General features: G+C 34.3%; 1 pseudogene; it reads right to left on the minus strand.

Moving 5' to 3' along the window:
• Positions 1-1225: 1225 nt before the first annotated feature.
• Positions 1226-45245, minus strand: LOC149571795 (ferredoxin-dependent glutamate synthase, chloroplastic pseudogene; annotated as a pseudogene).
• Positions 45246-72089: the final 26844 nt, after the last annotated feature.

Consider the following 72089-nt stretch of genomic DNA (forward strand, 5'->3'; position numbering starts at 1 on the left):
CAATAGTTTGGAAAACAACCAACCATCAACCCTAAAGAAAGAGAAGAAAAGAGAATAAATAAAATGATGGTAATCCTATATCTTCTATGATGATGTTATTTGTCCGCTTGAAGAACTTCAATCCATTGATGTAGAACCTCTCTCTTCTCTCTTCCTTCAACTAAAAATTAGATCTCATCATTCTCTTTGAAAAATTCTTGAAACCCAAAACATTTTCCTCAAAATCTGGAGCCAAAAAACTTCTTTGTTTGCTTTCCAACTAAATCTAAAGCTCCATGATGAAAAACACCTATTCTATTGAGAATGCTGCTGATTTTAAAAATCTACCCATATCTTTCATCACTAATGACCTGCACATATTCTGACTTCAAATTTAAAAACTTCATCTCCTCCCCTTTCTGATGATATATAACACTTCATATTTTGGCAAAAAAATGATGCCCAGGGTGGCCATTCAAAAAAATTTCCCTTAGCCATGAACTTTAAATGTTGAAAGTTTTAAAATTTTACATAGATTTAACTTTATGAAATAATCCCAAATTTATTAAAACAATTCAACTTCCCAAGGTGAGCACTCAATTTTGGGAGAATACGTTAATTGATTTAATTATTTTTCTTTTTACCCTCATACCTTAAGCCACCTACCACCTAGGCACCATGTGGTGCATCTTCATTTTCCAACTCATCCATTGTGAGACCCACATCACCTTGAGCATAAATTTTCAAAGTTGAAATTTTAGCTTCCTGACCATACTCTTGGGTGTAACTTCATAACTTTACCTTGAAAGAATCTCGAACTTACGAAATTCGTAAGTTCATAACTCTAATTATTTGGCTTCCCAACCATACAAAGTTTTTGTAGCTTCATAACTCTCAATTTTTGGCCTTTGGATCTCATGATTAACCTCTAGATGTGCCATGTCATTAGTTGTGTTGTCAGTCAAAATTTCCATCTACACCTCCAAGTCAAATCACACTGGGGCTCCTATGTGTGAGTTGTGTGTCTCAAAAGTGGAGAGCTTTTAGACACCTTACATATATATCATAAGCATCTAAAAGCATTAAAATCATGCTTTGCATACCAAATGTGGGATAATGAAAAAGACATTTCCTCCAAAAACCATCCTAACTGCATTCGAGCTCTTCCTCATGGAATAATCAATTTTTTCTAAGTGCATTGACCTAGAAAGTGTATTTTGTGAGAAATCCAATATGCTTGCCTTATCTATTCATTGTACCCTTTAATGAGTCTATCACTCCTAGGCTTAGCTTTGGCTTCAAGAGTATCTTCCTAACTTGGTAGCACAAGTTGCCAAAACAAAGGCAGAAACTTCTACCATTCTTGTAGAATTATGCTACCCTCGGTGCTTCCACTTCTCTCCACATAAGCCTGTATCAATTGTTTTAGTTATAACTACCCAAATGGTGCTACTACTCTTTGAATCTTCAATATCTCCTTATTTACCTTTGGAACTAATGTATCACTTTGGAATTAGTGTATCATCTTCATCAAGAAGGTAAGCTAGACCACTCATCATACCTGCACCGACGTTATGACCAACTTTTCCAAGGAAAACTACACAACCACCATTCATGTACTTGCAGTAATGATCCCTAGTCTCTTCAAGAACAACTTCAGTGAGAATACTTCTAATAGAAAAACGTTCACCAGCTTTCCCTCTGACAAAGAGATGACCTCCAATTGCACCATTTAAGCATGTATTTCCAACAATAGTTGAATCTTCTAGTATGAATCTTGTGTTTCCATCAAGGAAACATCTCTTTACAATGCATGAATCAAGATGTCAAGTGTGTGGTTCTATCTCTTTGATGCATCCTCTGCACAGAACTTGAAAGGTCAATAACAGAGTCTCTCAAACATTTTACTTAGAAACTTTTCAAGTTTCTCTCTAGCCCCATCTTGAGAATTGTTCATCTTCATTGCAAGAACATCTTCCAAGAAAAACAATAGTATTTGACTATCTATCTTAATCAAGTCCTTCGTAATCTTTAACTTAATCCAAGGATTCTTGGATACAAGCCCAAAGATTAGATGATGCTCTTTATTGTATTGGGAGTGAATGGGATAGAGACTCATGCATATACAACTTCCAGTAGTTTGGGAGCCGTAATGGTAAAATGTCTCTCATCTGCATAGTAAACGATGTGTGTCAGCAAAGATACCCCCTCGCATGGTTATTATTAGAAGGAATTGATGAGACAAGGATAGTGTTACTTTTCTCTAGGTTACAACTATTGGAAATATAAGAGTAATTGAGAGAGGAGGGTTGAATCAATTACTACTCAAATAAATAATAGATCCCTTAGATGCAAAATAAAATTTAGACTAGTAAAGCTAAGTACTACTAATACTCGGTAAGCATACAAAAAGTGTTGTAACTTGATAAATGTAGAATGTGTTTAACTTAGCAAGTCCTAAGATATTGTTAGTAATTTACTTGCAAGCATGAAATAAATAACGTGAACACAGACAACACTAGGATTTAACGTGGAAATCCAATTTGGGAAAAACCACCAAATGTAGCTAGTTACTATTTTTCACTTTTCTGAAGTGAGCCCTGTTAGGAGCCAACCCTGTTAAAGGTTACAAATCACACTGTTAGGTGTGAGCCTGTTAAAGGATTTAATCACCCTATTAGGAGTGGCCTTGTAAGAGGTCTTCAAAAAATTCAATGGAATTTCCACCTTGTTGGAGGATTTACAAATAGTTGTTAAACCAATTCTCTTAAGATATTTTAGATCACTACTACAATGGTTAGAGAGTAACAATGAAATAACTTGATTGTGATGCAACTGAATTGTTGATTATAGATCTCTGTTCTAGCTTATGCTTGATCCTTCTTAATTGAATAATACTATTTTTCTTCACAAGGATACCTACTTATCCTTCAAGTTTTCTCCCTTTCTTCTTATCTCTTCCAATTCATTCAACTTGCATAGTTTGAAATCACAAATTGACCTTTTACTTATACCTTCTAGATTCTCATGTTGACTCAAATACAAATTAGAATAACCAATATTTATTACCATAGTTGGCTAGAATCAATAGGTAAAATAATTAAGCTTTACATGCCAAAATAAGGAAATCCTTTGGTAGCCAACCCAGCTTGGTAGAAACTAATACTAAAGTGATTTCCTATGTTAACCAACAGGAGCTCGGTTAACACTACGAACTTATAAAATTCATTTGGTAACCGAGTGCACTCACTTAATACTAGTTCTATTCAATTTTCCCTTTGTTGGCCAAGTGAGCTCGGTTAAAACTCTTTTCTTCATAAATTCCTTTGATGCCTGAGTGAGCTCGGTAGATCCTGCCTTTTGTACAGAGCAAACTTAGGAATGCTTAATGGATGAGGAAAACTATCTTAACTAACTAAGTGAGCTCAACACGCACTGATTGTTAATTGATATGACATTTGTGTAACATAAAAGATAACACACAATTAATCAATTGTATCCAACAATCTCCCTCTTTGGCATTGATGGCAACACAATATGTCATAGCACAATGAAATTTTGAGAACAAGACTCCCTCTGTTAGAAAGTTTCTCCCTCTTTGATTTCACACAGAAAACTTCTCCTATAGTATTCTCCCTCTTGGGAAGGAACTACTTAACTTCTCCTTCTTGGAATTACAAAATTTTAGAAAGATGATATGATAGTCAACTTCTCCCTCTTTGAAAACACATGCCAAAGAAAATCACTCTAATTAGTGCCAATGTACCTTGAGTACAGATTCATCTGCAATATTTCCTTGTCAGTACTACATCAACTAACTGATCTTCGACTTAGTTCATGTTGATGCATAACTAAACTTTATTTAGTGAGCTTTGGATAGGGGAATGACCCTTGGTTTACCTCTTAGATACAAAAATACACTCTTAGGTAATGGCTTGGTGAATATATCTACAATTTATTCTTTTGTATTCACATATTCCAATCTAATTTATTTTTCTTGTACTAATTATCTTACAAAGCTATATTTTATATCAATGGGCTTTATTTTGGAATGCATCACTAGATTCTTTGATATGTTGATTGCACTGGTGTTATCACAATACATGACTATTGGCTCTTTCATTTCAACCTTCATTGCTTCCAATAATTGTTTGAACCAAACAATGTTAGAGAAATTCAATACTATAGCCACATATTCTACTTTTGTTTTGTATTGAGATGTGCAATTTTGCTTCTTCCTTGTCCAAGATACCAGCCTTTTACCAAGAAAGAATGCTCCACCACTATTGTTGTTTCTGTCATCAAGATTTCCTGCCCAATCAGCATTAGTAAATACTTTTAAGTCAAGATTGCCTCTAAGTTCGTACCATAAGCCATAGTCTTCAGTACCTTTCAAATATCTCAAGATTCTTCTTATTTCCATCATGTGGTTTTCTCTAGGTTTTGTTGAGAATTTTCCCACTATCCCAACTGCTAAGGCAATATCAGGCCTTGTATGTACTACATACTGTAATTTCCTAATCATTGATTGATATAGGGTCCGATCTACTTCTTTGGAGTCATTATGTTTGGTAAGCTTAAGTCTAGTACACATGGGGATTCCAATTGATTTTGAATCTTCCATTCCAAATTTCTTAAGTATCTCTTTGATATACTTAGATTGAGTGATATAGATACCATTTTTGTTCTGTTATATTTGCAATCCAACAAAGAATTTTATTTTACCAAACGTGGACATCTCAAATTCTTTATTCATTTGTTTTGAAAATGCTTTACATAAGTCATCATTCCCTATAAATAGAGTATCATCCACAAATATTTTTCCCAACACAATCTTCTTATCTAGTCCTTCCTTGATATATAGACTACTGTTATCATTTGTTCTCTAAAAACCAATCTATATCAAATAGTTATGTAATCTTTCATACCATGCATTGGGGACTTGTTTGAGACCATATAGTGCTTTGTCTAATTTGTAGACCATGTCCCTTTTGTCAGGATCAACAAAACCTTTTGGTTGTTAATTATAGACTTCCTTATTGAGAATTCCATTCAAGAATACAGATTTAATATCCATCTGATATACTTTGAATCCTTTATGAGCTACATATGCTAGTAACATCCTAACATCTTCTAATCTTGAAATAGGGAAAAAGTTTCACCATAATCAATACCTTCTTCTTGAGAAGAGCATTTACATACCAACCTTGCTTTGTTTCTTGAGACTTTTCCACCTTCGTTCAGCTTATTTTTGAATATACATTTTATACCAATCACATTTTTATCTTTGGGCCTAGGAACAATAGTCCAAGTTTTATTCTTTTCTATTTGTTCTATTTCTTCATTCATAGCATCAATCCAACTTTCATTTTCCAGTGCATCCTTAACAATTCTAGGTTTAAATTTAGCAAGTAAACATGTACCTTTTAGTTTGCTTCTTGTCATTGTTCCATTTGATTTTTCTCCAATGATCTAATTAGGTGCATGATGCCTTCTGACATATTTAGCCAATACAGGTTCTTTGAATTTTGAATGAATTGTACTATCTTCATTTTGAATCTCAACTTCAAGATCGGGTCCTTCTATCTATGTCTGAAGTCCTTCAAACTCAGTATGCACTAACTTAGTAGCCTCTGAATGCGACTCAGGTCCGTGTGACTCGGTTTGCACTTCCTACAACTTGGTAACTATTGGAGACTTGAAGAGCTCAGGAGATGAAGTCTCATTTTTGTCAAATATGTTTGGAAATGTATCAGGTTCATAGTAAACAAATCTTTTGTAATCTTTTGGCTCCCTTTTGTTTTCTTCTTCACTCTTTTCTGTGAACTCATCAATTCTCACATGTGCACTTTCTATGATTTTGTGAGTGGACAAATTTAGATATTTGTAAGCTTTACTTCTGCAAGAATATCCTAGAAATATACCTTCATCACCTTTTACATCAAATTTTCCTTTTCTAGATTCTTTCAAGATATAACATTTGCTGCCAAATACTTTCAAGTAACTTACATTGGGTTTGTAGCCATACCATAGTTCATAGGGAGTTGTGTTTGAGTCCTTCTTCAATTGAACTTGGTTCAAAGTATGAAATGTAGTGTTGATAACTTCCTTCCAGTATTTGATAGCAACATTCTTCTTAATCATTAGTGTCCTTGCACAACCCATGATGGATATGTTTCTTCTTTCAGCTATTCCATTCTACTTAGGAGTACCAAGGGTTGATACTTGTCTTTTCATTTGTCTTACAATGTAGAAATTGTTGAATTCATTTGAGATGAATTCAACACCTCTATCTGATCTTAAGCATTTCAATCTTTTTCTAGTTTCTTTTTCTACTCTAGCTAGGTACCATTTGAATTTTTCTTAAGCTTCTAATTTTTCTTTTAGATACATAACAGTCATCATTCTAGAATAGTCATCAACAAAAAGAATGAATTTTTTTTCTCCAATATAACTTTCTATTCCAATGGGTCCACATAAACTAGTCTTTCCCATTGTACCAATTTGGCAATTTTTGCATAATCCAACATCAGGTCTCTTCAAACTATGGATACCTCTTACTTTTCTGAGTTTTCTTATCTTTACCACGTTATCAAAGTTTACATGACATAGTCTTCTATGCCATATCTAGATTTCTTCTACTTGAGCAATAAAACATGAGAAATCACCAAGATCAAGATAAAATAGGTTACCTTTTGTTTGCTTGCCTGATGCAATCAGATTTTCTTTGTTATCAAGCAATCTTGCCTTGCCATTCATGAACTCTACCTTGAATCCAATGTTGTTTAACTATGCCACACTCATTAAATTATGTTTTAGTCCTTCAACCCAATAGGAATTATCACATACAAGTTCATTGGTTAATGAGATATGACATTTTCCTTTTATGCAACAAGGTTCATTATTTCCAAACCTTACACTACCTTCGTCATAATGTTAAAAATGTTCAAACTTGGTTTTATCTCTAGTCATATGGTGAGAACATCCACTGTCTATGATCCAAGTATCATTTTTACTAACATGAGAGACAAGTGTCATCTTATCTCCTTCATCATTAGATTCATCTTTTATAGCAATATACACTATTTCATCTTCACTGTTATCAGAATCTTTAGCCATAAAACGAGTTTTCTTACCTTTGTATTTGTAGGATTTGTGACCTTTGAATTCCTTCTTGCGTTTGTACTTGTGGCTTTTCTTCTCTTCCTTTCTTTCTTTATTTGGACACCTAGCAGCAATATAACCAATTTCTTCACAAGAAAAATAGATTAGAGGAATTTTACCTCTGTAATTCCCTCTGGTCCTAGAATATTTCTTTGCAGGTAGGGCTTCAACAATTTCAAGATCACTATCAAAACTTTCTTCATTTTCTTCCTCACTTCCTAAATGATTGTCTTTTATTCTCTTGCCCTTTTCTTTGAGTGAGAGTTTAGCTTCAAATGCAGACTTAATATTCTTGGAAGTAGGAACATATTTGTCAAAGTTTTCTAGTTCAAAAGTTGTCAATCTTCATACTAGGGCATCCAAGCCTATCTTTTTATTTGGATCACATCTCTTTTCTTGAATAGCAGACACTCTAATTGCATAGATGGGAAGCAAATTTTTGAGTATTTTTCTTACAATAGTTTCCTCTTTGATTTCTCCTCCAGATGCTATGATCGCACTGACACTAGCCTTAGTTCTTTCCACATATTTTGCAACATTTTAATCTTCTCTCATTCTTATTTGATCAAATTGTCCTCTAAGGCTTTCTACTTTGGCTCTTCTTACATTATCATCTCCTCCATAGATTTCTTTCACTTTGTTCCACATATTAGAAGCAATTTTATAGTCTTTGACCTCATCAAATTCAGCATAATTGAGAGTAGATACAATATCAATCATCATGATGTTATGGTTCTTTTTCTCAGCAATATCTTCAATTGATAATGTTCGAATGGGAGTTTTGTATTCTTCATCAAGATATTTGGAGCCTAAGTCACTAATGGTAGCCAGATGAAGCCTCATAAGTCCTTGCCATGCTGCAAAATTGTCTTTGTTTAGCTTTGAAATCTCTCTTTTGTAGGACATCCTGATCTTTAGCTTAGGTCCTTGAAACCTTCTCTGCAAGCACCAAAAGCTCTAATACCAATTGTTGGAAATATAAGAGGAATAACTAAGAGGGGAGAGTTGAATCAGTTACTACTCAAATAAATCCTAGATCCCTTAGAGGTCAAATAAAATTCATACTAATAAAGTTGATTATTGGTGATACTTGGCAAGCATACAAAAATTGTTGTAACTTGGTTAATGTAGAATGTGTTTAACTTAGTAGGTCTTAAGATATTGTTAGTAATTTACTTGCAAACATGAAAGAAATAACATGAACACATATAAAACTAGCATTTAATGTGGAAAACCAATTTGGGAGAAAACACCAAATGTAACTAGTTACTATTTTTCTCTTCCAAAGTGAGCCCTATTAGGAGCCAACCCTGTTAAAGGTTACAAAACACACTATTAAGTGTGACCCTGTTAAAGGATTTAAGCACCCTATTAGGACTGGCCTTGTAAGAGGTCTTGAAACAATTCAATGGAATTGCCACCTTGTTAGAGGATTTACAAATGGTTGTTAAACCAACTCTATTAAGAGATTTTAGATCACTACTACAATTGTTAGAGAGTAACAATGAAATGACCTGATTGTGATGCAACTGAATTGCTGATTACAAATCTCTATTTTGGCTTATGCTTGATCCTTCCTGATCAAATAATTTTATTTTGGTCTACAAGGATACTTGCTTATTCTTTAATTTTTCTTCCTTTGTTCTTATCTCTTCCAATTCATTTAACTTGCATACTTTGAAATCACAAATTGACCTTTTACTTATACCTTCCAGATTTTCAAGTCGGCTCAAATACGAATTGGAATAACCAATATTCATTACCATAGTTGTCTAGAATCAATAGGTAAAATAATTAATCTTTACATGCCAAAACAAGAAAATACTTTGGTAGCTGACCCAACTTGGTAGAAACTAATTCTCATTTGATTTCCTATGTTAACCAATAGGGGCTCGATTAACACTGCGAACTTACAAAATTCCTTTGGTAAATGAGTGAACTTAGTTAATATTAGTTCTATTCAATTTTCCCTTTTTTAACCAAGTGAGCTCGGTTAACACTCTTTTTTTGCATAAATTCCTTCGACACCCAAGTGAGCTCAGTAGATATTGCCTTTTATATAGAGCAAACTCAAGAACACTTGGTAGACAAGGAAAATTGTCTTCACTGACCAAGTGAGCTCAGCATGCACTGACTATCAACTAATATAACATTTATGTAACATCAAAGACAATACATAATTAATCAATTGTATCCAACAACAACATCTGACTTATCCCTGCATCCATTACTCCTTGAAATCACATGTTCACTAGATTCGCCTTGAGAATCAATTTGATGCATTATATTTTGGGTTGCTATACCATCTTTTTCATAAAATGATTCCAAGAAATTGATCAATTTATCCCAACATTTCAAGGTCCAATCACTTGGACAAGACTGCGTGCAAATAATAATGGTTACCAATTCAAATACCCAAATTTGTGCATGTCAAGACATAGGCTAGAGAGTTCATCCAAGATATGGGTATAATCACTAGTAAGTAACTTTTCCCCTTTTTTATTTATACATTTTATGGCCCCATTCAACATACTAATCTAGTTAAGAGTTTTCTTTTGTCCCAATGTGCTTCTGAATGCTAGGCCCATGCAAACTAGAATAAGTGTGAAGCTACTTTCTCGAGGTTCTTCTTTATATGTCTATGGATTTGCCATGCCATCCACCAATTGCTTCCTATTTGCAAAAATTTGAAATAATATTTGTGTACGTATGATGGGAGGAACTAAAACACCATTATAGGTTGTAGCTAGCAATGTTGTGTGTATGTTTCAAAACTTATAATGACTTAAACCATTACCGCTTTCCCTTTTAAAACATCTTCTATTCCCTCAAATTCTATCAATCTAGTGAAGTTAGTCAAGACCCCAAAGTAGGTCTGGCTAAAAAAAAAAATTGAACTAAAACACCTAGCATGGATTAGATTCCAATTAAAATCATTAAATCGTCATTTGAAACTCATTTTACCTTCTTTTGCAAACTATGATTTTCTACCCAAAAGGCTTTTGGGTTGGCTTTAAAAACTGGCTAAAACAAATAACCAGGCCCTGAAATCTGACATACCTATTCTATGGTTCACATTATTTTACCCTATTAGGTTTTGTGTCATGATGACATCTAGGTCAAAAGATATTGACCATCAAAGTTGGTCATTTGAAACTACCTGCAAACAAACATGTCAAATCACAATAAAATTTGTTCAATTTTGGCTTTAGAAACAGGTCAAATGAACACTTGGGGGCACAAAAATTGGGGAATTAGTTTACTGCCACATGGAGAGTATATTTCTTTGATTTGGGCTCATGTAAAATAATTTGGCATATTTGGAAAGTGTTTAAAGTTAGGTACTCATAATTGTAGAACTAGGAACACAAGCATAATAGTGATTTTTACAAATGGAATGGACCTGGGAAAGTGTGCAGATGGATTGGTCAAGACTTGAAAATTTGAAAACTTAAATTATTTTTAGAGTAATTTGGTCTCATCTATCATAGATTAAATGTTATGACATCCTGAATAGGGCTACCAATCAATCTGTACTTTTTGACACTACTAAAAACTTGAAATTGCATTTGGAATCGCATTTGAAAACTAGTCAAATAGATTCTTCAAAATTGGAAAATAGCAAGAGTTTGACCCCTAGAATGCAATATAAAAGGAATTTTCTCATTTTGGTCAACTAGATCAAAGTTATAACTAGTTAATCAGGGCTTCCTAGAATTCTGAGAAATATGTATTAGCATGACAATAGTAAACAATCAACTTTGAGGGATTCAAAACCTAGTCAAAACATATTGAAATGACTTGAAATATGAAACATAGGTTCTTTAATATGCATAGTAAATACTCCCAAAGTGGTGATTCATGAAACTTAAAAGGGTGGAAAATATTCAATTTCAAACTAGGCTTTATGTCATTGTTTGACACTCAGGCAAAAATGCAAATTTGAACAATGCTCAAAATGAAACTTCATGGAACGATTCAGAGTGACAATTTATGATGATAGAAAAAATACACATACTAAATGAAAAGTGTTAGAAACATGAAATACTTCATAGGCCTTAAAGTGACACTCAGGTACACATGCACTAAAAGCTCTTATAGGGGCTCAATTTGACTCAAAATTAGGGCTTCAATTTTTAGTGCCATCAATGGCTCTATTTGGGGATGCATGTCCATTGTGGGCATGGAAAGGAATTAGATCTTTGGAAGAAGTAGACCACTCCAAAAATTTCTCTCGAACAGCTTTACTGAAAGCAAGAAAAACTACTAAGTTGTACAAACGATGGCCCTGGGGCACCAAACTTCAACAAAACTTCTTACCTTTTTCATATACCTAATTCTCATTTCTCCCTTCATGAGGTAAACTGATAATATCACTTCCATTTATTTCACCAATTAGATTAACATTCTCAATCAACTCATTTGGTAAAACCAATTCTACTTTCTCATGTTCATAGTGGATATACAAACTAGGAATCATCTCAACAAAATGCTCACTATAAAAATGTGGATCAGCATGATCAAATATATTAGAATCAAACAAAAACTCCTCTTCAATACATGATTCATGAATGCTATCAAACTTGAATATGAAAGTTTCATATTCAAAATGGAAAAGGGGATCACACATATCTTGAATTTGTGTCTCTTCATGTGTAACTGATTGGCACTCAAATAAGTGGTTCAAATAGATTTTTACTCACAAATTCCATCCATGTCAATGTCTAAAACCAATCTAGGGTTCTCCAATGATTCTTCACAATCAAAAAATGGATTAGCAATCATATTAGAGTATTCAACATAAAATGCATTGCAAGGTGTTGGTTGATCTTCAATAATAACTTCATCTAACACCTCATTATCAACATCACAAGATGTAACATAATTATCAAAGTCACTGTCACATCTAGAAGAAAAGTAATCTGATCTCCTATAAAAGTATGATAGTGTATCATCATCAAAATTAGTATTAACCAAATCTAAAAACTCTATGTGCTCTTCAAAAAGTGGGTTGACAATTCCATGCAAATCTCCCTTGCAAGCATTGCAATAAGTGATGGGTTGATCAACATAAAACTCTTCATCATACAATGGGTTAGTGAAAACCTTGAAACCATTTCCAACATCATTGTCATGAATACTTTCAACATGTGAAGAATAAAAGATTACATGAAGACAAAATGTCCACTTCATCAATTAAGCATGTGGAATATAAATCAGCATTACTTGTATTGTCTTCTCTAAAATGATTCATATGACTTGACCACCAATCATCTCTTAATTTATCAATACGTGTTGAAGAATTAACCTTGGAATCAATTGTATACTAATGATTGCAACTACATGAAGCATAATGGTATTCTTTCATACAACTAATTAATTCATCATTGTAAATGATCTCCTTGTCCTCATATTATGTAGACAATTCTTCTTCAAATCTTTCAATTGCAAGATGATTCATACAATAAAAAGATAGAATTTCATTTTTAGTTTTAGAAAGAGAACTCGTAACTCTACTTGCATAAGAGTGTTCACTTTCATCACTGTTCTCTTCTTCCCAATTTGCATCAGACTCGTATGAAGACAAGTATGCATTATCAATGTCCTCACCTTGACTTGAGTAACCACTTTCATCATCTTCTTCATATGATGTTGCTTCATGACATACTAGGTAAAAAAACCTTGTTTTCATCACTTGAAACATAACTTTCAGCCTCTTCACTCCTATAAGACTAAGATATATATCTTTCAACTTCATGATTGCTAACATTCTCAACACAAGGCAAATCATAAATAGGAGAAGCAGCGGTTGAAATTATGTCTTGCATATGCAACTTATTAAGTGGATCAACTTTATCATCTATTTTTGTAATACTACAAACATATGCATTATGTTCAGGAAGAGTAGGATCAGCTCTTCTTTGCAACAGAGAGAATTCATCTTTACATGTTTATAAATCTGAATATTCAACAAGATTGTTTACAACAGTAGAGGAACCTATACACTGATCTGTATTCAAAACTCCAACATGACATTAGTTTCTCTTCTTAACTTCATCTTTCTAGAAAACCTTTCTAAATAAATGACCCTTATTTTTTCCATACTTTATATTTTTTCCAATCTCTATTGATGTCATCAATGCCTGATGCAAAGTCTTAGGTTCTTTATCCCTCAAGAGATAGCTCATTTTTCTATCAAATGCATCAAAATAAACTACTAACCACTCTTGACCATCTAGTCTAGAATTTTTAAGAACCCCATTCAAGCCTCTTTCAAATTTGATATTAAATTTAGGAATAAGTTCACCATTCTTAATTTCATTTTTCAAGAATTTTCTCAAAATAATAAAAGATACTTATTCTTTCCCCAGATTGCTCCATGAAGACTGAATGCAATTCACTCCAAGATAAAATAGAACATGCTGAAAAAAAGGAATGATTCATAATAACTCAGAATGACTCAAAATGACAATTTATCATCATAGGATGCATGCACATACTGAATGCAAAGTGTTAGAAACATGAAACACTTCATAGGTCTCAAAGTGACAGCCAAGTACACATTTACTAATACTCTTATAGGGGCTAAATTTGGCTCAAATTTTAGAATGGTACTCATAATTAATTTTGAGTTCCATCTAACCCCTCCTCAAAATGGAATAGTTGAAAGGAGAAACAGGTCAACCATGGATTGTGCTAGAACATTGATGATGGAGAAAATGTGTCATAGAAATATTGGAGAGAAGTTGTAAGTATAGTTGTTTATTACCTGAATAGAGTGCAAGTCAAGAAAGGCACACATATTGTACATTTTGAATTATGGTATGAGTATGCATCTAATGTTAATTATTTCAAAGTTTTTGGAAGAAAATGTTACATACATTTTTGCAAAAAGTGATGAAGGCATATTCCTAGGTTATTCCACTAATAAGAGAAAAGCTTATAAGTGTTTGAACTCTAACATTAACAAATTTGTAGAAAGTGTAAATGTAAAATTTGATGAGTATGCAGAAAGGAATAAAATTGAATACAAGACAGAACCTAAAGAATACAATTCACTCATATATGTGAATGGCAGTGCTCCTAGCACCCCACCTAAACAAGAGAACAAAGTTGCAAATCTATAATAGACTGGGAATGTCGAGTTACAATAGCTAGTTGTCGAACAACAAACTGTTGATGTCAAGAAATAGGGAAATGATGCCAAGTCATAGACAAAGGAAGCCAAACATTAGGAAGGCAATGTTGAGCATGCAGAACGTGAACCTGAACTTGAACTAGAGAGAGATAATGAGCTTGAAATAATTTTTCAAGATGAACCTATAGAAGAACAAAGAAGAAAAGAGCTCATGCTAGAAAAATATGTGAGAAGACATCATGCACATGAATATATTACTTGAAATAAAGATTCTAGTGTTATGACAAGAAAAAGACTCAGAAGTGATATGTTCTTTGTGAGTTTGAGCCCAAATCTATGAAATATACTTTCAAGAATGAGGATTTGATACAAGTAATGAATTAATTAATTGAGTAGATTGAAAAGAATAAAACATGGACATTAGTACCTAGACCCAAAGACAAAAATGTTAGTGGAACAAAGTGGGTCTCAAGAACAAGCTGAATGAAAATGGTGAGGTCAAAAGGAACAAGGCTACATTTGTATGGAAAGGATATGCACAAGAAGAAGGTTTGGGTTACAAGAAAACATTTTCCCCTTTAGAAAGGCTAGGAGTTAGAACACTGCTTGCATATTCTACTTATAAAGGAATCAAGGTATATCATATGGATGTCAAATCTGCATTTCAGAATGGAATACTTGAAGAAGACGTATACATAGAGAAACTTGAAGGATTTGTGGATCCTAGTAAGAAAAGTATGGTTTAAAAGATGCACAAGGCTTTATATGGTTTGAAACAAGCCCCTAGGGCATGGTGTGAAAGACTGCATAACTACTTGGTGAATATAGGTTTTGCAAGAACAAGTGATAACAACAATCTATACTTGAAGACTGACAAGAACAATAAGGTATTACTATCTAAATTTTTTGTTGATGATATCATATCTGGAGTCAAGGAAGCATTATGCAAATCATTTATTGATGAAATGAAAAAGGAATTTGAAATGTCAATGTTTGGTGAGATCAAATTATTTGTTGGCTTACTAGTATATCAAATGAAGAAAGGTATCTTCATTACTCAATCCAAATATATCAAGGAGATACTATTTTTTTTTGGAATGGAAGATTCCAGACTAGTTAGTACACCTATGGTTATTGGACACAAATTATCTAAGAATGATGATTCCAATAATATGAACTAGACGTTATATAGATCAATAAAAATTTCAATATGTTGTTCATAATAAACCTGATATTGCATTAGTAGTTGAGATAGTTACAAGATTTTCTACAAGTCCTAAGGAAAATCACATGATGGTAGTCAAAAGGATACTAATATATATGAAAGGAAAATAACTATATGGATTTTATTACAAGAAGAATGATAAATTTGAACTAAAGGTATTTACTGATTTTGATTGGGTAAGAAATGTTGATTACAGAAAGAGCACAAGTGGAGGTGCATTCTTTCTAGGAAAGAAACTTATTTCATGGACAAGTAAGAAGAAGAACTACATTTTCCAATCAATAGTTGAAGTTGAGTAGGTGGCAGTAGTAGTGAATTGTTCAAATATCATATGGATCAAGAAATTGTTGAAAGGTTTGAAGGAAGAGACCAAAGATCTAATTGTAATAACACTAGTGTTATTAACATATCAAAGAATATTGTAATGCACACAAAGACAAAGCATATTGCTATCAAGTATCATTACTTAAGAGAGCTAATTCAAAACAAAGAAGTGAATTTGGAGCTTTAACTAAAGATGCTCATGAGTATCTTAGAGGTAAACTAGGGGCGATTCCCCTAGACAAAGCTACTTAAAAAGAGATGGTGCTCTACATCAAATGTGTTGATCAAACTATATTAAAAATTGATGCAGATAGTTCTACTTTGGGAGTTGCCTAAGTTAGTAGTGAAGAAGAACCAAAAAATGATTGATTAGTCATACAAAGATGATAGAAGATGAATTCAAAATTAGCATAAAGATATCTACATGAAAAGATGCATGAGTTGAAATGTCTTTGGAATTGTTGGAAAAGAGGGAGAGAGTATTCAGTTACCATAAGAAAGAAAGAGAGGTTATTGCTACAAAGAGAAAGATTGTCTAGAAGGAGAAGATCAAAATGAAATAGGGAGATAGTGAAAATTGTTAACATAAGATAGAGGAAAAGATATACATGCAAGAGGGAGAGATTACTAAGAGTGAGTTCACAAGATTTACTAGAAGTGTTACCAAATTTGATATAATAGAAAGAGCTTATGTATAGCATGTCAGAGTTATAGAGATGAGAATCAAAATGAAACTAAGGATATTAATAAAGATTTGATGCATTGAAGATGTTGCTCAAGATAGTACATGTTTTGGATTACATGGTAACTAGAGGTTATTCTAGCAATTCTAAAGAGGTAGATTATTAGAAACTACAATTGGAACAATTGTTATGTTTTCATTGATGTCAAACCTATTGGTGCCACTTTTTTCTATCTAATATGATTGTCATATCTATTTGACTGATGAAGAGGATTTGTGGTGCAGGGGCACCTAGGTAGGCTCATGATAGAACTAGGGCTCCTATGTTTGTTTTGGCTTGTATTAGCCACACCACTAGGATAATAATGGGACTAGCCTAGTCCTAAGGTGAGGTAGGTTAAGTGTAGGAGGCCTTATTAGGCCTTAGTTGCTCCTAGTTGCATGTTAGGTCAAATAGGGCATCTTTGTGTTTTAGAGGGTAGAATGGCCAAATAAGTGATATAAGGTCCTCTTGACATTTTTTAAGTCCATTTAAGGTTTTTTGTAAAGCTTAGTAGCCTTTAGAACAAGTTTGAGGGACAAACTCAAAAAGATGTAAAAGTTACTCAAATTTTGTCAATGATGTCATTGACAACTTTTTGTTGTAATGGAGCAATTTTGTGGATGAGGCTGGGTAATTGTCTTAAAAAATTAGTATTAGACTTGGGATGAGTATTTAAGGCCATCCTTGACATGCTGAAAGGGTTGGAAGTTTTAGTTAACTTGTGTGTACGAACTGGATAGCAAAAATATAGTTACAGTTCTTGTTTTCTAAGCATTTTTGCATTTTTATAGATTGAAATTAGAACTGTAGTGTTTGGAAGTATTATAGGAGTTAATTTAAGGTTTTTTATAGCATTAGTTTTTTTTTTTTAGGGTTCTAATTGGTTAATAAAATTATTTTGTTTCCTGCCTGTGTGTTGTTTAGAATCAAGCAATTGAGCAAAATGGGGCCATAGATCCTCTTCTCATTGTAGAACTTGCATGAACCTTTGGTATTAGTAAGATGACTTCTTGTAAATATTGTATAGTAAAGGAGGGTCCCTAGGAAGCAAGGGAGACATTTTTGTGGTGATGCCCTAGGTGAGCCTCAGTTGCATGACTAAGGATCACAGTAAGGTGCAGAGGTGTTAGGAGGGATTGAAAGCTTAGATTGCTCCAATCAAAGCCTATAGAATGTTATAAGTATGAGTGGTGGAGTCCCAACTACAAGGGGAGTAATTGGTGAAGCTTCTATGGAGGGAAAAACTTAATTCATGCCAGTTGGGTTGAATTTCTTGCAAACCCTAATTTTTAGGCACTATTGTAGGTCGTACTGTATAGACTTATTGGGAACCTAAGACCTCAAGAATCCTTTAGGAATCTAAAAAGGGTATCTAAATCCATGCTTATCTTACCCACTTATTAAGGATTTTTGTAGGCTATTTAGGATTTTTATCAAATGGGTTAATTGTTTGTAGCCCTACTACAATTAATTATGTGATTCTTGGAACTCGATTAGGGTTTCAATATCAATTATGGTAGTAAGTCTTGGAAGGCATACTAGTGCCTCCTAAGATGCTCATACCTTCATTTGGGTGTTAGTTATGATGTTGAGGCATATTGTGGAGTTGGTGAAGAGGAAACAATAAGGCCAAAGCAAGCCTAGGAAGTAGTAAGAGAGTGATTATTTTATCTAGTTGGTGTTCACTAATTGAATGGAGTAGGTTCTCATAGATAGGATCTCAAGGAGAAGTAGGGTACAAAGAAACCCTATTAGGTAAAGAGAAAGACCTAAGGAGACCCTAGAAAGAAGTTGGGTAGGAGCAAAACTATTTGTTGCACCAAAGTAGTATCAAAGAAAGTTGAGGACTTGGGAAGGAAGTGTATGTCTGCAGCTACTAGAGATTTAGTTGGTGAGTCAAGCATGGTAATAAATGCAAAGCTAGCCAAAGAGGTTGATGAGAAAAGAAAGAAGAATAGACTCCTTGAAGAAGCTTTAGAAGAGGTGAAGAAAAAGTTGGATGTGGTTGCTGATGCAACCAAGAAAAAGGAAGAAGAGAGCAAAATTAGGGGTAAGGAAATAGCAGAGGAAGATGATGTCCCTAAACTAGACCCTATTATTTATATGGCCCAATCTAAGTATGTGAAGGAGATCTTAATTTGTTTTATAATGGATGAGTCAAGGCTAGACAGTACACCTATGGTGACTAGATACGAATCATCTAAAGAGAACACTACTATTGAGGTAAATGAAATACAATATAGATCATTGGAAATTCACAATATGTTATACACAGTAGACTTGATATTGCACATGCAATTGGAATAGTTGTATGTTTTGCTTCTAATCCTAAGGAAATGTATATGAATGTTGTGAAAAGGATATTTAGATTACTGAAAGGGACTAAAGATTTTGGATTATGGTACAAACAAAATGGTGAATTAACACTTAAAGTCTACACTAATGTTGATTGGGATAGTAATGTGGATGACAAAAAAATTCAAAGTGGTCGAGCTTTCTTTTTAGGAGAGAGATTGCTAACATGGTTAAGTAAGAAACAAATCAGCATTTCACAATCTATTGTTGAAGATGAGTATATTGCTACTAGAATTTAATTGTTTAATTATTGTTTGGATTAAGCAACTATTGGAAGGAATGCAAGAGGAAGTAACTGAGCCTATTACTATTTATTGTGATAATACTCGTGTGATTAACATATCAAATAATACAATGATGCATTCAAAAAAAAGAACATATCTATCAAGTATCATTACTTGAGAGAGAAAGTACAAGAGAAGTAAGTGAGGCTTGAATATGTGAAATAAAAAGAATAAATTGCAAACATTTTTACCAAGATATTGTCAAAGGATTCTCTTAATTATCTAAGAGGTAAGCTAGGGGTGCTTCCCCTATCAAAGATTCACTAAGTGAAGATGCATGTTGCATCAATTTATGGATGATCAGGTATATATCTTTGTGGTGTTGATGCAAGCATTCACTCTTTAGGGATGTTTCCTAAAGATGTGTAAGTGATTTTAATGAAACTAATGTGAATAATAGATGCAAGGTACAAGTATTACTACAAGGTTTTATAAGTTTCATATTGGAACTTATATTTACCTTTGGCATTGTTGTCAAAGGGGGACATAATGAATTATGAAGTTGTTGTTGAAGAAGGAAGTACACCCAAAGGGGGAGAAATTGTGAAAATGTGAAGATAAGTTGTTGAAGATATAGATCGCATGAACCTAGTATTGAAATCTATTGCAAAGAACCAACATAAAGTCAAAGAGCTGAAAATTTGTATTATTGTTAATACATACATTTTAGTATCTTATGTGTAATGTAAAATCTTATGTTTATGTGTTGCCATCAATGCCAAAGGGGGATATTGTTAGCCCCAATTGTAATGTAATTGGAAATGTTATTATTGTATGTAAAAGAGTCATATCATTTTTTATGTTCTCATTGATGCCAATCCTTGGTTAGATATTATGCTAATTCAGTAGAGTACCATATCATTTGATTGATGAAGAAGATTTGAAGAAATTTTGATGATGACAGAGTTGATAAGTATCGATGATCAATGGGTACTTGAATAAATTGGACTATGATAGTATAATGTTGGTTTGATTTTTTTTAATCATGTTATGTTTTGATTAAGTTCATAACTTATGAGTCACTGAAAGAAGGACCACAATATTAACCGATTAATTATAGTTGTCACTAAGCGCCTCGAAAAGTAGAGTTAAAGATAAGTGTTAACTAGGTAATTCTAATGTTAACTAAGTGTTGTATTACCTGAGTGAAGTTGCAATGTTGACTGAGTGAAGAAAAAAAGAAAAGATTAATTTGAGGCTAACAAATGATGAAAATTGAGCATGTTTGAGAAGTATAAATGATAAGGAAGAAGTTTGTTATGAGATCAATGGTTGGAATAATTTAAAGATGATTGTATGGAGAAAATTTTCTATTTTTAGAATAAGAACAAACTTTGAGGTGAACTAGTATTAGCCAAATTATTAGATGCAATGAATCTAAGATCTACAATTACAATGAAGCAGAAAAATATGGAAGGTAGAAGTTAACTATTTAAGGAGATGAATTAGAACATATTTGGTTGCTAATTATTTTGTTGATATTGCTGATAAAGTGTGAACTATTGAAGGTAAGGAAGGAGAAAAAAACAATAAGGTGAATTGAGAAGAATAGAGGAAGAAAGATCAAGCAAAGAAAGTGCAAGGTGGGAGAGAAAGATTGTAAATTAGCCAAAAAGATATCAAAAGGTAGAAATTGAGGAAATTAGAGATCTGGACAAGCAAGGTAGTACTAAACCAAGAGGATCATTTGACTATTACTTTCTTACCATCGTAACAGATAAAATCTCTTAACCGAGTGGACCTAAAAATTCTATGAAATCCAGCATGGTAACATTGATTAGTGATGTTTGTAAGTCCTTTAGATCATGTCACTCTTTAGTAATTACAAGGAGTGATAAGGTATAGTTGATCTTTGGTTAAAATCCTCTAAGTAGTTCACACTAAAAATGTGCTTGTAAACCTTTAACAAGGTTGGCTCCTAGCAGAGCTCACTTCAGAAGAGTGAATTTTTTGAGTTGTCGATTTCTAGGTTGTTTTTCCCTTTATAGGGTTTCCATGTTAAACATATGTGTCAAAATGTGTAAATACTTATGTGTTGCTAGTCAATTTCCATGTTATTTACTTAATGTTGCAACTCAGTATAAGCTAATTTAATACTCTAATACTCGATAAAGAAAATAATATTAAGATAACAATTTGAAATAAACAAATTATAAGTTTGATATGAGATGCTAAAAGTGGTTATCAAGTTATTGATGTGAAAGTTTATGAAGTTTAATTTGGTACCAAATTATTTTAAAGGTTTGTAGGATAAGTGGATATAACTTATTCACACACCCCCAACCATACCAAACTACCCCCACCCTCTCAATTATCTAACGATCTTAGCACTTAAGCCTTCTTGATCCTAGTGGATCATATTCCTTTTAATGCAAGAAGAAAATAGGCCTAAGATTCCTAGTTTATCAATGAGAGCTAGTGAGCCATATTTCTCCAACTTATATTTTAGTGAAACTAATGTGTCTTGCATCTTGTTTAATACTAATTTGGATGTCTCAGTATAATTTGTATTCTTTACATTCTTGTTATGTTGTGTGCATTTTAGAGATTCAACTTTATTTCATATAATGCAATATTTAAATAGTAAATTTTGAAATGTTTATTATTTAGAAAGATCCCTCTTTTATATCTTTGTGCATACGTTTTATGACCTTGAGTCCATTATTATTTTCCATGGGAATTTAGTTGTTATATCTATGCCAACACATAAAATTCCTAACATATTTAAAGGTCAGTCTTCTCATACTTCAGATGATGAGGATGACTATTAACACAAGTGTTTCCTAGTGAAGTGGAAAATCTTGTCAATGATTTTAAAAATCTTGAGCATTGGATGGGTCAAGAACATTTGAATAATGAGAAAATCCTTAAGAATTGATAACAATGGTCCAAAATGATGAACAAGGTGTTGATTTGTTGAATGAAATATAGATCATAATTTCAATTATAATATTACTCTTATAAGAATTTGTATCAAATACCTTGATCTTTCTAATCCTCATAATCATGTTGAAAGTTCTATTCATGTACCAATTTTATTACCTAACAGTCTTACCTATAATGCACCTATCATGTATACATTTATTCAAAAAATTAATCCTACACGTGTTAGTCTTGGATGAATTCCTATTTTTTTCATTATGTGACTAGTCCATGTATTTCACAACCATCTCCTATATCTACTTATCACAACATCCCATTTTCTCTTGAATACAATTGGTTAATTGTGTATTGTCTTTAATGTTACACAAAATGTCATATCATTACCAAACGGTGTATGTCAAGATCACTCAAGCATTGTAGATAGTTTTATGTGTCTATCGAGTGTTCCAAAGTTTACCTAGTTTAGAAGACACCGAGTTCACTCGAGCACCAAAGGAAAGTTTGTGAAAGATGAGTGTTAACCAAGCTCACTCGGTTAATAAAGGAAATTTTGGATGGAACTAGCATTAACCAAGCTAACTAGGTTACTAAAGGAACTTTGTGTATATGCAGTGTTGACCAAGCTCACTTGGTTAACACAGGAAAATCATTTTGAGTGAGTATCTACCAAGTAGGGTCGGTTAACGAAGAATTTTCTTGTTTTGGCATATTAAGTCCAATTGATTTGTTTATTGGTTCTAGCCGACTGAGGAGATGAATATTAATTATATTAAGTTGTATTCCAACCAACTTCACAAAATGAAAGATATAAGTATAAGGTCAAGTTGAGGATTAGAAAGTGTGTGCATGGAAGATAATAGAATGATGCTAAGAGGAAGCGAATTAGAAGGATAAGAAAAATATCCTTGTGGAGTTGAAAAGATTCATTTGATCAAAAAGGATCAAGTATACAAGTTAGAATTGAGATCTATAATCAGCAATTCAGTTTCATCCAAATTAGGTCATGCCATTGTGACTCTCTAACTATTGTAGCAATGATCTAAATCTCTTAATAGAGTTGGCTTAATAGCTATTTATGAATCCTCTAACAAGGTGGCATTTATATTGAAGTGTCTAAAGACCTCTAATAGGGTGATTAAATCTTCTACTAGGCTCACACCTAACAGTGTGTTTTGTAACCTTGAACAAGGTTGGCTCCTAATAGGGCTCACCTTAGAAGAGTGAAAATTAGTAACTAGTTGCAATTGGTGGTTTTTTCCAAAGTGGTTTTCCACATTAAATCTTGGTTTCAAATGTGTTCATACAATTTCTCTTATGTGTTTGCAACTAAGTTAAAATAATATTAATCACAGTTGACATCTTAAGGTTTGAATGTTAAGTTTTACCAAGTTACAACATTTTTGTGTTTGTCGAGCATCAGCAAAATTAAGCTTTCACATAATTGTTTTGTACTAACATCTAAGGGATTTGGGATTTATTTTGTAGAAACTAATTCAACCCTCCCCTTTTAGTTACTCTTATATTTCCAAAAATTGGTATTAGAGATTTTGGTGCTTGTAGAGAAGGTTTCAAGTACCTGAGCTAAAGATCAGGATGTCTTACAAAAGAGAGATTCCTAGGTTGAACCAAGATAACTTTGCAACATGGCAAGGACTTAGGAGATTACATTTGGCAACTATCAGCAATTCAAGTTGTAAGTATATTGATGCTAAATACAAGACTCCCACTGGAACATTATCAGTTGGAGACATTGTTGAAAAGAAAAATTATAACATCATGATGATTGATCTATTGCATTTGCTCTTAGTTATGTTGAATTTGATGAAATAAAATACTACACTACAGCTCATGCAATGTGGATCAAACTGAAAGACATTTGTGGAGGAGATGACAATGTAAGAAGAGCTAAATAAAAAAGACTCAAAGGACAATTTGATCAAATGAAAATGAGAGAAGATGAAAACATTGCAAAATATGTGGAAATAATTAAAGCAAGTGTGAGCACAATCAAAGCATCTAGAGGAGACATTGATGACAAAGTAGTTGTAAGCAAGGTACTCAGAAATCTTCTTCCTATTTACGCAATTAGAGTGTCTACTATTCAAGAGATGAGATGTGATCCAAATAGAAAAATATCTTTGGATGCTGTAGTTGGAATATTGATAGCTTCTGGGTTGGATAACTATGATAACTATGTTCCTAGTTCCAAGGGTATTGAGTCTGCATTTGAAGTCAAGCTTTCACTCAATAAAAAGTGTAAGAAATCAAAGACCAATCAATCTAGAAGTGAAGGAGAAACAAAAGAAACTTTTGACAGTGATCTTGAAGTGGTTGAAGCCTTACTTGCAAAGAAATATTCCAAAGGGAGAGGAAAGTGTAAAGGTAAGATTCCTCTAATATGTTTTTCTTGTGAAAAAGTTGGTCACATTGATGCTAGGTGCCCAAATAGAGAAAATAAGGATGAAAAGAAAAATAATAAGTACAAAAGCAAGAAGGAATTCAAAAACTAAAAGGACTATAAGGAAAAAGGTAAGAAATATTGTTTTATGGCTAAAAATTTTGATAATAGTAAAGATGTAAAGGTATATATTGTTGTAAAAGATGAATCTAATAATGTAGGAGCTAAAATGGTACTTATCTCTCATGTTAGCAAAAATGATACATGGATTATTGACAGTGGATGCTCGCATCATATGACTAGAGACAAAAAAAAGTTTGAACACATGGAATATTATGATGGTGGTAGTGTGAGATTTGGAAACAATGAACCTTGTTGCATAAAAGGAAAAGGATGTATCTCTTTGACCAATGAACTTGTATGTGATAATTATTATTGGGTTGAAGGAATAAAGTATAATCTACTGAGTGTGGCACAATTGAATAACATTAGATTCAAAGTGGAATTTATGAATGGGAAGACCAAACTATAGACACCTAAATCTAATTACATCACTTAAGTAATCCTATTTAGTCATCTCCTAAGGCATCATTAATTAAGTATTTAATATTTAATTAATCTATTGTCATCCCCTAGTTAATTAGTTAATTTAATTAACTATAGTCCAATTGATAAAATTAAAAAATCACCCAAAATCAATTTATCAATTAAATCCCTATTCCTCTATTAAATTGAATAAATCTTCAAATCTATTCAATTTAATTATATATCCTCATTTTATTAAATATATCATTTAAATAAAATATCTAAAATCCTAAAAGCCTCCCTAAACCCTATCCTAACCCCTAATCCAACCCATTCACACATACTAAACTCACTTAGCCACCTAACTAACCCATCCCATCAAATCTAAGCCACTTACCCCCTAATCCCCCTCTAATCCAAGCCTAATCCTCTTCTAATCATGTGTACAATCTAAAATGTCCCTTTACTGATTTTTATTGATATTTCCAGCCTCAAATCAAAACTTTAAAATCAAACAACCAATATTACAAAGATCTGCCAATTTTCCAATAAAATCCAAATCGGGTATGTCCAAATTAGTGCCAAAAACTTCACAACTTCACAAATTATTAATAAATCTGAAAATGGACACTTTTACAGAAATTTCAGCAGCATAACAGCCTAAAAAATGACATTTCCAGATTTGTATAGCCTTTACACAACAACTCACAAATGTAGGGCAAAACTATGCTCAATCGAGCTCCCGAAATTAACACAAAAAATGCCCGGAAATACCACAAAACACTCATAAACTATCTCAGAAGTTTAATCACGACCCAATACATATATTCAGCTCTATTTTAACATCATAAAGTCTGAAATATAGCAGCAAACCAAACTAATATGAAACACTCAACTGAAAACCCAAACTCAAACCAAAAACAACTCCGAAAACACCCAAATCGGCACTATCCAGCACAAAGGCAAACTCTGTATGAGCATGCACATGGAATGGCTTCAAACTCCCATCCTTAGCCTTCCTAGAAACCTGAAAACTCCCGTTCTTGGGTCTCCTTCTCCACAGGTTTGGCAGCCTCTGAAGAACAACAAGAAAATTAGCAAGAATCAAGATGTAGAATGAGCCCAAAATGCCTCCAAACCCCTTTTAAAGAGGGCATAACCCTAACTCACGTTCAAGAGGGGTTAATAAAATATAATTTAATAATAATTTTTATTTATTAGTCTATTGATTTCAAAATATTAACCCCTTTTTCCGAAATTTCACCTTTTTGGAGCCTGCCTGCCTTAACAAAGTTTTTTTTTTTTTAATTATTTGAATAGGGGACATGACAAGTCCTCCCCTCCCAAATATTTCTTGTCCTCAAGCAATGAAGGTTGGAATTCTCAAGAATATGTTCTCCTTCCCAAGTTGCATCCTCTAGTGGTAATCCTTTCCATTTGACCAAATGCTCTATGATGCTCCTATTTCTCAACCTTTTCTCTCTTGTATCCAAAATCTCTTCTGGTATCAAAACTAATTTTCCTTCATCATCAAGAGGTGGTAATTCTGTAGATACTATGGTTTTCTAGTCTAGAACCTTCTTTAAGCAAGATACATGAAAAATATTATGTATTTTGCTATTTGGTGGGAGCTCCAATTCATAAGCTACCTCTCCTACCTTCTTGATGATTTTATAAGGCCCATAGAACCTTGGCTTGAGTTTCTTTGCCCCACTTCTCTTCAAGGTGCTTTGCTTATATGGCTGCAACCTAACAAATACCAAATCTCCCACCTCAAAAGATCTTTCAATCCTTTTCCTATCAGCATATATCTTTTGTTGGTTTTGTGCATGTTGTAGATTATCCTTGAGGGACCTTATTATGTCTTGGCTTTGCTTGATGAAATCACTTGTTGTGGGTACTTTGCTATCGGAAAGTATTAGATCAACAAAGGAAAGGGCATCGTAACCATAAAGAGCATAAAAAGGAGGCATACCAATAGACATGTGATGAGATGTATTGTAACAATACTCCCCTAGGTGTAACCATTTCACCCAAGCATGTTGTTGATTTGAAACATAGTTCCTCAAATATCCTTCTATCCATTTATTAACTATCTCTGTTTGTCCATCTGTTTGAGGGTGATAGCTAGTACTAGGAGTGAGTTCAGTTCTTGCCAAATGAAAGAGCTCCTTCCAAAAAGAGCTGAGGAATCTACTGTCCCGATCACTAACAATGTTTCTAGGCAAACCATGTAATCTAAAAATTTCCTTGAAGAACAATTCGGCCACTTGTGATGCCTTGAAATCAGATGTGATAGGAAAGAAATGTGCATACTTAGTTAGTCTATCTACCACCACATATATGCAATCCTTACCTTGAACCTTGGGCAACCCAGTGATGAAATCCATGGAAATACTTTCCCATTTTTGTTCGGAAATAGGAAGTGGCTGCAACAACCCTGCAGGAAAATTTTGCTCACTCTTGCTTTGTTGGCATACCATACATTCCTTAATGTGTTTAAGGACATCCTCCTTCATACCCTTCCATGAAAACCGCTCTCAAATTTGCCTGTATGTCTTGAAGTATCCCTGGTGACCAGCCAAAGGTGTGTCATGAAAGGCCCTCAATATCCTCTCCTTAGTTTTTGACCCTGGCACTAAGAAGATCCTGTTCTTGTAATAAATCAATTCATCAACAACCGTGTACCTATTATCATCCAATAACTTATCCAAAATCTTGGTGGCAAATGAATCTTTAGCATACTCTAAAATTATGGAGACTTTCCAATTAGTAGAGATAGATGATAAGGAACACAAAGTGGGCTTTCTTGAGAGAGTATCAGCAACCACATTATTCTTTCCTTTCATGTATTCAATATCAAAATCATAAGCTTGCAATTTGCTTACCCATTTTTGTTGACGATCATTCAAATCCCTTTGGTTCAAGAAGAACCTGAGGCTATTATGGTCTGTCTTTACAATGAATCTCCCACATACCAAATATTGTCTAAACTTATGAAGTGCATGCATGATTGCCAACAATTCCTTATCATAGATGGAGTACCCTTTCTCTGATTGATTTAATATTTGACTCTCAAATGCTATTGGATGTCCCCTTTGAGTTAGGACAGCCCCTATACCTTCTCCCGAAGCATCACATTCAACAACAAAAGGTAAAGAGAAATCTGGAATTGCAAGCACAGGGCATGAACTCATTACCTCCTTAAGCTTATCAAATGTTTTTTGTGCCTCTTCTGTTCAAACAAAAGCTCCTTTCTTTGTCAAATCAGTTAAGGGGGCAGAAAGCTGAGAAAATCCCTTGGCAAATCTCCTATAGTAGCTACACAACCCGAAGAAACCTCTCAATTGTGTAAGATTAGTGGGTGGAGGCCAATCCAAAATTGCCTGGATTTTTTGTTGATCAACATGTACTCCTTTAGAGCTTATAATATGTCCCAAATATAGGATCTCTGTCAAACCAAACTCACATTTAGATAGCTTAGCATCGAAGGATTGCTGCTCCAAGATTCCCAAAACAGTGTCTATGTGCTTTAGATGCTCTTCCCATGTTTTACTGTATATCAAGATATCATCAAAAAATACCAAAAAAAATTTTTGAAGATGCTGATTGAATACCTTATTCATACAAGATTGGAATGTTGCAGGTGCATTAGTGAGTCCAAATGGCATAACAAGAAATTCAAAGTGCCCATAGTGACATCTGAAAGCAGTCTTTTCCACATCTGCACTCCTCATTCGGATTTGATGGTAGCCTGATCTTAAGTCAATTTTTGAGAAGTATATAGCACCATGTAACTCATCAATGAGTTCATCTATGCATGGTATGGGATACCTATTTTTTATGGTCTTCTTGTTTAGAGCCCTGTAGTCTATACACATTCTCATTGTACCATCCTTTTTCTTGACAAGTACCATAAATGATGCAAATGGACTAGAGCTAGGCCTTATGAATCCCATGTCCAGGAGTTCTTTAATAGTTTTTTAAATTTCTTCCTTATAACCTCTTGGATGGTGGTATGGGGTTGTTATAACTGGTTTGGCACCCTGTTCTAACTCTATAACATACTCAAAACCTCTATCTGGTGGTAATCCTGGAGGCAAGTCATTGAAAATTATACTATGCTTATCAAGAATATTTTGAATTTCAAAATGGAAATTACCTTGATTCTTTGGAGAGCTTGTTGGTTGGATTATGACTCCTGCTGCCCATGTTACTTGTCCTCTTCAAAAAGTCCTCTCCATCCTCTTTGCAGAGACCGCCTTAGGTGCTCCATTCGATAACCCTCTCAATATGACTTCTTTCCCATTGGAATGAAATTTAAACTCCATAGTTTGATGGTTCATGTAATAGCCTCCGATAGAGTGCAACCATTGAACACCCAATACAAGATCTGTCTCCCCAATACCAACCACATAGAAGTCATCACATAACTCATAATCTCCTAAGGTCATCTTGAGTTGTTTCACCACCTGTGTGCAAGGCATAGTGAATCCATCAGCTACAGTAACATTGAATCCCTCAAAATCTTCTGCTTTAAGCCCTCTTTTCATGACAAATCCCTCATCAATAAAATTGTGAGTTGCCCCACTATCAAGAAGAATAGTCAACCTTTGCCCTACTAGTACCCCTCGAATTTGAAAGGGATGGTATCTTGGGACTCCTAATAATGCTGCTAAAGTGCCATCCTTGCTGATTTCTTTTACTTTCTCTTCTTCTACCTCCTCCTTAGTATCATGAAATTCCTCATGCTCATCTGAATCAGATTCTGAAGCAACTTCAATATAGTGCACTTGACCTTTCCCCAAACATCTATGTCCTGGAACCCATGGTTCTCTACAAGTAAAACAAAGCTTTTTCCTTCGTAATTCACTCCTAGTCTCTTCATCTACCTTTTTTTTTGCCACATTTGTCACATCTTTTGGTGGTAGTGTTGGAAAAGTCTTTTTCTGAAAATTTCCCTTATGTTGCCAAAGATTTGGGGGTTTTTGATTAGTGATTGATTTCATAGGCACGTAAGTTTCAAGTTGCAAGCTTCTTTTGATAGCTTCCTGTAAGGTTGAGGGTGAGAAAGCCTTAACCAAACCCTTAATAGAATCTTCTAAACCATCAAGAAAAAGATAAACGATCCTCTTTTCACTCATATCAGGTACCATAACAGCCACTTTTTTAAATTCTTCTATATACTCATTAACTGATTTGGTTTGCTTCAACTTTGACAATTCTTTAAAGTACTCTTCATCATCCTTGAGGTCAAATCTATCTATCACCCTTTGACTGAAATCTTCAAATGTAGTTACCTGATCATAACCTTGAGTAGTCATTCCATGATACCACCAATCATAGGCTGCATCTTCCAAGTGTAGACTTGCAAATTGAATAGCATCACTCTCTTTCATGGGGTTAAGTGTGAAGAAAGTTTGTAATTTTTGTAGCCATGCTCTAGCTAAAATTTTATTTGTTCCATCAAAAGTAGGTGCTGTAAACTTGCTTATTTTATTTTTGAGCTCTCTTCCACTTGTGTCATGCTCCCTCCTGTTCTCTTTCTTGGGCATCAAAGCATTCATCATATCCACATATTCTCTAAAAGGAACTGAACTACGAAAGTCATCATCTAAGCCATTGTAAGTAGCTCTTAATGTAATCAAATTACCTGTAACCTCTTCCACTGGATTAATGGCTGGATTTGGTACTGGTGGCTCATCTGCAGGCAAGAAAATAGATTTGGTTGATTTAGATGGTGTGGATCTCCCATTTTTTGGCTCCTCTGAAGTGCTCCCTTTCTCATTAATAGATGCAATTCCTTGTAATTTTTCTGTCAATATTCGCAAAGCCTCTCTAGTTTCTGCCAAACCATCCACTGTTTGCTTCTGAGTATTTTGGATGTCTTGGAAGAATTTCTTTGCCATCTCATCTGGATCAGCCATACTTTTTTCTTCCTTGGATTTTGTACTTTTGCTTTCAACTGGGGGTTTGATCAAAATTTCTTTATTCTTTTCTCGCTGCAAATATATTTTTTCTCTTTCACTTAGTTGCATGCAATCATAAAATATGACATGCAAGATCTGGGTAGTTATGAAAACTTGACATGCAAGATCTGGGTAGTTGTTAAAACTGACATGCAACTTCTACAAACCCTCAGGCTGGCAAGATCACGGCTCTGATACCACTAAAATGTCCCTTTACTGATTTTTATTGATATTTCCAGCCTCAAATTAGAACTTTAAAATCAAACAACCAATATTACAAAGATCTGCCAATTTCCCAATAAAACCCAAATCGGGTATGTCCAAATTAGTGCCAAAAACTTCACAACTTCACAAATTATTAATAAATCTGAAAATGGATATTTTTACAGAAATTTCAGCAGCATAACAGCCTAAAAAATGACATTTCCAGATTTGTATAGCCTTTACACAACAGCTCACAAATGTAGGGCAAAACTATGCTCAATTGGGCTCCCGAAATTAACACAAAAAATGCTCGAAAACACCACAAAACACTCATAAACTATCTCAGAAGTTTAATCATGACCCAATACATATATTCAGCTCTATTTTAACATCATAAAGTCTGAAATACAGCAGCAAACCAAACTGATATGAAACACTCAACTGAAAACCCAAACTCAAACCAAAAACAACCCCGAAAACACCCAAATCGGCACTATCCAGCACAAAGGAAAACTCTATATGAGCATGCACATGGAATGGCTTCAAAATCCCATCCTTAGCCTTCCTGGAAACCTGCAAACTCCCGTTCTTGGGTCTCCTTCTCCACAGGTTTGGCAGCCTCTGAAGAACAACAAGAAAATTAGCAAGAATCAAGATGTAGAATGAGCCCAAAATGCCTCCAAACCCCTTTTAAAGAGGGCATAACCCTAACTCACGTTCAAGAGGGGTTAATAAAATATAATTTAATAATAATTTTTATTTATTAGTCCATTGGTTTCCAAAGATTAACCCCTTTTTCCAAAATTTCACCTTTTTGGAGCCTGCCTGCCTTAACAAAGTTTTTTTTTTTTTAATTATTTGAATAGGGGACATGACATAATCATAAACATGGGTTAATTCTTGCTAACCCAAGCCAAATTAACAATCTCATTCTCCCCTCAACCTCCAACATTTATGACCCAACCATTCCCATTTATGGCTCAACCTCCCTCATTACTCCTTTGACCAACCTATATCCTACCCTCTCACATCCAATCATCATGTGACATGTGTCACATCCTAATTGGCTTCAAACAAGCACAATCCATGTGCTCCCCTTTGAGTGCATCCTAACCCTCCCTCACCATCTTGCCATCCTTGCATCTTGACTGTCCATCCCTCTACCCCTTGGCCTATAAATAGAAGCCTCTCCCTTCAAAAACATCATCCACTTTTGAAGCAAACTTATAATGCTATTTTGAGAGCCTAAAAACTACCAAAATACTATTATAATGTTGAAATACCTTCATGAATTCATTGTTGAAACCTTGCTTAATCCACTCTATCCATCCATCTAAAACATGAGCATACATGTGAGCATACATATCTTAATCAGGGACAAATCCTTCATATCATGTGTTATGCCATTAGGAGCCTACCGTTCTTGGTTTGCTTCCTTTTGTGGTGATAACCCTCTATCCTATCTTAAGTGTTAGCTTGCTTAGTATTGTTAATGCTTTCATTTAATAATTAGTATTCATATTACAACACTAAATTAGGTGATACACAAACCACTGGATGGAAAAGAAAATCTAGTTGGATATAACAAATAAACAAAAGGTAACCTATTCTATCTTGATCCCAGTTAAAGAGCATGTTTTATTGCTCAAGTAGAAGAAATTTGGTTATGGCACAAAAGATTATGTCATGTGAATTTTGAAAACCTAGTCAAGATAAGAAAACATAGAAGAGTAAGAGGTATTCCTAGCTTTAGGAAACCTGATATGGGTATATGCAAAAAAATGTCAAATTAGTAAGATGGGAAAGACTACTTTCAAAAGTAAGAACTATCATTCTAAAAAAGTCTTAGAACTTGTGCATACAGACTTATGTGGACCTATTGGAATAGAGAGTTATGGTGGAGATAAGTTTTTCATTCTTTTTATTGATGATTATTCTAGAATGATGACTATAATATATCTAAAATAAAAATTAGAAGCTTTTCAAAAATTCAAGTGGTATCTAGCAAGAGTAGAAAAAGAAAATGGAAAGAAATTGAAATGTTTGAGATTAGACAGAGGTGGTGAATTCATCTCCAATAAATTCAATGAATTCTGCATTGAAAAAGGAATTAAAATACAAGTATCAACCCCTGGCACATCGGAGTAGATTGGTATAGCTAAAAGAAGGAACATATCCATCATGGATTATGCAAGGACATTGATGATAGAAAAGAATGTTGCAATCAAATATTGGAATGAAGCAATCAGCATTTTGGTTCATACCTTGAACAAAGTACAACTAAAGAAAGACTCAAATCAAACTCCTTATGTACTATGGTATGGCTACAAAACTAATGTAAATTACTTGAAAGTATTTGGTAACAAATGTTATATTTTGAAAGAATCTAAGAAAGGTAAATTTGATGTCAAAGGCGATGAAGGCATATTTATAGGATACTCTTGTAGAAGTAAAGCATACAAATGTAGGAATTTTTCTACTCATAAAACCATAGAAAGTGCACATGTAAGAATCAATGAGTTTATAGAAAAGAGTGAAGAAGAAAGTGACAAAGAGCCTAAAGATTATAGAAGGTTTTTTTATTGTGAACCTGATACCCTACCAAATCTATCTAAAAGAAAGGAGGCTTCACCTCCCGAGTCCCCAAAATCTCCAACAGCTACCGAGTTGCAGGCAATGCAACCTAAATCACACTCTAAAGGACCCTAGTCACAATCAAAGACTACTGAGCTAGAGAAAACCAAGTCTAATAGACCCGAGTCATAGAAAATGGGACACGATCTTGATACTAAAGTTCATGATAAAATTAGTGAAACTCATTCCAAATCCAAAGAAATTTAATTAGCAAGATATGTTAGAAGGCATCATGCACCTGATCAGATCATTGGACACAAATCAGATGGAACAATGACAAGAAGCAAATTGAAAGGTACATGTTTACTTGTTGAATTTGAACCTAGAAATGTTAAAGATGCTTTGGATAATGAAAGTTGGATTGAAGCAATGAATGAATAAATATAGCATATAGAGAAGAACAAAACTTGGACTCTTGTTCCTAGACCCAAGGATAAAAATGTAATTGGCACAAAATGGGTATTCAGAAATAAGCTAAATAAAGATGGAAAAATTTTCAGAAACAAAGCAAGGTTGGTGTGTAAAGGCTATTCTCAAGAAGAAGGTATTGATTATGGTGAAACTTTTGCTCCTGTTGCAAGATTAGAAAGTGTTAGAACTTTACTAGCATATGCAGCTCACAGAAGATTTGAATTTTATCAAATGGATGTAAAATATGCATTCCTAAATGAAATTTTTGATGAGGAAGTCTACATTGAGCAACCTGAAGGTTTTTTAAATCCTAGCAAAAAGGACATGGTCTACAAATTACACAAGACATTACACGGTCTCAAGCAAGCTCCCAAAGCTTGGTATGAAAGACTTCATAACTACTTGATAAAAATTGGTTTTCAAAGAAAAATAATAATAGTAGTTCATACATCAAAGAAGGACCAGACAAAAGGATTGTGTTGGTAGAAATATTTGTGGATGACACTTTATTCATAGGAAATGATGACTTGTGCAAGGCATTTTCAAAAGAAATGAGTAAAGAATTTGAGATCTCTATGTTTGGAGAGATAAAATTCTTTGTTGGATTGCAAATTCAATAGAAGAAAGATGGTATCTACATTACTCAATCTAAATATATTAAGGAGATACTAAAGAAATTTGGAATGGAAGATTCAAGACTAGTTGGAACCCCTATGTCTACTAGACATAAGTTTTCCAAAAATGATGATTCCAAAGAGGTAGATCAGACCACATACAGATCAATGATTGAAAAATCACAGTATGTAGTGCATACAAGGCCTGATATTGCATTAGTAGTCAGTATGGTGGCAATATTCTTAGCAAATCCCAAAGAAAATCACATGATGGCAATTAAAAGAATCGTGAGATATCTGAAAGTTACTAAAGAATATGGTTTATGGTACAAAATAAGAGGCAATTTGGACTTAAAAGTACTCACATATGTTGATTGGGTGAGAAGTATTGATGATAAAAAAAGAACCAGTGGTGAAGCATGATTTCTTGGTAAAAGACTAGTGTCTTGGACAAGCAAAAAATAGAATTGTATCTCTCAATCCACATCAGAGGTAGAATATGTGGCAACAGTAGTCAATTGTTCTAATATTGTTTGGTCCAAACAATTATTAGTAGGTATGAAGATAAAAATCAAGGAACCAGTAGTTATATATTGTGCTAACACCAGTGCAATCAATATATCAAAGAATACAGTTTTTCATACCAAAACAAAACACATTTCCATAAAATATCATTTCTTGAGAGAATTGGTGCATGATAAAGAAGTCAAATTGGAATATGTAAATACAAAAGAAAAAATTGCTAACATATTCACCAAGCCATTACTTAAGGATGAATTTCTGTATCTAAGAGGTAAGCTAAGGTCATTCCCCTATCTAAAGCTCACTAAATGAAGTTTAGTGATGCATCAACCAAATTGTTGAAGATCAACCAATTGGTGCAATATTGACAAGGGCATATTGCAAATGAATTTGTACTTGAGGTACATTGATATTCATTGATTATTGTCTTTGGCATAAGATGTCAAAGAGGGAGAAGTTTTTTGTCATATCTCATAGAAATTTTGTGGAGAAGTTTTTTGATATAATTTTTTTTAAAGAGATGTCAATGAGGGAGAATGAACTTGGCAAAAATTTGCTATCAAAAGAAGTTTTTTCACAGAGGGAGAAACTGAAGGTAGAATGAGTTCACACTGATAGAGGGAGTTCTCATGGATGAGAATCAAAATGAAACTAAGGATATGTTCCTTACTTTATTCTTTCTCTAAAAACTTCAATGTATTATGACATGTTGTGTTGCTCATTGCCAAAGAGGGAGATTGTTGAATACAATTAATTAATTGTGTATTGTATTTGATGTTACAAAAAATGTCATATCATTACTAGTTAGTGTATGTTGAGCTCACTCGTGCATTGTAGATAGTTTTCTGTGTCTACCAAGCGTTCCAGAGTTTACCTAGCTCAAAAGATAGTTTCTACCGAGTTCACTCAAGTGTCAAAGAAAAGTTTGCGAAAGATGAGTGTTAACCAAGATCACTTAGTTAATAAAGAAAATATTGGATGGAACCAGTGTCAATTGAGCTAACTCGGTTACCAAAGGAACTTTATGTATATGTAGTGTTGACTAAGCTAACTTAGTTACCAAATAAACTTTATGTATATGCAGTGTTGACTGAGCTCACTTGGTTAACAAATGTCTACTAAGGTCAGCTAACAAAGGATTTTCTTGTTTTGGCATATTAAGTTCAATTGATTTGTTTGTTGGTTCTAGTCGACTGAAGAGATGAATATTAATTATTCTAAGTTGTATTCTAGCCAACTTGAAAAAATGAAAGATATAAGTATAAGGTCAAGTTGAGGATTAGAAAGTGTGTGAATGGAAGATAATTGAATGATGCTAAGAGGAAGTGAATTAGAAGGATAAGCAAAATATCCTTGTGGAGCTAAAAAGATTCATTCAATCAAAAAGGATCAAGTATACAAGCCAGAATTGAGATCTATAATCAACAATTTAGTTGCATCCAAATTAGGTCATGTCACTATTACTCTCTAACTATTGTACAACAATGATCTAAATCTCTTAACAGAGTTGTCTTAATAATGATTTGTAAATCCTCTAACAAGGTGGCATTTCTATTGAAGTGTCTAAAGACCTCTAACAAGGCCACTCCTAATTCGATGATTAAATCCTCTAATAGGGTCACACCTAATAGTGTGTTTTGTAACCTTTAAGAGGCTTGGCTCCTAACGGGACTTACTTCAAAAGAGTGAAAATCAGTAACTAGTTGCAATTGGTGGTTTTTTCCAAATTGGGTTTTCACGTTAAATCCTGGTGTCAAATGTGTTCATACAATTTCTCTTATGTTTTTGTAACTAAGTTAAAATAATATTAATTAGAGTTAACATCTTAAGATTTGCATGTTAAGTTTTACCAAGCATTCTTAGTATTTACCGAGTTACAACATTTTTGTGTTTGTCGAGCATCAGCAGAATTAAGCTTTCATAAAATTATTTTGTAATGACACCTAAGGGATCTGGGATTTATTTTTTTAGTAATTGATTCACCCCTCTCCTCTCAATTACTCCTCTTATATTTCCAACACTTTCATATTCCAATGCTGCATCCATCTCACACAATATTCTATGTCCAACACTATCAAACATGTCCAATACCAACCTATCCATTGAAGCAAGCATTAATAACCTTTCCCAAAATGTTTCATCCTTATAATAACAACTAGCTTCTATGACCCAATCCAAATACAATATTCCCATTTGTGAAATTGATAACTCACTTTTCTAATACACCATTTTGTACTATTATGGATCAAGACATGTACATCCCTCTAATTGAGACATATAATGGAATAAGTAATCCCTTAACTCATGTAAAAATAGATCAAACCTTATTTAGTGACTTCTTAAATGACCATATACTTATGACTAGTTCTATTTCTAGGACATTTAGAGATAAGGCATTACATGGATTTTGTTCTTTACCCACTTATTCCATCGAGTCTTACCAAAAATTAACTAATACTTTTATTGAACAATTTCAACATAATATTGGTGTTGATTTATTTTTTTTAATTAATTTGATTTATTGTAAGAAATGTGTTAAAGAAAAAGTAATGGATATTATAGGTGGATTCAAAAATTTACATACTAAAATTTCTCTTCTTGTGCCCAATATGGATGTTCAAAGTTTATTTATTTATAATTTGGGTATGTGCAGGATCATGGTGTGTCAAAAAGTGGCGATGTGAAAAAAATAGAGTTTGAACACGTCTAAAAGCGCTTCAAAATCCGCTCTAACTTTTTTCCACCTATCCAAGTACCAAACCTGGAAGGAACGGCCGAGCCTTATCGGATATCTGATTTGGCATCGGTATGTAATCGAATATTCGATAATCTTATAACATTATTATTATTATATTATAATAATATAAAAATATTATATTATAATAGTATAATATATTATTTAATATTATATAATATATTATTATAATTATTATTATTATTATACTATAATATAATAATATTATTATTATTATATTATAATCGTATAATATTATATTATAATAATATAATATAATATTTAATATTATAATATATAGTAATTTAATATAATATAATATAATAATAAAAAAGTAATATATTATAATATAATATATAATGAAAAAGTATAATATATTATAAATTATAATAATATAATATAATATTTTATATTATAATATATATTAATGTAATATAATATATATAAAATATAATATAAAAATATATAAAATATAATAATAAAAAAGCAATATATTATAATATAATATATAATAAAAAAGTATAATATATTATAAATTATAATAATATTATATTATAATAATATAATATAATATAAAATATAAGATATATGTCATATCTTATATATAAAATATAAGATATGCCATATTGGATATCCACTATTATATCGGATATCTGATATAATATCAGATATCCGATATCTGTGGCATTACATAAAAACAAAACTAGACCCGCAAGCCCTTATTTCACATGTTTTGGGGGCCAGTATTTGCATGTGATCGGATATCAGATAGTCGATTGGATATCAGATATTAAAGTATGTTTTTTTTTTTTTTTTTAACTCATTTTAAATCTAAATTCAATAGATTTTAGCATAATTTTATTTGTTTTAGTTGAATTTAAGGTTTTTTTTAAATATATATTACATTTTGCAATTCAATAAGAATGGCTAATCAGAATGATGACACTGAGGCAAGGAATAATATTCCTCGTAACCCCCCACCAAACGATCCAGTACCCCCACAAAATCATCCACCAAATGATCCTCTACCCCCTCAAAACCCTCCTCGAATCAAGGATTTGATAACTGAAAATCTCACCGAGTTGAGAGGTTTGCATAGAACATATAATAATGTATAACACCATAGTGGATAACATTGAAACTCTTACAATCCAACAAAATGCCGCTCTTCATTGGCGTGATGAAATGCACAAGATGTTTGATGATGGTTTGGATTATGATGAGGTTGTTGCCCTCAACATAAGCAAAGACAGTTTGGCCAGCCTTTTTGTGAACCCGAAAATGGGTTTACCAGTGGACCCAAAAAAATCTAAACTATCGATTAAATGGTGCAGAAATGAAGCCATACGTGCAAACTTTTGGGATCGTTGGTGGATGGTCTTTGATATCCCTCCACATGGCAATTTAGATATACCATTTTATTTCCTTAGAAAATTATATGCAAAATTTGTGTTGAAACTTAAAGTGAACTATTGGAGCATGAAGCCCAACATGGGCTTAGGACTAGGAGCTCCTTAGGATAGACCCTCTTCTTAGTGGAAGAAAACTGGCACTTTTGTCCCCCCCACTGATATCTCCCCTCCTCCTCGAGTGCAACATCCAAATGTTATGAGAGAGGCTAGCTCTCAAACCATCAAATCCATTCATAGGATGAGTAGCCTAATGATATCTCAGGCTAGGTTAGTCCTACCTCCTCGTGTTGATGATGCTGGTGCCAGTTCATCATCGACTAGCTCATCACACGTTTGTGTGCCTCACACTTGTATTACGTGCAAGAATCTTTGCCTGAGTCCCATAGGTGATCTTCCTGAGTATCATTTTATATTAGACGAGGATACACCAGACACACACGCAGAGGTTATAGACCCTGATGCGAGAGAGGAGGGGAATGCAGAGGCATGGACTCTTTCGGTGTCGGTACGTGTATATATTATTTTGTTATGACATTTGTGATTTAAAGTTAATTTTTATAATAGAGTAATTTTAATTTTTAAGCCATATTGACTTTTATATGTATGTGATCTTCATTCACATTTAGTTGATGATCAAGGAGGAGCTCAGACAGATTGATGATGCCACGCTCTTAGCCATTTCATTTTTCCTTGAGACATCTACGGTACATTATGTTGTGTTTGCATTTTTTTTTCTATTTGATATTGTAGCATATATGGTTGCTTATCTTTCTTTTATCTTACAGGTAGCACCTGCCCCAGGGGGACAAAGTGCGGGAGGTGAGCCAGCACACATTGACAAAAGAAAGGTAATTAGGCACTTTCTATTTGATTAAATATCAATGCATTCTTGTAAAATATTTTTGGTAATCCCATTTAATTACATTCTTTATTGTATATAGGGCGTGGCTACTAGTGATGAGCCTCTACAAATTTTGCGTCGTAGACCATCAAGGATTTCCATTTGCACTAAGAGCCCCATTGTATGTATAAGTATCATTTATTTTTTATTATCCTTATCTTCATAAATAAATTCAAAACTGATTTCCATGATATTAACAACTACTATTTTGTAGCTCATAGGAGACTCCTAGTGCACATGAGGTTTGATGGGAGAGTTATGTAGATTTGATGATGCAACCACTCACTCCTGAGGAGGAGCCTACAATAGTAAGTTGTAGTTTGAATTCATGACTAAATATGTTATAAATTTAGCATGCTATGAATTATAATGTTATAGTTTAAATTGTAGATTCATCTAGCAAAGGTATTTGAACATATACAGCCCACAATCAGAGAGGTACCAGCATTGTCGAGGGCATATGAGAGGACTCTTGACCAGTGCAAGAGGTCGACAAGAGAGGTATTTATTATGAAATTTTGATAGTATAAATCTCCATTAGAAAAAATATCATTATGCATTTGATTAATTCAATTTTAGATATGTAGAATCATATAAATTTAGTAGTCTAACTTTGGGTTTTCTTTTTTTGTTTATGTAGGAGGCATTTGATCCACCTAGTGCAGTGCAAAGGCTACATTTTGATCATCCACCAGCACCCTAGGATAGTATAGTTTCCGTAGGATGCATCATAAGACATTTTGAGATGGCATTGCCACATTGTATACAGAAACATTGATATTATACACATTCTGATGGCATGATCAACCACATTTTGTATATGGGTCTATGTATTTTGATATATATTTGAGTACTTTGTCTATGGATACATGATCTTTGATATATATTTGTGTAAAATTTTGTCTATGGATACATGTATTTTGATATATATTTTTGTCATTTATGTGCACAATGATATACATATTAATTTAGTATCTAGTATTGTTCAATTTATCGTGAATCATGTGTATTGTTCATGTTTATGGAACATCATTAATTTTGATTATGTTTGTTATATTTGATTCAAATGCAATAATTTTTTAATAACATTTTAACAACCTTTATTATCAAATTTGGATGCAATGTATAATTTGAAAAATCACAATCATGATAGAAACACACTTGTTAATCTCCTACACAAGGTTCAGATAACCCCAAATCTGATTTTAAACTCCACCTTCAACCTTGAAACTAAATCTTGGCTTTAAATCTAATCTCAACATAGTTAAGGACTCCACTCCTCAACTATGGATTCTATTCTCAACCACCAAGTCATTCATAGATTCATAATCTTTGATTACTAACACTTTACTTTGTTACTATCCTCATACTACAACTTTTCAATTTCAACATAACTTCAAAATATCTCAACTTAAGAGACTTGATTTGATAGTTCATCAATAGCCCTCATGAGCTCCAAGTTATTTTAGGCCTTAGCATCACCATCCTGTAGCATTTGACAGTTCATGGATAGCCCTCACGAGCTCTAAGTTATGACCCTCGAAATATCGACCTCAAAATGCACTTCGAGCACCTTGGAGACTCCTTGGTACGGGGTGGCTGCGGACTATGGATGGTCTTCATGACCAGAACAAGGGTGTCGTTGGGGTTCACCCGCCCACCTAGAGCTAATGGTATTGACAATTTGATGACAAGAATAGCGGTTTCAAAGTTACACTATGGTGTACCTATGAACTTAGGCACACTGCGAGTTTTGGCATCGAGTGAGATCGTTGTGCCGAATGCAAAAAAAATGTGATCTCTCAAAAATGAGATAGGTTATTTTAGGCCTTAGCATCACCATCTTGTAGCATTTGACAATTCATCAATAGCCCTCACGAGCTTCGAGTTATGACCCTCAAAAGATTGACCTTCAAAGGCACTTAGAGCACCTTGGAGACTCCTCGGTACGGGGTGGCCACAAATGATGGATGGTATCCATGGCTAGAACAAGGGTGTGACTAGGGTTCACCCTCCCACTCGGAGCTAATGGCACTGAAAATTCGATGCCAAGATCAGTGGTTTTAAAATTACGCTGTGGTGAACCTATGAATTGAGGCACACTGTGAGTTTTGGCATCAAATGAGATCGATGTGCCAAATGCAAATGGAATGTGATCTCTCAAAAATGAGATCCATTATTTTAGGCCTCAGCATCACCATAATATAGCATTTGATAGTTCATCGATAGTCATCACGAGCTTTGAGTCATGACCCTCGAAATATCAACCTTGAAAGGCACTTAGAGCACCTTGGAGACTCCTTGGTACAGGGTGGTCATGAATGATGGATGGTCTCTATGGCTAGAACAAGGGTGTGACTAGGGTTCACCCGCCCACTCGGAGCTAATGGTGTTGACGATTCAATGCCAAGATTAGCGGTTTCAAAGTTACGTTGTGGTGCACCTATGAACTAAGGCACACTATGAGTTTTGGCATCGAGTGAGATCATTGTGCCGAATGCAAACAGAATGTGATCTCTCAAAAATGAGATAAAATATTTTAGGTCTCAGCATCACCATTCTGTAGCATTTGATAGTTCATCGATAGCCCTCACGAGGTCCAAGTTATGACTGTCGAAAGATCAACCTCAAAATGCACTTAGAGCACCTTGGAGGCTCTTCGGTACAAGGTGGCCGCAAATGATGGATGGTCTCCGTGGCTGGAACAAGGGTGTGACTAGGGTTCACCTGCCCATCCAGAGCTAATGGAACTGATGATTCGATGCCAAGATTAGCTATTTCAAAGTTACGATGTGGTGCACCTATAAATTGAGGTACACTACGAGTTTTGGCATCGAGTGAGATCGCTTTGCCGAATGCAAATGGAATGTGATCTCTCAAAAATGAGATAAATTATTTTAGGCCTTACCATCACCATCCTAGAGCATTCAATAGTTCATCGATAGCCATCACAAGCTCTGAGTTATGACCCTTGGAATATCAACCTCAAAAGGCACTTAAAGCACCTTGAAGACTCCTAGATATGGTGTGGCCGCAAACGATGGATGCTCTCCATGGCTGGAACAAGGGTGTGACTAGGGTTCACCCACCCAACCAGAGCTAATGGCACTAATAATTCAATGCCAAGATCAACGGTTTCAAAGTTAAGTTGTGGTGTACCTATGAACTGAGGCACACTGTGAGTTTTGGCATCGAGCGAGATCGATGTGCCGAATGCATATGGAATGTGATCTCTCAAAAATGAGATAGGTTATTTTAGGTCTAAGCATCACCATCCTATAGCATTTGATAGTTCATCGATAGCCCTCACAAGGTCCGAGTTATGACCGTCGAAAGATCGACCTTGAAATGCACTTAGAGCACCTTGGAGACTCCTTGGTACGGGGTGGTCGTAGACAATGGATGGTCTCTATAGTTGAAACAAGGGTGTGACTAAGGTTCACCCACCCACCCAGAGCTAATGGCACTGACGATTCGATGCCAAGATCAGTGGTTCCAAAGTTACACTATGGTGCACGTATGAACTGAGGCACACTACGAGTTTTGGCATCGAGTGAGATCGCTCTACTGAATGCAAATGGAATGTGATCCCTCAAAAATGAGATAGGTTATTTTAGGCCTCAGCATCATCATCCTATACCATTTGATAGTTCATTGATAGTCATCACGAGCTCCGAGTTATGACCCTCAGAATATCAACCTCAAAAGGCACTTAGAGCACCTTGGAGACTCCTCGATACGAGGTCGCCATGGACGATGGATGGTCTTCATGGTTGGAACAAGGTATGACTAGGGTTCACCTGCCCACCCAGAGCTAATGGCACTGATGATTCAATGACAAGATCAACGATTTCAAAGTTACGTTGTGGTGCACCTATGAACTGAGGCACACTACGAGTTTTGGCATTGAGTGAGATCGTTGTGCCGAATGCAAATAGAATATGATCTCTCAAAAATGAGATAAATTATTTTAGGTCTTAGCATCACCATCCTGTAGCATTTGACAGTTCATTGATAGCCCTCATGAGGTCCAAGTTATGACTATTGAAAGATCGACCTTAAAATGCACTTAGAGCACCTCGGAGACTCCTCGATACGGGGTGGCCACAAATGATGGATGGTCTCCATGGCTGGAACAAGGGTGTGACTAAGGTTCACCCACCTATTCAAAGCTAATGGCACTGACGATTCGATGCCAAGATCAGCAGTTTCAAAGTTATGCTGTGGTGCACCTATGAACTAAGGCACACTACAAGTTTTGGTATCAAGTGAGATCGCTTTGACGAATGCAAATGGAATGTGATCTCTCAAAAATGAGATAGGTTATGTTAGGCCTCAGCATCACCATCTTGTAGCATTTAATAGTTCATCAATACCCATCACGAGCTTCGAGTTATGACCCTTGGAATATCGACCTCAAAAGGCACTTAGAGCACCTTGGAGACTCCTCGGTACAGGGTGGTTGTGGACAATGGATGGACTCCATGGGCAAAAAAAGGGTGTGACTAGGGTTCAACCACCCATTCGAAGCTAATGGCGCTGACGATTCGATGCCAAGATCAACGGTTTCAAAGTTACATTGTGGTGCACCTATGAACTAAGGCACACTGTGAGTTTTGGCATCGAGCGAGATCATTGTGTTGAATCCAAACGGAATGTGATCTCTTGAAAATGAGATAGGTTATTTTAGGCCTCAGCATCACTGTCCTGTACCATTTGACAATTCATCGATAGCCCTCACGAGCTTCAAGTTATGACCCTCGAAAGATCAACCTCAAAATGCACTTAGAGCACCTTGGAGACTCCTCGATACGAGGTGGCCGTAAATGATGGATGGTCTCCATGGCCGAAACAAGGGTGTGACTAGGGTTCACCCACCCATCCGGAGCTAATGGTGCTAATGATTCGATGCCAATATTAGCGGTTTCAAAGTTATGCTGTGGTGCACCTATGAACTGAGGCATGGTAACCAATGGAGGAAGAGTTGGCATGGTTGCAATAATTCATGGTAACCATGATGAACCAACAAAAAGAAGAAACAATGTGAACCATGATGCACTTGAACATAAAGATGATTATGGAGAGGATCAAATGCAACATGTTGCTTCAGTCCCAAATGTTGACAATATACAAGTGATGCAGAGGATAGGGTAATGGATCCAAGTAATGACCTAAAATGAGTAAATTTGTAACAATGTGTCAAGTGACACTTCTAGGTCCTGATGGTCAAATCTCACAAATGGTCAACTCCAACAGGTTTTAAGGCTTCAATGAGTTTTTTTTGACATATTCATCATGTTCCAACACTTACCCTTGAGGTTCAATATTTTTCAAGCCAAAATGCACAACATGCCAAAATGTTGTCTATGCAACTTTACAATGCTATGATAGTAGCAAGACAAATAGGTGGATAACTTCTTCTTTTTCAAAAGACTCCTTGAATAAATGGATGTTTTGGATACCCTTTATCCTTTCACAAAACATATATAGGACTTAGATACCCTTCCTTTGGAAAATATCAATGAACTTTCACACGTCTCCTATTTTTTAACAATGTAGAAAAGATGCATTTACAAAGCAACCACTAGAAGGACTTAAGGTCTAGACTCCAAACTTTGGATAGGCTCCTAAAATGACTTCAATTAGACAAATCCACTCTCAATTTTAGTCTATGGGTTCCCTAACCCCAAAAGCCCTAATTCACCTTCTCAAAACCCTTATTCCTAGGGCATCACCAATCTCACACGTGCCAAGCCTTCTTGGACTAATTCAAAATTTTGACATCTATGTTTAATCACCATAAACATGAATCAATTCACAAACACTGCCCTCTTTAAGGAAAATCTCTTCCTATAGGACTGTCCCCTCACTTTCAACCCTTATTTTCACCCTTTTATGTTTGGTGGCCACAAATTATTCTGGTTAGTTGATCATTTCAGGGTTAGAAGACATTATACATGTTAGGAAAATGGTATTCCATGAAGAATCAGGTAAGCATTTCATGGAATGACCATGATTAGATGAAAAAATTGTCAAAATGCTTATGAAAAGGACTGCTACAACCAACAATCAGCAAGTTAGATGAATAACCCTTCAAAAATGAAATCAAAACTTGGTCCTAAACTTCCTTACAGATCTTAGAAGATGCCTCAATGCATTAGAATATCATAAAGAACTCAGAAACTTCAAAGGACCTTCAAATTGCTATTAAAATCCAAGCATTTTTATTCAAAATTTTGAATCAATCTGTAAATACTGCCCTTACAGTCTGTACAAATACTATTTATAAGTTTCAGGGGATGGTTAATAACCCCCTCAACCACCTCCAATCGGTTTCACTTGCTATTCCTTCATAAAATTTAAACTATGGAGTTTCCCTCCAAAATGCTCATGTAGCCGTTACATTCAAGATTTGAATTTTCTAAAGCAATAAGCTAAATTTTAAGTGACTTATTGAATGTTTCAACTTATGAAATGACTTGAGATTATTATGAGACCGTATTAGGACCTATCTAATGACTCACTTACCCTATGCAAACCTAGACATTACTAAAATTCAAATCTCATGGTCCTTTACAACTTTTCAATATGAAAGTCTTTCAAAACATTATATAATATTATGACTCTTTATGCTTTCAAATGCCATGATTGGTTGCAAAATGGAAGAAATCAAGTATTCTAATTGTTCATCCGTACTTTCTAGATTTTTCTTATTTGATTAGTTTGATAAAAATAGTTTTAATAATCATAATGTCAGCTTTATGTCAAATAAGGAAAAAACCAAACTTGTAATAAGATATCTGCAAGCAATTATCTTTCATATAGTTATAAATTCTCTTAAAATTGTCCTTATAGCTTGTATCACATGCAAATATGATTTGCAAGAACTTGTTCAATATCTTCCTCTTATAATTCCTTACAAAGAACCTGTCAAAATACAAATTAGAATGTGCAACTAATTTAACCTATCTTTTTCATTATTACAAAAACCATATACAAAAAAAGTTCACATTTTACATCATAATACATCATAAATCTTAGGAATTCTCCCCAATACCACACCCCCCCCCCCCCCACCCCCCCCAATTCTTCATGATGTACCTACATTCCAATATCATAAAAAAATTAGTAACTTATTGTATTAAACAAGATAATCATTAGTTCATTGAATAATTATGAAGAAAATAACATAAGAAGTAAATATACCTAGTCGAGTGTTCCAATAGGGTCCTCTCTCTATTTTAGGGTCTCCAACAGGGCTTCATGATTAGCATTAGCAATAGTAAAAAGTTCTTTTACTTTTGGTCTTCCTTGATGCTTCAACAACTTTACATTTGTTGCTATAATAAGATGCGAATATATGAGAATTATTTTCTGCTTTTGATAATCTTTGAATGCAAGAATTTCGTTCCTTCTAAGCATGTATGTTCGCAACCATGTTCTAGTGACAACCACTGAACCAGTAGGATTGTGAATCCATCATCATCTATGATCATTTGTGCAATTTTTTGTTTACCTCTTACACAACATGCTGACCAATAATCAAATTTCTCATCATTCCCTTGTGGTGCAACCAATGCAAAGACATGTCCTGGCTAAAGTAGATCTAGTAGATGGTTATGCTCAAGTGAACTTTCCATGTCATCATTTCTGATAGAGGGTATGATAGACAATAGAGTAAGATAATGTGGAGCCCATGTGTCCACCCACTCACTTGACTCACAATGATCCCAATCACACCGAAAACAACTAGGACAAAAGCAAGCTAGTTGTCATGTCCAAATGGTCCATGTACTAGAATCAGAGCTCTGCAATGAATGCATTTTTTATGAGTCTCTCACTGTAGCACAATCTGATCTATCAGCTATAGACCCTTCCTCAACCAACCAAAAGAACCTATGTACCACTGAATCAAGAGTCCCCCCTGTGATAATGCTAAACTACACCAATCAACAATGCTACGAGCATCAAGAAGCTTTGCTGCTGAAATCTTCAGTTGCTCCTTAACTATAGCTCTCTTCACACATGCCCCCGCTCCATCATGTTCCCCTTTTCCATGGCTGAACTCAAAAAACTCCAAACATGAGACACCCCTCTCTCTATGTGCATCCTACACAACCAATAAAACATGTGAGCATTATTGAATTGACCTATACAGTTATCTAACCAAATGATATGTCTATCCATAGCAATTGCATGCTCATGTAAGAAATCAAAATAATTCTCAAAACAATGTTGCACAAACTCGTGAGAGTGAGATCTATCATCACTCATATAAAAATGATACTCTCTAATAATCTTCTGATTATCTTCCGCACTATCAAGGGCATGTCTATATGTTATGTGAACAAAAATAGCAATCTAAATAGAGTTGTAATACTAAGATTGTGTCTCATTTTGAGGTTGCAATGTGTAGTTCTCAGCAAAATCAACAATTGATATAATAGTGCCAATGGGAAAAGTCTCCTTGCACATTCTAAATTGTTCATCCAACCACTGAGACCTGTGACTATGTCTTGCATACTTGTAAAAAAGATTTTCCTTAAAATCTGAAATAAAACTAGCCACACTGATATCTTTTCCAACCAGTTCACATCTAGAGCTCTCACCTCCACTCTTCAATGTGTATTTCACCATTTCATATACCTTTTTTTTTCACTATTGTCTTTCCAAGATCTTGTTTGCACCCCTCATGGAAACATGTGTCAAACTTGGATAAGCCACCACATTCTGGACACTTCTCATTTAAGCAAGCATTTCTATAAAAGAAACAACCATCAACTCTATGACATAAAAGTTGATCTAGCAAGTCTCTTGATGATTTTGGAAGCCCACTAGCACCACAATCCTCCAACATTTCTTTACTATGCAAAGTAGAACAGATGGAGCGTAATAGTTCATAGTGCATATAAAACTCAACATGATATTTGCAACAACATGTATTTCAAATTTTGAGTGGCACACAATAAAATGGCTTCAAAGATTCAAAATCCCTTTGTGATATATGAAGACTTGGATGGCTCTCTCTAAATTGTTTGAACAACATAGTTTGGCTTACCTCCAAATAGTGTTTAGGATGTGGCATGCAGTCTCTAATGCCAATTCTCAACTTTAACATGTCTTTAGCATTGGGTGATACTCGTGAGTTAGAGTGCCAAAATTGTGTAATTTCTTCCTTCACATCATCAAATAGCTTCTTATCAAAACATGGAAGTCTCCCACCAAATGCCCATGTTTCATTTTGAAGACGATCATCAATTTTCTCTTGTCGACTAAGTGCTCTTCTCAAAGTAGTATGATTTAGATTCAAATCAATACAAGTTTGTCTCATATATCTACCCTTTCTCAAATGATGACTTACCGAAGAGGTTGTAATAACCCTTCGAGCAGCTCTGTTATCCTTCACCTTGCTATTTTTCCCAATGCTATTGAGAGCACTAAAAATATTCTTCACAATAATGGCATTTCTTGCCAACTTTTTATTTACATGAATCTTCAATTTGGAAATCATAGGTCTCATCTTTTGCATCTTTAATAAGTGCATGAAAAGTTGACATTGCTCTACCACTGTCTTGTTGTCGAAAAACATCTGATATAGTCTTGAAGCCCATAACCGAATGGTTCTTTCTGATTTTTTCCCTTCCAAACTAGTAATAATCATTTCATCAATTTCAATTATCCATTTTGGTGTTTTAAAACTTCATGTTGATTATAATTAGGAGATACTTAAGGTTCTTGTGCATTAGGTTCCTGTGCATTGTCATGTTCGACATGGTCAATTATGCAATTTGGATTATGACTTGGTAGCATTTCGTCTTCAAAATTTCCATTCTCCAAATTTTCAATTTCGGCATTATCATTTTCAATAGGTTCATTTTCATTCCCCAACTATACATATTCATTACCTGACTCTATGATTTCACCTTCGACTAATTCATCGTCAACCTAACTGATATTTAGCATACCTTGTCTTTTTTTTCAGTGTTCCATTTTCTCCCTTTCCCTATATGCTACAATGTCTTCATTGGATATCTTCCTTTTGCGTTTAGCCTTTTGACAACTGTTGCTCCCCATTCAGATGACACTATCGAACACCTAATGTTATATTTTTGAACTTTTCTCGAATGGTTGGGCCCCAAAACATGACTTTTTGTAAAACTCAAAAAGTGATGTTGTCGGGTCTGCAGGGATAAGGAATATGTTGGAAATTGATGCTAGTAATATTCGATATCCAATATGCGACCTAGGGAATTTTAGAGGAAAAACTGAGTTTGGGAGTTCTACTTATGATATATAATTTATTTCAGTTATATTACTATGTAAAGATGTATTATAATATATTATATATATAATAATGTAACATCAAGATATAACATATAATCTATTAATATATAATAATATATTATGTTATTCTTATTATTATCTATTAGAATCATTCAAATGGGTCAAGGGGGTCATAGGTTGACCTATGACCCACTTCGACCCATTAAATGATGACATATGTCCCTAAGGGACCCTTAGGGACATAATAGAATCATTCTTATGGGTCAAAGGGGATCATAGGTTGACCTATGACCCCCTTCAACCCATTAAATGACGACATATGTCCCTAGGGGTCCAAGGACCCCTCGGGACATATTAGAATCGTTCAAATGGGTCAAAGGGGGTCATAGGTTGACCTATGACCCCCTTCAACCCATTACATGATGACATATGTCCCTAGGGGTCCTAGGACCCCTAGGGACATAATAGAATCATTCTTATGGGTCAAAGGGGGTCATAGGTGACCCATTAAATGATGACATATGTCCCTAGGGGTCCTAGGACCCCTAGGGACATAATAGAATTGTTCTTATGGGTCAAAGGGGGTCATATGTTGACCTATAACCCCTTTCGACCCATTACATGACGACATATGTCCCTAGGGGTCCTAGGACCCCTAAGGACATAATAGAATCATTCTTATGGGTTAAAGGGGGTCATAGGTTGACCTATTACCCCTTCGACCTATTACATGACAACATATGTTCCTAGGGGTCCTAGGACCCCCACGGACATATTAGAATCGTTCAAATGGGTCAAAGGGGGTCATAGGTCCCTTCGACCCATTACATGACAACATATGTCCTTAGGGGTCCTAGGACCCCTAGGTACATATTAGAATCGTTCTTATGGGTCAAAAGGGGTCATAGGTTTCAACCCATTATATGACGACATATGTCCCTAGGGGTCCTAGGACCCCTAGGGACATATTAGAATCATTCTTATGGGTCAAAGAGGGTCATAGGTTGACCTATGACCCCCTTCGACCCATTACATGATGAGATATGTCCCTAGGGGTCCTAGGACCCCTAGGGACATAATAGAATCGTTCAAATGGGTCAAAGGAGGTCATAGGTTGATCTATGACCCCCTTTGACCCATTACATGACGACATATGTCCCTAGGCATCCTAGGACCCCTCGAGACATAATAGAATCATTCAAATGGGTCAAAGGGGGTCATAGGTTGACCTATGACCCCCTTCGACCCCTTACATCATGACATATGTCCCTAGGGATCCTAGGACCCCTAGGGACATAAAAGAATCGTACTTATGGGTCAAAGGGGGTCATGGGTTGACCTATGACACCCTTCGACCCATTACATGATGACATATGTCCATAGGTGTCCTAGGACCCCTAGGGACATATCAGAATCATTCTTATGGGTCAAAGGGGGTCATAGGTTGACCTATGACCCCCTTCGACCCATTACATGACGACATGTCCCTAGGGGTCCTAGGAGCCCTAGTGACATAATAAAATCATTCTTATGGGTCGACCCATTAAATGATGACATATGTCCCTAACGGTCCTAGTACCCTTAGGGACATAATAGAATCGTTCAAACGAGTCAAAGGGGGTCATAGGTTGACCTATGACCCCCTTCGACCCATTACATGATGACATATGTCCCTAGGGGTCCTAAGACCCCTAGGGACATAATAGAATCATTCTTATGGGTCAAAGGGGGTCATAGGTTGACCTATGACCCCCTTCGACCCATTACATGACGACATATGTTTTGTTCAAATGGGTCAAAGGGGGTCATAGGTTGACCTATGACCCCCTTTGATCCATTACATGACAACATATGTCCCTAGGGGTCCTAGGACCCCTAGGGACATAATAGAATCTTTCTTATGGGTTAAAAGGGGTCATAGGTTGACCTATGACCCCCTTTGACCCATTAAATGATGACATATGTCCCTAGGGGTCCTAGGACCCCTAGAGACATATTAGAATCATTCTTATGGGTCAAAGGGGGTCATAGGTTGACCTATGACCCCTTTCGACCCATTACATGATGACATATGTCCCTAGGGGTCCTAGGACCCCTAGGGACATATTAGAAACATTCAAATGGGTCAAAGGGGGTCATAGGTTGACCTATGACCCCCTTCGACCCATTACATGACGAAATATGTCCCTAGGGGTCCTAGGACCCCTAGGGACATAATAGAATCATTCTTATGGGTCAAAGGGGTTCATAGGTTGACCTATGACCCCCTTCAACCCATTACATGATGACATATGTCCCTAGGGGTCGTAGGACCCCTAGGGACATATTAGAATCATTCAAATGGGTCAAAGGGGGTCACAGGTTGACCTATGACCCCCTTTGACCCATTACATGACGACATATGTCCCTAGGGGTCCTAGGATATCTAGGGACATAATAGAATCATTCTTATGGGTCAAAGGGGGTCATAGGTTGACTTATGACCCCCTTCAACTCATTACATGATGACATATGTCCCTAGGGATCCTAGGACCCCTAGGGACATAATAGAATCATTCTTATGGGTCAAAGGGGGTCATAGGTTGACCTATGACCCACTTCGACCCATTACATGAAAACATATGATCCCCTTTGACCCATATGAAAGATTCTATTATGTCCCTAGGGGTCCTAGGACCCCTAGGGACATATTAGAATCGTTCTTATGGGTCAAAGGGGGTCATAGGTTGACCTATAATCCCCTTCGACCCATTACATGATGACATATGTCCCTAGGGGTCCTAGGACCCCTAAGGACATAATAGAATCGTTCAAATAGGTCAAAGGGGGTCATAGGTTGACCTATGACCCCCTTTGACCTATTACATGACGACATATGTCCCTAGGGGTCCTAGGACTCTTAGGGACATAATAGAACCATTCTTATGGGTCAAAGGGGGTCATAGGTTGACCTATGACCCCCTTCAACCCATTACATGACTGACATATGTCCCTAGGGGTCCTAGGACCCTTAGGGACATAATAGAATCATTCAAATGGGTCAAAGGGGGTCATAGGTTGACCTATGACCCCGTTTGACCCATTACATGATGACATATGTCCTTAGGGGTCCTAGGACCCCTAGGGACATAATAGAATCATTCTTATGGGTCAAAGGGGTTCATAGGTTAACCTATGACCCCCGTCGACCCATTACATGACGACATATGTCCCTAAGGGTCCTAGGACCCTAGGGACATAATATAATCATTCTTATGGGTCAAAGGGGGTTATAGGTCCCATTACATGATGACATATGTCCCTAGGGATAAATGTCATCATTTAATGGGTCAAAGGGGGTCATAGGTCACCCTATGACCCCTTCGACCCATAAGAACGTTTCTAATATGTCCCTAAGGGTCTTAGGACCCCTAGGGACATATGTCATACCCATAAGAACAATTTTAAATGATTCTAATATGTCCCTAGGGGTCCTAGGGACATGTGTCATCATGTAATGGGTTGAAGGGGGTCATAGGTCACCTTATGACCCCCTTCGACCATATATATATATATATATATATATATATATATATATATATGATGGGGACACAACAGGAAAGGAAAAATTGTATTAATTGTGTAAATATGCTAATACATCCATTACAGAGAAAATAGACTTCAAAACGTGCCCTAAGGGCTTACAATAGCATAAATCTGGAGATAAATTCTTCTCCCAGTACCTTCTCTCAAACTCCACTTCTAACTGCCTTTTACAATGCTAGAAATGTTCTTAAATAGACCTTGGAGGATTAAGGATTAGGAATACATTCTAAAAAGTACTAGTAGGCATCCATCGACCAAATAGAAGACTCTAGAAGTCGGCGCAAAATTAGAAGAATCTAGAAATGGTAACCGAACTTTCGGGAGGCATAACTTTTGAACCGTAGCTCTGATTGACGAACTGTTTACATTTTCAAAAAGCTCTCAAAGCGCTCTACAGCCCCATGGACTAGCTTCACTCGTCCCCCATTTTTTGGCCCTGTTCAAGATCATTTAATGCCCCTAACCTGACTTTGAAGCATTCTTAGGAGGTCTCCAAAAATTGAAAAATTGTGATAACTTTCAAATCGTGGTGCCTTTTGGCCTGATTCTTTTTCTAGAATGCTCTAAATTACAATTACAATCATTTGACCAATTTACACCTTCTAGTTCACCAAAATGATGAGTCAATTACATACTCCTATTTTTTTGACATTTACACGTATCCCAAAGTGTTCAAATACTCTATCCTAGAACACTGATAGTGAAACTATGAGAGTTGGAACCTTTATTTGACCCAAATGGGTATCCAGAAATGAAAACACATGAAATAGAAACTAAGTCTAAGTACATTTTTTTTTGGTTGACACAAGATTGCCCTTATACCTTTGGATGCTCCTGCATCAATATAAATAAATATATATAATATTTATAGATTATAAACTAATAAGATAATATATTATTATATATTAATAACACAGCTCATATTATATTTATAGATTATAATAAGAATAAGATTTTATATATATATATATATATATATATATATATATATATATATATATATATATATATATTTACATAGTAATATAACTCAAATAATTGATAAGTCATAAACTATAAATCAAAAACTCGATTTTGACTCTAAAATGTCTTGCGATTTGAAATTTCCCTCCAAAAGTGGATGGGGGCTCACCAAGCCATATCGGATATCCGATTTTTGATTAGGCCTAGTATTCACCAAGCCTACCCAGTCAACCCAAAAAATGTGTTTGAGGAGGGTTTTAGTGACACTTAGACTTTGGGTAGCTATCTGACAATGTTATTTTGGTCGAAATTGAATGAAACGAAAAGGGTTTTTTAATATCGCTCTCAAGATTCTATCGATATAATTTCTGTCAAATTGTGAGTTTAATAAGTATTTATTAGTTAATTATCAATGAATATTATTGTAAAGTGCTAATTGACATACTGATTGAAAAATAGCTATAACTTTCAAATGGTATAACATTTTTTAAATCTAAAAGTTGTGTCACATTCTATGCTTCGCCTAGTATAAGAAAAATTTAAAAAAATTAAATTTGGTAAAACTTTCTATTAGTTAAGGTAGTCAGACATGGGAGTTTTTTTTTTCCAAAAAAGTTTTGGTAGAAAATTCATATTTAATTATTTATTTGGAATAAAAATATCAAAAAATATGCATCACATCTAGGCATGAGTCTACTTTTTATATCTATAATTATATTTTAAAAATATTATCATTTGATTCTGATTAAGGTGGTCAGACATACACCTACTTTTTATTTTAGCCCTAAAAATTTCGTAGTACTGCATTAAAATTCAAACTTTTGACCAATCAATTATTTTTTTCTCCTAATAAGGCCTAGTATTTTATAAACTACATTCAATTTCATACAGATTATTTTCTTACAACTTTTTGATATAAAGTCCATAAACACTTTAAAATTATGTGTCAAGTTGACATAACCCTGATTTGTTGATTTTTCACTACCACTTAAGGGCATAGTTTGGTACACCATGATCCTGCACATACCCATTTGCAAAAAGAAATTAGAGATAAATTAAAGTTTTGAAAGCTTACTTTTCTTACCCAATTATGTGTAGTGCTTCATAATTACCATCTTCAAACTTGAGCTAGTTTGAGACATCCTCTCGAATGCCAATTGATAATAAATATGTCTCTTAGAAATCTTTCAAAAAGTTCCAAAACCCAAACCAAGGATTCATCAAGATCAATATTTCATCAAAAAATATTGATACATAAGTCAAAGTTGCAACACCAGACATGGATCCTTTGTCATCCATTTTTAAATGATCTCATAACTTTACACATATTTATAAATATTTTCATATTATTATGTTGAATATCATGAATGGTAATATTTTGAAACTTCCTCCCATCAAGACAATTGACCCTTCCAACCCATTACCTAGTTCCTATGATCCTAAATCCATTTTCCAATATCACCATCAACCAAACCATGATATTGAAAAGTTTTGACAGGGCAGTGACAAAACTTATGTTGAACCATAATTGTCCAATACTTATGTTGATCTCATTTAAGTTTTGACAGGGCAGTGACAAAATGCTTAAGTCATTACTTAATAGAACTTTGTATGTACCAAGTAAGTAGTGTATGTTGAGCAGTATAACAACTTAGTGTCGAGCGCCAGTATGTCCCAAGAAGATGGTATGTGCCAAGTCACTAAAATGTCTAACAAGACATATATGCCAAGTGATTCATATTTCAAGTAAAACAGTGGATGTTGAGTCATTCAAGAACAGAGTTACAACATTAAGGATATAGTGAATGTCGAGCATCAAAGCTTTCAAATGCCAAGTAAATAGTTTTGGACATAGTTTTTTGTAATGGCACAAACTCCTATGTAAGCTATTTTTGGGTTGACTTAAGGATTGTTTTACAATTCTAGAAGATATATACAAAGTTATGTTGAGAATCCCTATGTAGTGCATGCAACCAATTAGATTGAGGGATGTTCTAAGTGGAAAAATGGATGAATCAAAATCGTTGATTCCTACCTAACCCTAGATCACCTAAGTCTTCTTAAGGAGGACAAAACCCTAAAGAGTATGTATGTGTGGATGAGAAGAGAAGGGAAAATGCTAAGTACAAAGATAGCATTCACGGTGACTAAGGAGGTTGTGAGAGAGATAGGAATTGTAGAATGAGTTAAAGAGAGCAGAGTAGAGTAGTTAAAGGACATAAGAGATACATTTGATCAAGAGGATGAAGTTTGCATCAAGGAAGAGGAGATATAATATCTAGTAGAGAGGTGCTAACTGGAGGGTCAAGGCTGAAACATACTAATAGGTGAATCAGTAAAAATCTCTTAACTAAGTAGTCCTAGTAGGCTTTTGTAAATCCTTTAACAAGGTGCTTACTTAATTGGAAGTTAAAGTCCTCTAACCAGGCACACTTTTAGTAGGGTTTTAAAATCCTTTAATAGGGTAAGGTTTAATAGTCTTTGTAAGCCTTTAACAGGGCAGACCTTTCACAGGGTAGATCATATTTTATGATCAAACTTATTGTAACCTTCATTGAATACACTTTACAATTTTAGTAGTGAAGATTTGTGGGTGTCATCCCCACTCCAATTTTACCTTCTCATTTGAGGGTTTTTGGATAACAAATTTACTATGTTATGTGTTATTTGTTTCATGTTATGGATGAACATGTGTAGCTAGCTATTTCAATTTACATGCTAAATTATGAGATGAATGTGTGGTGAATATTTTTATGGTTAAAGTGTTGAAGTGTTGATTCACTCCCTCCCCCTCTCAAAGTTTACTTTACCATTTTTAATTCCAAAAATTGGTATCAGAGCCTTGTTCTCTGGAAAGGAAAGCTTTGCAACTTTGAGGAAAGATCTTGAAGATTGAAGTCTACAACTTGGGAAAGACTATTGAGAACTAGAAGATTGAAATCCAACTTGCACTACACCGAGCCAATGAAGCAAGAGATGAGTTGAAGTGATCATTAAAGAGAAGGAAAGAGATAGCTATTAAGGAAAATGGAACACATTACCAAGAGGTAGACACTAGTGAATTGTTTGTAAATGGAAACTCAAGTGAGTTTGATGCTACAATTGCAGATTTGATGGAAAATAATGATGCACTAATTGAAGAGGTCAAAAATCTTAAGATAGAATGAGAGGTACAATCAATATTGCTATGTAAGCTAACTAAGCAAAAAAATAAAGTTGAGGAAGATGAAGTCATGTTTGAAGATGACAAAAGGACACTGACCAATAGACTAGAAGAGAAGACATCAGAGGTACAAAGGATTGCTAACATGCAATTAGAAACAATGAATCAAGTGATGATTTCCAATAATAAATTGAATGGAAAGGACATTGAGATGACAACCCTAAAGTTACAGAATGAAAAAATGAGGAATGAATCAAGAAGAGAAAATGAATTTGTTGAAAGTTTCAACAAACCCAATGAAGCCATCAAACACTTTGAGAAATTGATGAGATCTCCTAGATATAACAATGATATTACTAGATTGGGGTACACCAGTATTGAGGAAGGAGAATCATCTAAAAGTGGTGAATAAAGAAACAACAAAGATAAGAACTACAAGCCCACTTTTCATAATTGTGGAAATTTAAGTCATACAACAAATGTTTTCAGGAGCAACAATGCAAATAAGAACCCTAAGTAGAAATTCATAGGTTGTTGTCATAAGTACAAAAAGAAAGGACATCAAGCACATGAATGCAGGACCAAGACCTTAAACACACAAAGATTTGAAGGATATTGCCACAAGTGTTAGAAGTATGGACATAAAGCATATGAATGCAGATCTAATGCTAAGTGGACATCAAACAAGCAAACAAATGCACAACACAATGGAAAATCCTACAATTGGGATTACAACACAAGGTATAGTTGTCACTATTGTCAAGAGTATGGACATGTTCCTAAGAATTGCATTAGAACACATTTTAGAAGTGACTATAGTAGATGGTTAAGTCAAACTACATGCTTTAGTTATTTAAAGACTAATCATATCAGCATAAATTATCCAACAAGGTCAAAGGCACCAAGCAGTAAATTCAATAAAGGCAAAGAGAAGGTTGATGTTGAGAAAGTCAAATTGTAGATGAACAAGACATAGAAGAAAAAAAAGATTGTAGCACATCATGTTCAGATGAGGTCACTTCATCCAATAGATCGAGTGATCACATCACCTCCAACTAGTCAATCAAAAGGTATGAGTGGGATTGATATCTCAATGATATATTTTACATCAGTTCCAAGAATCTAAGTTCTCAAAGATTATATATGCATGAACTAAGATGCAATGGTATAGTTAGAACCTGGAAGAAATCTTTAGTTTTGTTAGTTTTCATGTTGATGTCGAGCTGTGAAGGTATGGTAGTATTGACCGAGTATGCTATGTGAATCAAGCGAAGTGAAAGTCATGTGTAATTCGAGTGAGTTGGAAACCCTATAGTGACCAAGCTTACAATTGTGTAAGCATTAAGCATTTATTGCAAAAGTTTAAGGGTTATATAGTCATTTCTCAACTCATTTGCATTCATTCGAGATTGAAGAGAGCATGAAGAGCACGAAGCTAAATTGCAATAGGAGATTCTTGCATCTGCAAACTGAATTCAACTGCAACTTGACATATTCATCAGATTGGAAAGATATTTTACTAGTGTTGAGTTTCATTGTTTGATTTTTCATAAACCCTAGGTATCAAATATATTAGACAACCACCTTTCTGGGAAATACCTAAAATTGCATACAAAGAAGACCCGTTTGGTGCACTATCAATGATACCACCAAAATTCTTAATGATTCAAGATGTTAGGTGTTGCTATACATGAAAAGTTGAAAGTATAGGTGACATGGAGATTAGGGAATTGCACGGTCAACTGTGTGATAATGGAGTTTTAAGGGAAGAGAATAAAATCATAGAAAGGAAAGGGTTGACTCGTGCCCTAGATTTTCCTAATGTATTCAAGACTGAATGGATCAAGATTGTGCTTAGTAAAATAGATGACAACTTCATTTGGTTAGAAGGTAGACCCATTAAGATCACTAAAAGGATCATTACCCAAGTGTCAGGGTATCCTACCCTAGACTGACCCAAGAGCATGTGAAGTGACTCAAAAGAGATAATTGAGAATAACATAGGTGCAATATGGAATAAAAAGGGAATGTCTATTGATTCTATCTTAGACCCCATAATTTCTTTTGTTGTGAGAGTGATAGCTCACAAGTTCTTCCAATCTAGCAGATTGAATAATGTGTCTTGCATGATTGTAGATTTGGGATACAAAATAGTAAAGAGAGATCACACATATGGCTTTGTTGAGTTGCAACTTTAGCAACTATCTTAAAACTTGCAAGCCATAAGGAAAACCAAGAGTACATCTTGCAAATTTGGCTCTTTATTAGTTTGTATATTCTTGTATGTGTAGAACACATTTCCTTCATTTGGTAAAGTTGCTTCGAAGACCAACAGGTCTATTGTAGTTCAAATTGGAGAATTCATAGAGCAACTTGGAGATAACTTTGAGTTAGTAGAGACTAAGGTTTCCAGTGTCACTAGTTGAGAAACATTATGATGATGTTTTCTTTCTAGTTGATGTTGATTTACATATGTGTAGGTAGTCCTACCTAGGGTCAGATGGCTTGAGCCCTTTCCATATGAGATAAATATTGATGAGGCATCAACAACTATTATAGCTCTATTGGAAAAGGAAATAGATAAAAGTGCCACCTCATTTAGGAATTATGAGGAAGCCAAGTCTAGAATTACAATTGACTTGAAGACAACTTCTGTGATAAGAAAGAAGAATAAAATTGTGAAGAAGCTAAAGGAGAGATTTGGAAAAGGAGGAGAATCAAGATGATTAATGTGTACCTAAGGTACAGGTTCCAAGTACCAATTCTCCACATGAAGAGCAAGTAAGTCAACATGACTTAGTGAAAACCAAGGATGTTTCTAACAATTCTGCTTAGAACATCAGTCCCTTGACAGATGATGATTTGAAGAAAATGTTGAAGAGTTCCACCATGGTAGCTAATTTACACACAAATCCTATATTGGTGAGAATTGATGAAATTTCAAAGGCAAATATTGTAATAGAAGGTGAGAAGAAAATTGACACATCAAGTGTGCCTCTAGAGGTAAAAACTGCAAAAACATAGAGGGCAAGCACTAAATAACAAGGTGTTGTTACAACACTAGTTGCATTACCCCTTGTGCTATTCATTTCTCACGAGAAAGCCTTACTTTTAGTTGAGAAGGATAGAACCAAAATTATATTAGGTCAAAAAGAAAGTCTTGTACCTATACCACAAACACAAGGTGAAGAGCAGAAAGAGGATAGTCAAATTGACAAGCTTGAAGAATTGAAGCTAACTATTGCTCTAGAGGAACAAATTGCTATCTAGACTCTAGTTACCTTACCAATTTTTGTGACTCCTACTAGTAGCCAAGTTCTTTAGAGCTCAAGAACTTAAGCCAAACCATTGCAGATATATAGGCCAAGTGCAAAGACATCAAGAAGCTCAAAAGACATATCTTATGGAGATGTGTGTCTTGATGAGGTGATTGAACTACCGAAGTTTAATCTTACAATAATCATAATTAAGCATATGAGCATTCTACAGGAAACTCTTCATAGGAAGAAACACCAAAAGTAGTTGAGAAGGGAGCATAAGGAGAAGCAAGTGCTTCATGAGATCAAAGACATATTTCTTGATGCCTTTAGTCTCCCAGCTACAAATGAAGATAAACGTATCCTTGAGCAACTAGTAAATATTGTTGACAAGATAAATGATGATGACCTAGAATCAAATACTAAACTATTAAAGTAGTTAGAAAATAAGTTTTAGACAAAAGTTCTTGAACAAATATCTAGTGCCATTGCACTACGACGGGTTGAGCTAGCAACCAAGATAGAGGATGTGAAAAAGGTCTTGGAGAATATGTTTTCTCTATACACATAGATTTGTGATGTGAATTTATTCACACAAGAAGCACAGAGGGCTATTGAGCGACTGCAAGGAGGTCTACAATCCATAGGTACAACATTGAAATTATCTCCAAGTCAAAGCCAAACTCATTTTTAGTGATTATTATCTATTCAAGGTTAACTAGCTGCATTGCATGCACAAGATGCAAACATAAGGGCTACCTTGATCAACATCCAGTCCATGTTGACCCCACACATTGCTGACACATTGATGAAGAAAGATTCTCATCTGTCTACTCATGAAGGCCTAGTTAACCTTGCTACCAAGCTAGATATCCAATATCAATCTCTAGAGGTAGCGTGTAACAATTGAGATGTTGCATTAAAGATCATCATGGAGGTCCATCAAACATTTTTGGATAAACACACTATAAGTGTACCACCCAAATGACATAAGTGTCAAAAAAGGGGCAATGAAGATGATAAGGGGACATAGTTTTGAGACAAAAATAGGGGAAAGCAGCACTACAACATATTTACTCATTAGGATTTATATAGAATTCAAAAACAACAAGGAACACTTGACTCAAGGGGAGTTATAAAATTTTGGAGAGGTATGATAGTTAAGTCATCAATTGTGCAAAATTTTGAAAATTTTGAAAATTTGTATGAGATACAGATTATTTCAGTGATGGACATAAGTTAGGTTGTATATGCATGATAAAATGTTTTTGCCACTCATGTCAAAGGGGGAGATTGTTGATCTTATTTTATTTTTGACAAGGCAGTGACAAAACACTTATGTCATTACTTAATAGAACTTTGTATGTACCAAGTAAGTTGTTTATGCCGAGCAATATACAAAGTTAGTGCTGAGCATCACTATGTGCTAAGTAGATGGTATGTGCTAAGTCACTCAAGTGTTGAGCAAGACATATATGTCAAGGGATTCATATGTTGAGTAAAATAGTGGTAACTGAGTCATTCAGGAACCAAGTTACAACATTAAGGATAAGTGAATGTCGAACATCAGAGCTTTCAAATGTCGAGTAAACAATTTTGGACATAGTTGTTTGTAATGACACAAACTCTTATGTAAACCATTTTTGGGCTGACTTAAGGATTGTTTTACAATTCTAGAAGATATATACAAACGTATATTGAGAATCCCAGTGTAGTGCATTCAACCAATTAGATTAAGGGATGTTCTAAGTGGTAAAATGGGTGAATCACAATCATTGATTCCTACCTAAACCTAGCTCACCTAAGTCTTCTCAAGGAGGACAAAACCCTAAAGAGTATGTATGACTGGATAAGAAGAGAAGGGTGAATGCTAAGTAAAAAGAGAGCATTCATGGTGACTAAGGAGGTTGTGAGAGAGATATGAATTGCATAATTAATTAGAGAGAACATAGCAGAGTAGTTAAAGGACAGAAGAGATACATTTGATCAGGAAGATCAAGTTTACATTAGGAAAGAGGAGATCTAATATCTAGCAGAGAGGTGCTAACCAAAGGATCAAGGCTGAAACATTCTAATAGTTGAGTCAATAAAAATCTCTTAACTGAGTAGTCCTAGCAAGCTTTTGTAAGTCTTTTAATAAGGTGCTTACTTTATTGTAAGTTGAAGTCCACTAACCATGCATACTTTTAACAGTCTATTGAAATCCTTTAAATGGTAATATTCAACAGTCTTTGTAAGCCTTTAACAAGGAAAACCTTTCATAGGGTAGATCATAGTTTATGATCAAACTTATTGTAACCTTCATTGGATACACTTTATAACTGTAGTAGTGAATATTTATGGGTGTCATCCCCACTCCATTTTTACCTTCTCATTGGAGGGTTTCTAGGTAACAAATTTATTGTGTTATTTGTTATTTGTTTCATGCTATGGATGAACATGTGTAGCTAGCTATTTAAATTTACATGTTAAATTGTGAGATGGATGTGTGGCGAATCTTTTTATGGTTAAAGTTTTGAAATGTTGATTCAACACCCCCCCCCCCCACAACAACTCTCAAAGTTTACTTTCCCATTGTTAATTCCAACATACCTTATTGATTTCAATACTATAATCATTGATGGTGTTAATAAAAATAGAAATAAATATGTTGTATCCACTAATCAAAATTTTCAAATCTAATCTAATCCTCTACCTTATCATTCTGCTAATATAGTTCAGCCTACCAAACCCTTTCTTTTTTAGTCCACCATTAGTCTTGAGCCTAGCAACCCTACCTTTATGAATGAATATATTACATGTGATGTGGTAAAAAATATTTTCAACGTCATTGAGAAACCTAAATATAATTCCAAACCTTAACCTAAGCTTGAGCCTCATGTCACCTTCAAACCTAATAAGACTATTAAGCCATCCGATGTAACCCTATAAGTTTTACCAAATGTCAATGATACATTCTCCCAATGATTTCTTATTGATCCTATGTGTATGGTAAATGTTATCTCTATAAAACACATTTTCAAGGAAATTTCATTAAGTTAATTATAAAAAATTTGATGTGATTTTTAAGGTGCATGATAGTTTTGCTTGTCCAACCATGGGCTCTTTTACCCTTCCTGTTGAAGCTGGGAAAAAGTTATATGTCATCTTTTCTATTATACCTACTTTCAATTAATTCCAAGTAAGACTAGTGCATTCTTGGCTTACTTCCATGAAATCTATTCTTTCCACCATCTATGAGTATTTGGTGATTCCTCATAATGGAGAAATGATCTTGATTAATGATGCTCTCTATGGGCCCTTTAAACGCCATGGAAACTTTACATTCACCTTCTTTTGGTCTCAAATATTGACCCTTGCAACCTTGAGAAGACATTATGTTCTTATCCTACCAAAAATTCAAAGCCAAAAGGATTTCAAAGTTGAGAAAACCTAAGGATCTTCCACCTCTTCATCTCAGAATTGGATTCCTTCTTGCACCTTCCATTCCCCCTATTTATGCTTTATTTACAACTCCTGTCTCTTACAAACATCTAAATTCCTCTGTCTTAGACTAGTAAGGTTCCTTATATTCCCCAATCTATAAGAGATGAAAAGGAACACACGTTGATTGATCTTAAACCTTGCCAACTTCCATGCAAAACCCAAAAAAATAATAGTGCTTGTGATCACTAGCATATACATGGTGTTAAGGCTTGTGAGCTTGCTTCTCAAACCATTTCCTCCCCTATGACACCTCATGATGCTTGACCCCAATTGACTAATCTATGAATAGCCCAAGGGAGGAAGAAAATATTAAGAAAAGTGTAATACCTACCCCTAGTTTACTTTTCAATTATTATTGTCAAACTCTTTTAGGCTAGCTTTATGATTATGCTTGATGATAAGTGACATTTGCTTTCCAAATTGTGGATATTATTTCATACTTAGTTGATTATATGATGGGTTACTTTGGTACTAGTTATTTCATTTATGCATGGTTATTCTTACAATGATGATGCTAGTATACAATGTTTTCAGTTATCTCATGATGATAGTTAGATGGATTATGTATATGCATTTTTTATAAATACTTATCCCATACTTGCATGTGTATGGTGTACCTATATTTTTTACTTTATGTATGATGTTTCTAATATGGTTGAGGGAGGGAGTCGTAGTCACCTACTATTCGAGATCTACATGATGCACCACTCCTCACCATTACCTATTTAGTTTATATTATGTGTATGTACATGTATGGATTTTATGCAGAATATAGGTACCGAGTATCGACTTCCCTAAATCACTAGGATGAGCGTACCCTATCATAGTATCTCAATGGTGAAAGAGGGGAGATAATTCTTGAGTTCAAATCCTAAACTTAAGTTGATTGTCCTATAAAATAGGACAAGTATCTGAGTTGTCTACCCTTTCAAATTCGTCAAGTGACGTAAATTTGTGATTTTGACCCTTGAGCTTGATCTAGTTTTTTTTACTTTATAATGAGTTTTCATATTTATTCTTGTGGGTCTATGATGAGTTTCTATTATAATTAAATCAAATTAAAAGAGTATTTAATGATTTAATTTAATGGAAATTTTATAAAGAAAATTTGATATTTAATTATATTTAATAAATTGAGAAATTAATTAAATAAAAGAATTAAATTTGAAGATATAATTAAAGTTCCAATTTTGGCGTAATCATATTTATTTAATTTAATAACAACATATTTAGGAGTTTCTATATAGTATTATTATTTAAGTTAATAAATATTTTTATCAAAAATGTCTCGAGAATTAATTAAAGATTTTTTAAAAAAATTTTATCGGTAAACGGCTGAAGCCTACATTAATTATTGTTATTTATTGTAATTAATTATTTTTATGTGTTAAGTGAATTCAAACCCAAGACCTCCCACATGAAAGGCTCACAAGTTACCGTTGTGTTGTAAAGGCTCTTGCCTATTAAAGAAAGAAATTGATTTAATAAAAGATATTTTAATTAAATTTCAAAAAGGTTGCACATGAAAATTAAAATATAATAAATTAATAAAGAAAAAGGGGTTTCACGTGATTGCACAATCGAAGCCCTAATTTGGTGAAAAACTCTTTATTAGGAAATTAGAGTTCATTTCTCTGTACCAAGATTTAGGGGAACAATTTTTGAGAAGGTTTCTAGAAGAAGGGGCATTGCTTGCATGCTCAGTGTGTGTCATTTTAGCATTAGATCCAAGTAGGATCTTGTGGGGTTTGCACAATACTTTTTGTTCTTTGATTTCTCTGTCTTCTCTGTGTCTAGATGAATTTGTTTTCAAAAATTTTGATCTAGTTGAAACCCTTGTTGTAAATTTCATTGTTCTTTGTTTCAAGATCATATGTATATGAATTTAGAATTAGAAACCCTCATTGGTAAAAATTTATAGAACCGTATTTCGATACGAGTAGGGTTTGCAATAGATATCAATATTGTTTTATACATATTCGATTGTTTTCTCGTAATTCTCCTATCAGTTTAATTGGGGAGTATATATACATATATATGTATGTATATATATATATATATATATATATATATATATATATATATATATATATATATATATATATATATATATATATATATATATATATATATATATATATATGTATGTATATATATATATATATATATATATATATATATATATGTATGTATATATGTATATATATATGTATGTATATATACATACATATATACATACATATGACGTAGCAATTTTGCTGTGGTCGCAACAGGCTGTTGTAGCGACCATTTAAGGCAAGTCATTGGGCCTTTAAAAACACCTTTTAAATTATAATTTTTATTGAAGTTTTTAATTTAAAGTTTTGTTTTAATATTTTTTTAATAATTTATTAAATATTTAAATTTATTTTTAGTTTAATGATAATTAATTTAATTTAAATTATATTTTAGTTATTATTAATTGTTAAATTAATATTAAATGTTATGCAATGAATTTAAATTATTTTTTTATTATATTACTAATTAATGATTATGGTTATTAATAATTGTATTATTTTATTAATAAATTGATAATTACTATTTTTAATAATTTAATAATTATTATTTAAATTATTTTATAATATTTAATAGAGGCATTTAAAAAAGAGAGTTAGTGGTAATTAGGTATTCAGATTTAAAAAGGAAATCAGGTTCAATTATATGGGAAAATTGTAAAATTTATCAAGTCAAAAAATTACAACAAAATTTAAATTTGAACCTTACTGTTAAACCAAAACTACATGTTTTCAAAACAAAACAAAAACTATGAAACTACACTACCAATTGTATGTTTTCTTGTGTGTTGGATTTGAGGTTGACTTAGAGTGTTGACCAGTTTCATGATGTCTACTAGAAGCTGGGAGTTATTATTTTTGGTGATGTCATGGTTTTGTATGTGTATTTGATTTTGGATCAGTTTTATTAGGATGATTGTATTAGTGAGATCTATGATTTTTGATCAATAATATTTTAATGCTTTCTAGTTGCTTGTTTAAGAATGGGTGTGTGTTTTATGTTCGTATGAGACCTTCTACTTTTATTGAACTTAGGGTAGGTTATCTTTATGTCTTGTTGGGAAGAGGCTTGCAATGGAGGTTGAAGCCCTAAAGTGGATGCCTGGGTAACTCATTGTAGGTTATTTAAATAAGTGATAACATTTCATTAAATGTGAGTAAAATGAATTAATAAGAGTCATTTTTCTTCCTCGTCCATGCCTTGAGTGCTAGTACAGGCTAAGATGGGAGTAGAGAGGATGCTTGGTTGCGACCTTGTTTCATTAGTATGCCTTGTTAGTATGAAAGGATATTGGTGTCACATAGAGTCACTAGGGGGGCCAAAATTTAGTGAGGTTTCTAGGGTAACCTTAGAGTTGGCTCATGTGATGACACTTGCCCACTTACATAGTAAATTTCCTATGTGTCATTGTTGCCTCTAGGTTTAGATGTCATTTGTGTCTTAGTACCTTTGAGATAGATTGCTTTTAGGTTTTCCTTGACCTAGATTTTGGATTTGAATTTTGGGATTGTTATCTTCTTTGGGACTTGAGACTATCTCCTAAGTGCAGTGGGAGTGGACCATTTAGGTTTCATGAGGTCGAGTGGTAGTTCTTTTTACTTTTACCATTGAGATCTGACAATTTGATGTTGTTGCTGGAGTTCCATGTTTTGTATTTCCTTTCATTTTGTTCTTGTGTACTATGATGGATGATTGTACTCTATTGCATTATATTTGATTTCAAAGATCTTATGAGATGATGTAATTTATTTTATGATGTGTTATTGTTTTAGCTTTTCATACCCCATGACTTGTACAGTGGATGATTATGCATTCTGATTGTTGCCAAGTGACATTTGAGAAAATTGTATAAATTTAAATGGATTCATACTTGTAGTTATTCTTTGATGTGGATTTAGTATTAATTAAACTTAAATGTGATTCAACATCATGGGACCTTTAAGAGATGTAATCTATTTATGTGTTTCTTATGTATGTGTGTATGTTATTGCTTCCGATATATTATATCTATTTTTGTTAAATTATTATCTTTCAAAAAAAACAAGTTTGGCAAACTTAGTTAAACTTTAGGTTAATTTCTTTTGGGTACCTTGGTGGGGCATTACAAAAAGATAATTTTCTAAGCAAGACAATTATTCTGTTCATATTAAATATCTATTGTGATTATTTAAGATGAATCTATTGATGATGATGTTAACAATTTTGTTGCCAATAATGGAGATCCTAATGATTTTGATGATATGTATATGGCTATTAAAATCAACCATAAACTTTAATAAAGATTTTATAAAGCATTAACCTTAGCTCCATGTGAGAAGAAAAGTGAATCATCACTAGAGCATGGTTCTTGTTGGAACTTACAATAGTTTAAGATGCAAGAATTGTGGCTAGGTATATACTTGATATGGGGATTGATACAAAAATGACTAGAAAAAAAAGAAGATAAACCAAAAAAAATATCACAAGACTATTTTATGGGGACTTTGGATGGATGATAATAAATTCATAAGTACACCCATACTAGTGATACATATTTAAGTTTGAAATAATGTCCTAGGTTTAAGAGGCCCTAAAAAGTATTGAGCAATTTTTGTGTGCTAGTATCATGGGAAGTAATGTGTATGAAATGTTCTTGCAAAAGATTGTACATTGCTCAAGTATGAGGAGTTTTGAGTAAATTGATGGCTACACAATGTAAAGAATATTAGAGAGAGGTAAAATAAGTGTTTATATACTTAATTAGATTATGATAATGAGAGTTGGGCAGGAATCACATAATTGATCCCCTTAAGTATGGATATGGTCTTTGGATGGAAATGAGCATACATGTCTCACAAATTTGATCTCTTTGATTCTTGAAAGCTAAAAATCATTTCACCTCAATTTTTGATATTTGAATAGTTATAAGGACTGCTAATGTTTATAAACACCTTTTGAAATTTTTTAAATCACAACGGTCAATTTCTCCTTAGTAAAACCCATAGGTGGCTTGACTTTACAAAACTTGGAAAATATTAAAAGACAACATTTAAGTGAGCAATGAACTTAGAATGGTGTACTTTATGACACCAAGCCAATATTCAAAGACAACAAGTGTGCAATAAACTTAGGATGTTGTGATCTATATACTTTGATTACACATTACATTCCTTATGCATATTGAAATATAGATGTATTAAATTCATTTTTTTGATGATATCTATATTTCTTAGACAATTCCAAATTAACAAATGAATGTTTTATTACAACAACCAAATGCACAAATAATGATTTGTAAGATAGTTGACCAATTGAAAGTTATAGATTTTGAATTTAAAATAAAAGAATTACATATATTATTACATAACTAGCCCAAGTTAGAGTGAGACTCGCATATTTGATGGAAGATCTAACATCCAAGAATTAAACTGAAAAAAGTAAAACAATAATAGAGATCAAATTATAAATGAAATATTTGCACCTAAAATTCATAAAAAAGGATAAAGACTACTACCCATTTCTCCGAAAGCATTGCAAATTCAATAGAGAACCAAGCAAAATCTTTATTTATTCTTAACACCCTTTCCACCCATTACATATTCTCCCTACAAGTTAAAAGAGGTGATGAAGGTATCTAATGTGACCCAAAAACACTACACAAAATGTGCAAGCATTCATATGCAATTCCATTATTAATTCATAAAAGATGAAGAAGTCAAAATCCTCAAGACAAACAACCTACGCATTTGCTGTAGTATCTAGAGAATAAAGAAATGCTTGGGAATAAACAAGTCACCGACCTTATCCAACTGTTTGTACACGTGTGAGTCCAACAAATGTAGATGGCCATATGAAAACGGCTCGTAAAGTGCATTCTCTTCAGTCGTTTGGCTGGCCCATAAGTCGAGCCTACTTTTCTTTTATGCCTTTCTTATTCTCTTTGTCGTCTAGGTATGGTCAATTGTGGATAAAGTTACAACTAAACATTATGTCCCAAAGGATGGGCTTGTGTCAAATTATTAACTTCCATGACAAATTGCTTACCATATGGCATCCTTTCAACAAAAGTTATGGGGGCAAATTTTGATATTCATATTCTTAAAAGTGGGGGCCTATTTTATATTATGTGTGTGTAGAATAGAAGTGGATATGTGATTTCTTATTCTATTTTACATCATTTTGTAGGGATGATTTATATTTTACTAGTAAAGTGTGGGTAAGGGTCATACTACAAATCAACCTTGTAGGATGTGTATATAAAGGACGACCAGTCATATTAGTCACACATTTCATCATTTAGTTTTTGATAGACAAGACAATTAAAATATTATAAATCATTATGGATGGGGAGGTCATATAAGTACCTTGCTCACATAGCATTATAAACTATATCTAGATAAACCATAATAAACTATTGATACAAAATTATGATTAATGAGAAATGATATGTCATACATTGAACCATTGATATAGGAGCATCCTGGGTGTAAGGGCAATTTCACATCACACAAAAATATTTCTATTTCTAGCTTTCTAGTTTTTTGTGTTTTTAATAAGGGTTATTCCTGTACAGAGTTGTTATTTGAGGGAGCTTGCTAATTTTAGTAAGTTGGTATTATGTGCTCAGATTGTTCTAATCTCATTTGTGGAGGTTCATCTTTGACATATCAGCGTACCGGATGAGTTTTATTGTCATATCATATTTATTGGTGAGTTATTGTAGATTTTTGGTATTAATTTTGGCTAACCAAACTTTAGGTGTAGATATGAAGGCCTAAATGACTCCAAAACAAGGCAAAACCTAAATTGATAAATGCTTGCACAACTAAAAGTTGTAGATTGCTAGTTGAGGATCCTTGAATGGGGTTATAATAGGCCATCGACTCAACGATTTGCTAGTTATGGTCTTTAGAAGT

The sequence above is a fragment of the Cupressus sempervirens genome, chromosome 2 (genome assembly GCF_028749045.1).
Source record: "Cupressus sempervirens isolate cs-2001-9-10 chromosome 2, ASM2874904v1, whole genome shotgun sequence".
Lineage (NCBI taxonomy): Eukaryota > Viridiplantae > Streptophyta > Pinopsida > Cupressales > Cupressaceae > Cupressus > Cupressus sempervirens.